A 71841-nucleotide genomic window follows, 5' to 3' on the forward strand; every position below is an offset into this window, starting at 1 on the left:
CGTTGTCAGCAGGCATGGCATTGAGCCCGATCCCGACAAGGTTGCTGCAGTACTGCACTTTCCTACACCAACCACACCTAAAGACCTTCGCAGCTTCCTCGGCTTAGCGTCGTACTTCCGCCGCTTTGTGCGTGATTTCGCCACTATTGCAGCTCCTTTGCACAAGCTTTTGACCGCGAGCGCACCTTTTGTCTGGTCGGATGAATGCGAAACCGCTTTTCACACTCTCAAGCGATGCCTCACATCGCGGCCAGTGCTTCGGCATTTCGACCCTGCAGCGTCTACTGTCCTACACACTGACGCAAGTGGACATGGCATCGGTGCCGTCCTGCTGCAGCGGAACCACGCTTCCGAAGAACAAGTCGTGGCCTACGCGAGCCGCACTCTTTCCCCTGCTGAGCGAAATTACAGCATCACCGAACAAGAATGCCTCGCCGTCGTGTGGTCCGTGCAAAAGTTTCGTCCTTATTTATACGGCCGGCATTTCACAATCGTCACTGACCATCATGCTCTGTGTTGGTTATCGTCTCTCAAGAATTTGTCGGGACGCCTTGGCCGTTGGGTACTGCGTTTGCAATAGTATCACTACAGTGTCACATATAGGTCGGGTCGGCAACACCAAGATGCTGACGCCTTGTCGCGGTGCCCGCTCTCACCAAGCGCCCAAGTGTCGCCTTCAATCTGTTCATCACCGACCAGCCATGTGACCAAGCAGACGGCCGGTAGTTCGAAAGAGTCCGTTGCCTCAGTGGATTTTCTTTCATCCACAGATCTCACCTCGCTCCAACATGCAGATACATACTGCCGCACAATCATCGATCGGCTTACTGGCTTATCCCGTGCCCCCAACAGCCGCTTAAGACGACAGCTTGAACGTTTTAAACTTCGAGAGGGAACGTTATGTAGGCAAATTTACCACCCTCTCGGTAACCAATGGGTTCCAGTCGTCCCTCGTTCACATCGTCTCCAGGTTTTACAAGCCCTGCACGACGACGCGACAGCTGGCCACCTGGGTTTTCACAAGACTTACGAGCGCATCAAAACTCGGTGCTTTTGGCCTGGCCTCTCAACAAGTGTGGCCAAGTACGTCAGTTCCTGCGCGTCATGCCAACACCGAAAACGTACCACATCTCTTCCCGCAGGCCCTTTACAACCTCTGCCGTGCCCGTCCGCTCCCTTTGACTTCGTGGGCATCGACTTATACGGACCTCTCCCGCTTACGCCAGCCGGTCACCGCTGGATTGTTACTGCCGTGTACCACCTAACTCGCTACGCGGAAACGGCAGCTCTTCCCTCTGGTGCTACCTCGGAAGTAGCCGATTTTGTCCTGCGCGCCATTATTTTGCGCCACGGCGCCCCTCGTGTTCTCCTTAGTGACCGTGGCAAGACATTTCTTTCCCATGTCCTTGCTGAAGTCCTCCAGGCCTCTAACACCGTCCACAAGACCACATCAGCATATCATCCGCAAACAAATGGTCTTACAGAGCGTTTCCACCGAACTCTGTCCGACATGATATCCATGTATGTTCAGCCAGATCACAAAAACTGGGACACTGTACTCCCTTTCGTCACGTTTGCATATAATACTGCCATACAACGCACGACGAATTACAGCCCGTTTTTCCTCGTGTTTGGCCGTGAACCGACTTTTGTTCTGGACACCACATTTTTATCCACGCCCTCTGTTCATCTTCGTCCCTTCCAGAAGAGTTCGCTGCTCGCGTCGCCCGCTGCCGTGAAATTGCCCGCGCCAACACTGCTACCATTCAGGACAAGAGGAAAGTCGGTTTTGACGCGAAACGTCGAGTTGTTTCGTTCCGTCCAGGCGACGAAGTCCTCCTGTGGACACCTGTTCGTACCCCTGGGCTCTGTGAAAAATTTCTTCATAGATATCTAGGTCCATACACCGTGCTGGAAAGGACATCTGCCGTGAACTATCGCGTCGCTCCAGCCAGCGCGGCTACTGATCGTCGTCGCCGCAGCACCGAGATCGCTCATGTCTCTCGCCTGAAACCTTATATTCGGCGTTCCTACCCTTAACCTGCTGCCCGCTTTCGCGAAGGGGGAAAATAGTGTGAGCGCTGACTATATAGTTCATCTTCATCTGTACAGAAACCATTGTAATCATCATCTTCGTTTGTCACGCGGGCTGCGCCGCTTTGGACATTGAAAATATAACCTTTCGATTACTGAACTGGGCTTCGTCTCATAATACCACAATAATCCTTCAAGGTGCAATTAAATGTAGACTGTGTATATACCTAGGCCAATTACTGACTGCTGGGTCTACTCGTAAAAAGGAAGCTAATAGAAGAGTAAGGATGGGTTGGAACGTTTACGGCAGACACTTCCAAATAATGACAGGTAATTTACCGCTGTGTCTAGAAGCCGGAAATGTGCAACCATCGTGCACTGCCAGTACTAATATATGGAGCGGAAACATGGGTAAGAAACTCCAGAATTTCAAGGGACACTAAAGTGAAACACTGAATCGGTCTAGATTAAATTGTACTGTGAGCTCTGTAATGTAGTTAATGTCACCATCATATATGTATTAACAGGGGAGAAAATTAAGGGCAGTCTCATTTTTAAATTTTGCGCCGAAATCTCCGCACGTGACGTCACGGATTTAGAACTGTATTGTTCCCATTTTATCGGCGTTAGCTCAGTGACATTTCCTGAAACTTGGTATGTTTAGTCTATGTCCCCCTCAGATGACAATGCACTTCATTTTTACCGATTAGGAGCCACGTATGACCTAGCAGACACCGTCAAAATCTATGACGTCACGGCGTTTGGTGCAAGAATTCAAAGGTGGCGTCGCTACCCGCATTTTCTTTTCGTGCGTTGTCTCGCTTACTAAACGTCTTTTCGCGGTAAGAGTGGCGTTTTTCTTATCGTGAAATTGTAATTTACTAATACGCGAAAAATAGTTTTTTTCTTTAGTGTCCCTTTAAGAACCACACAACGGGCAATGGAACAAGAAATTACAGGCGTGCTATTAGAAGACGGGGAGAGAGCAGAGTGGATTATAGACCAAGCAGGGGTAGCCGACATTCTACCTAATATTAGGATGAAAGAGCGGACATGGGCGGTTAACGTAATGCGAAGAACGGTTACCCGATGGCCAGAGAAAGTGACGGAATGGATGGCAAAGGATGGGAGAGTAGTCGAGGACGGCACAGAGTTATATGGAGTTAAGTTCTCGGGCATAATATGTAACCAGCCTTCGCAAGTTGGGGTAAATTAGAAATAAGTGCGAGAGGCCTTCATAAAATAGGCTGAACATGATGATGATGATAACTAATATAACAGCAGATACTCAGGAAGGCAGAGCATCCTCTCTCCTTCCATCCCTCTCTTCCTTCGTTCTTTAAAGGGCACACAATCTGTCCTTTTACGAAAACAAATCGGTGTTGTCGCTGTGCACGTGGAAACATTCTCGCGTATCTTAACCTATTAGAACCACGACATCCATAACCTTAATATAGCATAACCATAGATCAACAAATGCAACACTTAGAAGCTAAACTGCGTAGCCTGCATTCAACTCATAGATCAACAAATGCAACACTTAGAAGCTAAACTGCCTAGCCTGCATTCAACTCTGGTAGCAACTAACCTATTGCTACTGGACATTTGTTCTGGGCGCTAAGATCTTTTTTATTATTTGCGCTTGTATCTAAACGGCGTAAATAAACTAAAACCTAGGAAAAGACCCGTATGGAGACCTTTATATTCATTGTGACGTTTTTTGTTTGTTTGTTTAGGGTTGTAAGTGCTCTTCCCCACGAGCCAGGTTGCGACAGAAGTAGTGTTCTGAGACGGCCAGCATCGACCTATACCAGCGCAACTCTGAGACAGTGCTTTTTTTTTTTTTCTTTTCTTTCCGTGCTGCTCATTATCTGTTGCAATTCACTCCCTGATATTTATCTAGACCTAGCACCAGCTGCTTGAAACTGCGTTTCTGTTCCTATGACGTCGTTGCCATAAAGTCTACCGCATGTGTTTTCTTATGGCGTTAACGGGGGAAAAAGTTTATCGTTAAACTTTGGAATTTGCTTTTTATGAAATAGCAGCGAGAGTAACGGAGGCCTCTGCCGGGGAACAGCGAGGTAGAAACGCCGCTTGAGAGTAAGGCAATTAATTGAGATATATTCAGTTATTGCGATGCGCACGGTACTTTTACCAGGTACAACGCAGGCTTATTAACAAATGTCTGTCCGGGACTCATGTGCCCATGTAAAACTTAGAGAATAATGAGGATAGTTCATGGGGCACATCGAAACTGCGACTGAAACTACGCCCTTGACCATAGAAAAAACCCATCGTTGATTGAACGCACCTACAATAACCGCTCAATCACGGAATTCGAGGCCATGGATTCTCTGTACCGGTAACACCTTAGATGTGGTTTTACCGGCGTCAGAAGACATACCGGCAGCGCTTGCCGGATCCCCTAACCGCCGCCACTATAGAAAACGCCGTTTAAACCATAATATGGCGAAACTGGGAATCAACGGTCTTAATTATCAGTGCGTGATAATTATAAATGTTGATTGTCGCAAATTACGATCCTCACATGAGATACTCACATAGCAAATGGTCCTTCTCGCCAGGTCCTGTGCTTTGACCCTGCTATCACCGAAGAAGAGAAGGTTTCCTTCACATCGGGTAAGGCTGATTTGTATGGCTGCGCAACGGCAGAGACGCGTAGATGTGGCACGAAGCTCACCTGTGTTCGAAACCGTGTTCGTTTCAACGCAGCTTTCGCTGGAGTGAGGCCCGCTCTGTACGCGCTCAACTTCGAAGACGCCCCTCTGCTCAAGCGGTTCATCTCACCCGTGGTCGTCAATGTGAGTGTCTTATGTGGCATGCGACGGGCTTCGCTTCGCGCACCCGTGGCAACCAATGTAGCGTACTCTCCCTATTGGGCACGTGACAGCAATGTGCTCAACCAAAAGGATTCACCAATGCGGCAGTTTGGGCACGTTGGTATAACCTATTTTGAAGAGAACTAAAAGCCCACGGAAAGAATGGGACGAAAAGAGGCACACATACATAACACACACACACACAGCCGCTACTTCCAACCTCCGGTTGGAAGTAGCGCCTGTGAGGGTATGTGTGTGCCTTTTATTGTCTCATTTTTTTCCGCGAGCTTTAAGACAATTCGTTAAGAAAGCTACGGTTGCTTCAAATAGAATATTTCGAGCAGTTCTGTGTGCGTAGGCGCCGGCACTGAGAGCTGTGCTGACCAGCACTTGCCGAGGACCCCAAGCCGCTTGCGTACGCACGCTGTTGCGTTCCTTTGTAATCCATGCCGCACCCATGGAGAATACAAAGGTACGCAAGGGCTTACGTACGCAAGCCGCTTTGGGTCCCCGGCAGAAAAACTTTTAAAATCCTGCCCTGCGTGGTAGCGCAAAGGTACGTGTTATTAGGTACTGCTGTCATTTTAATTTCGTTGTGCTTGTTTAGGAGAAAGCGCAGGTACGGACCGTATAGACTTGAGCGGCGAATTTCGTTCTCGTGGACAACTCGCTCCAAGCTTATCGGCCATTGCTGTATTTCACCGTTTCCTCTGTTCTTGTCTTTCTTCAGATCAAGACCCAGGAGGAGCTGATCTTCCTGTCTGAGATGAGGCACGTGACCATCGTATTCATTTGTATGCCCGATTTCATCGACATCGACCTGACGACGCTGTCTGCGCTCTACAGAATCGTCAGCGCAGCTCTCAAAGAGACGGACGGTAAGTTTAGGTTAGCTCGGTCCTCGTGCAACCAGTTTTCTCAACCTTGTCGATGACCATTCAAGATGGAAAGCTTTTTTTTTTGTACGCAATGCTTTCCTCAACCCCTTCCGACCGCTTTCTGTAAAGGTGTATGATGACGTCAACGACGTCGATAATATCTGACCATTGTCAACTTGTATTGAGCTGAGACCTTCCTAAATCTGGGCTGTAATCGCAAGTGAAGTGTGCACCGGAAGTTGGTTAAGCACGTGCATTAAGTGGAAGCCTGAAGTGAGCTCAAGAGGCTGCAAGTGGTAACTGGAAGTGAAATGAAGGCTGTGTCGTGGGAGTGATAGGAAGTGACATAGCAAGAGTTAAGTGACCCGAATGTCGATTAAAGGAAGTAGAGATATCAATGGTAACACGGAACTGCGACATATATTCACGAATGTATTCATTCATTCTCAATCCACTGATATTCTCTTCCTTTCAAGGGGCGTTGCTAGAAATCGCTCTCGAGGGGGGGGGGGGGTGTTCAACTAACGTTGCTGTATGTTCGTGCATGTGTTTGTATATGTGCGTGACATATACACCTGCAAAATTGGGAAAAAAATCGTGGGAGGTTGTGAACCCCCTCCCCCCCCCTCTCCCTGGCTACGCGTATGCTTCCTTTTTTTTTCTTTTCGTTCACACGTGTTGGCGTTATGCGCGTACACCCATTACATTGTCAGTTCGTCGACCCGAACGTGTTGAAGCGTGTCACTCTTTAGTCACTGTGTGTCATGTATTTCTCCTATAGGTGTCCTCAACAAGGTCATTACATTTGATAAAGTAAGCATTGCCGCTCGCCCCGCCAAAGGTGCGAGATTTTAACTTTATGTATCTTGTCGTTCCTTAGCAGATACCATATATCTCAAACTATAAAGGTTTTTGTGATGTTAGGCAATCCGTTAAATTCTTGTGTTCCATTAGCACTCCCTCAGAAAGGCGTTGCATAAATTTAGTTGAATAAACGATTATAACGTCCTCTTGTGCAGGGCTGTTCCTTCCTAGCCGTGTTCGGCCTGCCCGGATACAAGGGCAAGAACGAGACGTGCAATGCGCTGATGTGCTGCAACAAGCTCGTGCACGAGATCAGCGCCATGAGCATGTGAGCACTTTTCTTGATCATGCTCTTGCAGTGTGGCCTCTGTGATCGCGAGCTGCAGCATCTCGGAGGCTGTGCTACAAGTGACGGGCTCAAATATATTAAAGAGCGTAACCATTCCTCTTGGTGCAGCAAGGTGACAGCGGGTATCACCTCCGGCATGACCTTCTGCGGAATCATCGGTCACCCTCTTCGCCAGGAATACACGGGTGAGAGTGCGAAAGGCATTGGCGACACCGACATGTACTCAACGACACGTGTGCTTGTGCTTGAAAACTTTTTCTGCAGACAGAATTCGCTTCACCTGCTTGCAATAATTTTGTCCATGCCAAAGCAAAAGAGGAAGTTCGGTCTCCTTTCAGCGAAGCAATGCAATGTGACCGCACACAACAGTACTGGCCTACAGCAATACAGTCTTAAGCTATATACTATAAGTATACAAAATATGGCAGTCATGGTCGGATCCAGCGTTCACAGTATTCAGAAGCATATAGCAAGTTTGGACACACTTACTCTCGCTGAACATGAGCACAATAACGACCATGTGGGTCGGAATTGACATACGCGATGTATTACGATGCTATCTCAACGGCATAGCCAATATTGTCATTATATTCGTAAGTCATGAGTATTGTCGTCCTTCACAGAATTCCACCAGGCTTTGTGCGGAAAGCGCAATAAGGCCGCACTTGATAGTCTCGCTCGCTTCTTATATTTTTTTTTTCGTATGCGCCTTATTTCGCTCAAACGTGCGTACAGGCAAGCCCGCTCCTTAACGTTGTTCCAAAAATAGTCTCGAGCACTCATTTGAACGTTGTCGTTGCTGGGAGTCCAGTGATCGGGCGCAAGGTGAATCTGGCTGCTCGGCTGATGAGCAAGTACTCGGACTACCTCATGGTGTGTGACGAGGACACCTATCAGCGTTCCGTGCTCCTCATGGGGCCCAACAACTTCAAGGAGCTCGAGTGGCGCAAGCTGAAGGGCATCGAGCACATGGGCCGCGTCTTCCAGGTCAAGATCAGCACCGAGGAGTGAGTGTCGTCCCGCATTAAAGCAGCCTTCAGACACTGCGTACATTATCATAAACGCGATGGAAGTTCCGCATAATCTCGTGTAGTAAAAGTCATGCCATTTATAATGCCTCTAATACACTTTTACACACTGTATATGAGGCATATAGTGCAATTTTGGCACCCTCTGCCCCCCTTATAAGGTCTCTATTTCGACGCATTGCTTAATTGGAACGCACTAAAGAGTCCCGGTAAGAAAATCACCGCCTATGGAATAACTCGTTTGGTTCAAACACGGAGAGCGCTCGAATCAACAGCGACATCAGGGCAGCATCAGTCCTTGGCTGTAATTGCTTACGTTGGGCAAATTGCCGCAGTGACGTGTGCTTTCCAGGTGCACATGTAAATTCGGGATCTTATGTATTCGTATAGCAACCGCCCATACGGATAACATAGCCAGTCAATGATGCAGAAGGCCAGGAGACAAGAGTTCATTTCACAGATGTTTTATCTCTACAAAATGAGGTTACGTATGCATATGCGCAATTTAAAATCTCCATCATTTATATGCAAATGCGGGCACACGTGTTAACGCCTGCACGCTCCCCAGGATACCCTATCAAGGTGTGCGAATTCCTTGTGGCCTTTATACGAGAGTGATATCGAAAGCTGTCCATTACAACCAATAGGTTGACGTGATGCGACCAATACCTCGTGTTTAAACATCACACTATGTGTCGTGTTTAAACATCACACTAGTGTCGTGTTTAAACATCACACTAGTGTCGTGTTTAAACATCACACTAGTGTCAGCAAAAACAACTGATACACACGATTTATGTTAGACGACAAAGCGTACTGTCTTGTGCGTATTTACGAAACAACGCCTTGTGTCCGCAGGGAGGTGATGGACGAGATCTCGGACTTCAAGGACCCTTTGATTGGCATGACCCACGAGAGGGAGATGACCGACAACTTCCTCCTGGACTTCCTGACCAAGCGGCGCATGGCCAAACACATGCTGCTTCTGCGTGGCGAGACCGGCTGCGGCAAGAGCCACCTTCTCTGCTCCACTGTGCAGGTCGCCGTCAAGAGGGGCTTCAAGTGAGCCATTCTCTCATTCGGGACTGTGTCATCTGCCGGAATAGCGAGACCATATAAACGAGCGAGGTCTCAATCCCGCAAGGCACGGCACATTGAAAGACGTTGGAGCGGGAGGGGGTGTAGTAAGCAACAGTACTGAAAGTTGGGCGAGTTGGTACTCATTCATGACTTCTTTTGCGCAAAACTTACACGGACACAAGGAAAAAAAAGGCAGACAACACGTGCGCAAACTCACAACTGATTTATTTTGAACAACGAACTGTACTTTTATCTTCACGTATAACAAACGCCCCCGACCGGCGGACCCAGGAACACACGAGAAAAACTAAAGAAAACTTATTAAGCGCTACGTCATGATAAGAAGCAAAGAAACAACAAAATTTTAGGCGGAGTTCACGCATCTGTAGACGGATTGTTGCACGTGCCTTTCAAGAAGTCGAATTCTTTATCGGACATTGTGACGGACATGTTTGTTTATCGGACATGTTTGTTACACGTGAAGATAAAAGTACAGTTCGTTGTTCGTTCAAAATAAATCAGTTGTGAGTTTGCGCCCGTGTTGTCTGCCTCTTTTGTCCTTGTGTCCGTGTACGTTTTGCGCAAAAGAAGTCATGGGTGTAGTAAGGTATTTCGAAAAATGAGGCAGCGAGACGCGAGGTAAACCATTCTCGCGGCGAGAACTTTTGGCCACTACTCAATCGCCTCTTAAGCCAAAAAATATTCGAAGAGAAACCCGTCCTTCGGCTTTGCCCACCAAGTTCCTTTCTGGTATGGACAGCTGTTAATTGCGGGTTGAAGGCTGATGAACATGCCAAAAGAAAAATAGCATATGGGACAAAGACAGTTATGTGCCGGCCGGGCCGCTACGGAAAGGTCCGCGGGACGCGTGTTGGAGACCCCTGATATGAACGAAATAAATTCAGAGGTTTCACTTGTCTACGATATGACCATGAGGTACGCCAATGTGGAGATTCGAGATTAGTTTTGACCACCTGGGCTTTCATTAAACATGCACGTAAGTCTAAGTGCTCGAGTGATTCTTTTTTTTTTCGTTCTCATGGAAGTGCGACCGCCGTAGCCTAGAATCTAGCTTGCGCCCACATGCCTTTCAGCAGAACGTCATCGCCGCTGAGCGAACACGGCGGGCTTCTATTGGGAGAAATACATAAATTGAGCTGCGTTATCAAATTTTCCCATACAATATAAAAATGGCACCCTGAGCATGTGACCGGTAATTCCAAAATGCACAGGTAGTGTCCGTGACTCCATATTTTCGCTCGAGCTTACCATGACGCTGGGGTCTGCAAGGCTGATCACCAGCCGTTCAACTTACGTGTTAAAGCTTCACTGCAAAACAAATAACGAACACGCGTAGTTTCTAATTGCCCAATATGATGCTGCCATGCAAAGAAAAGACCGTGACTAACGGAGAACATAAACTGCCAATTTGTTGATGTAAATACACTCCGTATACGAGGTGACGTTGCTGCACTTGCACGTTCCTGTGCATCTGTAACAGAAAGGTTTCCTTCGTACCGGCGTCATGACACTCGATATGAAGTCAATAATTCAGTTATTTCTCGTGGTTTCTAAGCACTTCTAGCGTCAATAATAAAAGTTGCGCATTATTTCGAAGAGATAATTCATTTCTGTCTCTACCGTATAGGATAGTAAGACGGTTATCCTCTTGTTCTCCACTTGGCTGTCTTGATTAAATGAAGTGCCACAGCGTTGCGCGTGTCTATGATGCTAGCATGATGTCGCGGGTTTTGCTTTCTACCCACAAAGGTGTCAGCCAGACCTCAGTTATTGTTTGTCACTAAATATTCGCTGCATTGTATTATGAAAGAGCCCTACATTCTCACAAAAGTCAAAAGTATTATGAGAATAGTTTTATATCAGTGACGTTACATTGATTCTCGGGCACTGTAGTTCCGCCTGGAAGTTTCAATTATTCTGTTGCCTAGTAAACTCTGTTACTACGGTGGTAACGTAATGTCATGAAGTAAAACTTTCAATTCAAACTAATTTAGCTTTTCTATCAACGCGCAATTGTAATTGCCAAGTGGAATACCGCAGAGTATAACAGTGCCGCAAGGCATTATGGGACGAAGCACATCGCAACTGGCCTCTCACTATACGCCCGCACAGGCCGGGCACGTGCCACGCTGGCGTGAGGACGATGCGAAACCCGTTCAGCGCCGTGTGCTTCTTACTCAGCCGCCTTCTGGACAGCTACGGCCTGAACCCACACCAGGAGAACAACACCATCCTGGACGACATACTCGGCGCCGACTCCTCCACACCACTCGTCATTAACAAGGGCATCATTCGACTCAAGGTATATAGTGTAGTACATGTGCACGCGATCACTTATAAGGGGACACCTTTACCAAGCCAGTATAGAAAGCTGCGTTCCCTTTTTTCTTGTTTACAAACGCTTCCCTTCGTCGGGACCGCACCCTTCGGCAACACGCTGTCGCCGGGGCACCTTCTGTGTGCAGTTAAGTGTATGCAGTTAAGTGAAAATTGTAAAATAACGAGCGTGAGCATCCAGAAGTGTAAGCGTACGTTGCATGGCGATGTTTGTTTCTAAGCGTAACATGTACGTAGGCTCTAGCATATTTCCAGCTGTCATTCGTGTGAAGCCACGAAATAGCAATGCTAGCACTTTTTTGTGATAACGCGTAAAGGTACAGCTTTTCTTTAACTTCAGCTGCATTCCCCATAGCCTGCCACGATTTGCCCCTTGAAAATTTCTTGTAAAGTGTTCACCGGTAAACTTTTCTTAAATCACACAATCATGGTCGAGCAATCGGATTTAGACTTCATTGTGAATGGTTTTCAGCAAATCGTCGACCTAAATAACGGTAGATGATCGTGGATTCTTTATTTACTTTACATTTTAAAGCCCAGCATAAAAACATTTGCGGCACGTCAGAAGTAACCCTTAGCATTTCAGAAAGCTCGTGTTCTAGAGTGCTTTTTGAAACTACAAGCAACTTTACTTTTATACTTCGTTATTCTGCTCATTGAAAGGGCTTCAGATTTCAGAGCTGCTTTTACGGTGAATGCGCTGTCGTTAACTGTCAAGAAATTCCAATATGACGTTTGAAAGATAAATCTCAAGGGGGCACACTTGCAAGGGGTGTCCCTCCCAGCCTGAACACAAGGGGGGTCAGGACCCCCCTGACCCTCCCACAATTTACGCCACTGGTCTTCTCGCAGCAGCCGTTGCCTTTCCCGTTCCCTAGTATTCTCGCCTTGTACGTACCGCTGAAGCACTCCGTACAGATGCTTCCGCGAAGCTTGAACGTGCGGCCATGGTGTTTATCACTGGGTTAATCCCGACGGTTTATTAAAGCTTTTCTCAATTACTGGTTACGTGCGTTATAGAAATATTAACTGTTGTTTGCCGCCCGTGTGTTGCCTTCTTAATTTTAGTGGACCAGCGGTGAGTGGTGGGATTTGCCAAACTTCTGTGGCACATACCCGTTCATGATGATGATAGTTTTGTGTACACATTTGTACAACCAAAGGTTTTACGGCCGGCTTAAGCAACTTCGATGTTAAAAACAAGGCCTGCGCGGGACACGCAGCACAATCACAGCGAAAGCTGGAGGAGCGGTCTTTATAAATCTCCTTCTAAACTCTCTTGGAGTGACTATACGGCAAGCAGAGCTGCAAGGCAAGCAGCTACGCCATAGATCGGCGTAATTTTTGCGCTGCAGGGAAACACCCACTATGCCATTATTTACTGTTCTGCGAAAAAGTGAGCTATCCACTACGCGTCTGTAAGGCGTTATGTGCGCTTTGTTGATGCTATGGCTGCAGACTATGAATAATTATGGCTGAGCCATTTGTAATGGATGCAAAGCTTTAAACCACTTACTCGTTACGCACTTCGCATTATGTGATGTCTGGTGTTATTGCACTCTTCAACCACGCTATATTACATCTGTCAACGCGATTCCTTGCCAGACATGACGCCTGCATAGGATCTTTTTGCAATGGAGTTTCAAGTACCGGCGTGGCTCTGTGGTAGGATAGTCAACTGCTGCGCGATGTATTTGGGTTCAAATCCCGCTCAATGCGCCTCCAAAACTAGCTCTTGTTGTGATCTGACAACAGCTTTCGCTGTAAAAGCTCGCTCGCCTTGGAGTTCCTTAGACCACGGAGATCTGTCAGAGTGATGGTCCTCTAGAAGGGCTGGTAATTCATTAGACCAAGATATTTGCTCGTTGGTAGAGTTTGTGCATGGTTATAGTACTATGAGAATGGCAGAGAACAGGGTGAAAAAAAAAAGGGGGGGGGTGAGGGGAGGGGAGGAGAGGAGACGAAACGAGACGAGGAAGAAAGAGAAGGCGACGCGAAGGATGACGGACTATAATTTTTAACGTTATTTCGTTACAGCTCGTTTCCCAGAAATTCCGGTATCGGCGTGTGTTGGTTGTGAGCGAAAAAACAGCGTTGTCCGTGAGCGAGAATTCTAAATATAGATGCAAAAAATAAAAATTTTCGGTTTGAATGGGAATCGAACGCAGGACTTCTGCGTGGCCTGCTTCTGCGTGGCAAACAGGTGTTTTACAACAGATCTCACTTTGTTTCTTTGTTGATGCTTTTGCTGCTGATGATGATAAATATGTCTGAGCTATTTGTAATGGGTGGGCCTTTAAAACACCCACACCTTGCGCAATTCACATGCTTTGACGCCTGGCGCGATTCTACACTTCTCCCACGCAATATTATATGTGTTAAAAAGACTCCTCCCACTACATGACATTCATATAGTGTTTTTTTTTTCATATATAGTTTCCAGCAATGGCACGGCCTTGTGGTAGAACACTTGCGTGCCACGCAGGCGGCCTGGGTTCAATTCTCGCTCGAATCAAATATTATCATTTATTTTATTTGCATCTTTCTCGATTTTTTTCGGTCACGTACAACGCTTACTTTTGGCTCACAACCAACGGCGCCGACGCCGGAATTTCTGCGAAACGAGTTCTTCACGCTATCGCGTAATAAGCGTAAAATCGCACCATGCGTCAAAACATGCGAATTGCGCAACGAGTGGTTGGTCTAAAGGCCCACCAATCACAAAGCGCACGGTCATAACTAAACATCAGTGGCAACATCAACCAAGTGTGCAGCTGCGCGGGTGCGCGCGTTGCCTAATGGTCGCGTAGGGGGTGCTTCACCAATGGAAGAATTATAGCGTAGTGTGCACTTCGCAACTGTACTTGAAGTATAGGCATTCTAGGATAGTTTGAAACGGCCAGTGTTACGCGTGCAGACGTTTCTTTTCTTGCGGCACGGTTGAGGGGTCCATCGAGAAGCGAAGGTAGGCTAGCAATTCAAAAGGCGATGCGCACGGGGCCCGATTACGCTATCGCGTTCTACTCTTGAAGGCGAAGCTCAAGCCTCCTCCATGTGTCTTGGCGTTTACCTTTTGGGACGTTCATTTTTGAAAAACCACTGCTCTCGAGACAATACAGAACATGCGCAGGGTGTTCCTTATATAAAACCTGCAGTGGTCACGTTATCTATACTATCAATACACGTCAACGACAGTCAAACCTAAAACTTACCTAGTCAAAAGCGCCGAAGGAACGCTTGCGCACCTAACGTCGACGAAGAACGCGCGGTAAATAACGGCCAAGACGAAGAAGCAAACACGAACACATCGTATTGTCTAACCGTGCAGAACGCGCCCGCGCTGAGGCTTGCGACAGCTGGCAGCCTGGCGGATGTCTCATGGCAGAACAAGAGCGTGGCCCAGGCCAAGGACCACCTGATAGCGATCACCGAATCGGTACGTTGCGCATTTGAATTCACGTGGCATCACGGAGACTGCTTGTCACCATGCTAATCATGGAGAAAAAAAAAACCAGGAGGGAGCGTCACGTGAATTTTGAAGCCCTGCCATGAAAAATGAAACAGGAGCATGCTGGGAATTGAGACCAGCGTGTGGAGAACGAGGGGGGAGCGGAGTCCGAGGAGGTTGGCTTGTGGACGCTAGGCGCACGTGTTCGTAAATTTTTTTTGTTCATGAGCCCACCAAAAAAAAAAAAAGGAAATGAAACGGGAGCATCATGGGAAATGAGACACGAACGCGAGGAGCAAGCGGCTTCAGAGGAGGTTGGCTTGTGAACGCTAGGCGTGCTCAGGACCGTTCCTGAGAACGTTCTTTCTCCACGCTGGTCGCAGCTGCCGCTGCTTCCAGAATACCCGCGACCATAGCCAGGCATCTACTGTACGTATGTATCAGCCCCGTAGCCAGGAATTTTTTCGTGGGGGGGGGGGCACTTGCTGAAAACCTTGACTATTTGAGAAAAACACCTAATTCCATTATTTATTTTTGGTAAAAACACCTACTTCACGAAAATTTCGGGGGGTGCCCGTGCCCCTAGCCCCCCCCCCCCTATTCCCGGCGACGGGCCTGGTATATACATGCACACATGCTTCTGCGGCGGGCAGCTCTGCAGTAAGGCTCCGTGCATCCTTGCGGTTGATGATGCCAACTACATGGACACGCTGTCCTGGGAGCTGCTGGACAAATTCGGCCAGCTGACCAGCCAGTACCCATGCGTGGTGGCCCTGACCTCCATCCCGCACTCCGAGCGTGTCCAGCAGCCGCTGCAGATCCAAAAGATCATGGCCAAGGCTGTGTTCATCGTGGACATCCAGCCACTGAGCAAGGAGTACATCCCCGACTTCTGCTTCCAGAGGCTGGAAGTCAAAGGCATACACAACCAGATATTGCGGTACGTCGCTTTAGACGATCGTACGGAACCTTGTAGCTCGACACTTTTGAAGAAACCCGCCACGGTGGTCTAGTGGATATGGTACTCGACTGCTGACCCGTAAGTCGCGGGAGCGAATCCCGGCCTCGGTGGACGCATTTCGATGGAGGAGAAATACTATAGAGGCCCGTGTGCTTAGATTTAGGTGCACCTTAAAGACCACCAGATGGTCAAACTTTCCGGAGCCCTCCACTACGGCGTCCCTCATTATCATACCGTAGTTTTGGGACGTAAAACGTCCCAACAATTATTATTAACATTTGAAGATCCTTCTGCAATAAACGAATTACCTGTAATACGAACGCAGAGCCACTTTTTTCTCAAACGTTCATATGGTATACATGGCTATGCCCGTGTCGTGTGGCAAATTTAACGTCATTTACAACAAATGGCGTTCTTTCGCAACTTTGTCAGCTGCCCCACGGTATGGCGTTATCAACCGAGTGTTTGCCGATAGTAAGCCAATGCTAGCCAACCGGGAGGTGGGGGGAGGAGGCAATTTCACTCAAAGATTCGCATTAGCTGTGTATCGATTCCCACAACGGTGTACTTTTTTATGCCTACCGCTACAAAACAGACACACACAAACTTAAGCACAGGGCGACCAGTCACGTCTTTACACGACAACTTAAAGGAAGTGTTCTCGGCATTCGTTTCGTGCTTTTCTTCATGTTTTGTCGGCGTTTCCTGCGCAGCAAACATGTAACGCGTAATAATATTCACAAACTAGTTCAACTATAAATTTCGCATGGCCCGGTCTCCTCGTAGTGAGCTTTTTATTTAAGACTAGTTCAGTCCAAAGTACACGACTACAGGCTAATTTTTTGCGATCGCTGTCACTGGCGAAGAATTGGTAAAGATTTCAGCGATAGTTGCTCCTACAGGCGTTTTGTCTACATTGGGGTCCATGACACATTGATCTTTGGATTACTCGAACTTCCTGCGTTTACAAACTGCCTTCATTTAACTTCAATGCGCAATGATGCATACTGTCACTTCTATGAAGGCATTATGCCAATTTAGACGAGTCGTTTGACGTTCCGTGTTCTGACAGCACATCAAACGTATGATTTGTATTTGCCCAAATTGAATACAAGTAATAATAAATTACGCGTGTGCTTCGATATTGAGATTTGGTTCAGTTGATTTATCTAACACCTACTTATTTTGACCTTGAAGTAAGGAGATGTTTAATATTTAATTGCACTCTAATTATAATTGTCACTAAGAAAGTGCCGGTGCAAGGAAACGCGGCATCTGCAGCGAGCGATCTTCGTGCTGCATGTGGCTACAACGCAAACTTTGCGATGATAGCACGTACAAAGGTGTAAGCCGTCGGCTGATCGCCTGCAGAGATGCGGCGCGCGCTCCCGCGAGTGACCACGCCAGGCTGGTGAAAGTGCGCATTTTCTGCAGGAGGCACACATCCCCATGCTCCTCCGGCACCTCTCCATACGTCTTTCGCGCGATGGAGATGGCCGGCGCGTTTCAACTCCGCTAGAGCCGCGATCTTCGGCAGCGTTTGCACGCTTTCATTCGCGCATAGAAGATACAATGCGCGGGGTGACGTTATCGATTTGGACTTTATACGGAACATGACGGCGACGGCAGCAATGCTTCTGAAGTGTCCATATAATTGCTATCGCAATAACATGCGCAAGTAACCGCGCTACATTTTTGTCTTTGTTGCAATATGATATCGAGTGCCTCGGAATAAATGTGTCTATATTTCTCACGTTTAAAATAAATCCATTCTAATTCGCACCTTAAGGAGATAGGCAGAGACGTAGGGGTTAAATCGTGATTGACGCGTCAGCGTCTACAGGCAGCCGCGTTGAATGCACAATGTTAAGCATGCCGTCGTATTTTCAAGAAATACTTCATCCATAGATGCCGAATTTCAGAAGATGTGAAATCACGCGAGTTGTCCAAGTGCAAGTGCTCGCATGGTTCGATCGTGTCTCGGATACTGATCATCACGGCACGCGATTGCGCGATGCAGCCTCCTGAAGGAGTACACCAAGGGCAATCCCGCCGCAATGGTGGAGATTCTTCAGGTGCTAAAGCAGAAGAACCTGATTCACAACGTGAACTCGACGACGACTCCCGAGGCGCGCCTCAAGCGAGAGTTCACTCTTGCCAAGGAGGACGAGCACGAACTGCGAGAACATAGACCGGGAGAGGGATTCGTGAGTTGGTCTTGGGCTATTTGCTTGTAGCATGACCATGGGCGTGCGCATGCAGGGTTTTCCATTAGGAAGATGGGGTGGGGGCAAGTTTCCTCGCAGTGCCCCCCCCCCCTCCCCCAACTACACGAGTTCGATAGAAAATGAGCTTCGCAATGAATGCAAAAATGAAAATTAAACAACGCGCTGCTCAAAGCAGCCTGTCATTTTTTTTTCCCGGCTTTACGGGGATAAAGGGGGGAAGTAGGCCTTTCTTGGAATGCAACATCATGGGGTCCCAGGCCTCAGTTACCGTAAACAACCTGCATGGCCATAATCCGGCACATCAATGACAGGGCAGTTTAAGGGGGGCTGACTCGGTGCCCCCCTCTTAACGCCCCTCCCCCCCCCCCTTGTGTGCGCGCCCATGAGCACGACCTCGCAAGCTTTTAAGCGGCACGTTAGAAAACATCAAACGCCAGACTTTGCTTAGGTAAATGTCTTTTACTAAGCCTGAGCTCCGAATACGAATGCAGCTTTATATTTTTGTCGCTCAGTGCTCTATATATGGCTATTATTTCGCGCTTCGTAGTTTGGCCACTCTTGAATGATGAATAACATAAAATAGACGCTTCTGCGTACTACGAAACAGAGTTTCCCAAAATGAACTGCTGGGGACTCTGGCGCTGCGATCGTTCAGCCACCATGGGAATGATGGGTAGTACACGAATTTGCCGTGTCTTCGTGCTTGCAGGCTTCGAACGCACTGGTCGCTTTGTTTATTGTTGTGTTTTGGTTTTGTTTCGGGTAAAGAATAGATCGTTCTGAACTTCCTGAACAAGTTTGAACTGGTGAGCCTAAAAAAGTCAAGTGAAGTGGAACAGCTGAACGTTTGCTGAACTTCGTGTTGCGACAAAGCGGATGCAGGCCACACAGATCCAAACGGAGCCGAAAGAACGAAGATTAGACAAATCCTTGTACTACCCATCATTCCGATGCTGGCTGAAGCGCCATGCATTGCACCTCCCATAGACACTAGCGCCAGAGCTCCCTCTAGACTACTTATAGGAAACTCTATGTTACGAAATACCGATGACATGAAATACTATCATCACGTTTCACCTCGGTCCTTAATTTTTTTTTTGTCAGCCAATCTGCGACGTTGTCGGCGAAGGGCTCATGGACGACGTTCAGGTTCCAGACTCCCTTCAAGGTACGACGTGTGCTGTGCATGCGTATAAAAACAGCGCTTAGGTGGCGTCAAATGAACGAGCGTTTTAACCGACGCAGCGCTGACCGTTGTGCGAATGGAGATGCTTAACGAGCAAGAGATCGTGCTCCTCAAGAAGGCGTCCGTTTGCGGCAAGATGTTCGAAGTCTCTCTGCTGAAACTGCTCAGCCCTACCATTACCACAGTTGAGGTGAGAACAAAATTGGCTGAGTCATTAACTCTTGTAAACCAAGTTATCACGAGCGAAAGATACGTTTCGCTTGGTTTTGCAAAGGCTGCTATGCACAAAGTATTTCGTTAAATCTTCGCCTGGTCACGTGGTGCCACAGCGGCGAGGCTCAGAGACATCGCAGCTGCTACGCTCCTCCGCAGAGGATCACGTAGCGTGACGTCACGCCTGCCACACAGTTGCACTAATGACGCGATGAACGATATTGAGTGGCATAGCGTAGTAGTGATTTCGGTCTAATAGGGTGTGCATGTTCTTGTACAGTGCCTCCGACTGCCGTTAGTCTGTATAAGCGTCATAGTGATTATAAAAGAAATGTGTGAATTTAATACAGACTGTTAAGATCAACAGATCGTTATCAGGTCCGGCTTTTGCATCGACTTTCATTGTTATCACTTATTTTTATGCCCGATTTTGCTACGATACGGTAACCTTACGCGTACGGCCAACCAGCTAGAAATAGCCTCTTCTAGCAATGGCCGCAAGGCGGTTTTACTTTATAGGCTTTTTTTTTTTGTTTCAGGCTGGCTTTAAGCAATAATATATATACGTATTCGTCAGTGATTGGTCCTTTGACTGTTTAAGGACTGTGCTCCCCACAATGTTGATACACACAAGGGTGCCAGATTGGGCGGGGGAAAAAAAAGTGAAGAAGATTGTGGCACCTGTCCAAACTTAATTTTTTTTGTCCCTTCTCCTTTTCCTGCTCACTCCACCCGAGTTGCGTTGAATACAAGACAAGATTTCGTCACTGCGTTGCGACAGTAGCGCTCTAAACGTTGATGTAAAGTTTAGAGCGCTACCGCCCATTGATAATCGAATCAAGTACCGAGGATGTTCCTATACAGACACATCAGCAGTTAAAAAATACCCTGATTGCGACTGTTCCAGAGATCTAGTTATCTGTCATTTAATAATTTGTCTTCACCAAGGCTGCCTGTTGTTATAAGCTGCGTCACATGACTCCTTCGCTGGGTCTGGCGCAGATCAACGGCGCCATCAAGAAGCTGGTGGAGCAGCACTTCATCACGTGTTCGGCCAACACGACGACGTCATTCGTGTACCTGCTCGAGAGCAAGGTGCCAGATCCCCCTGAATGCCCCCAGTGTGGCCAGGCTGGCTCCCTCATGCGATTCCACTCGGCAGCGGTGCACAAGACCATCTACGCCACCCTGACTTACGACAGGTAGGCCGACAGATGGCGCACGGGTCGCAACAACATACCTATTCCGAGGGTTAAAGCCTTAGACGCCTCGTCAAACGCGGAAATTGACAGTCGGTGTCAACACGAGGGATACAAGAATCATCGTCACGCGTTGAAGTCACCATATGACGTTATCAGGATGTCGCGTATCGCCAAAATTGTGACGTCACATTGAGATCGAAGCAAAGCTGCCATGTCATAAATCAAGCTATTGCTGTCGTGGGTTCACTAAAAAAGGATAACCGCTATAGCACGTAAATGTAGCATGCGTAATTAAGTATGACATCACTTTGTTCCAACAGTAAGGCCGAGATCCACCAGGACATCGCGACGTGCCTCGAAGAGAACGCCTTGCAGTGCCGGTTCTGCAAGGAGTACCTCAGTGTCGAAGTTTACTCCGTGGCCACCGACGAGGTCCTCATGTGAGACATGAATCATTTACGCAGTACTCTTAACCGTTTTCCTTTTTCTTTTCTCATTACACAGCTTAATTGAATTATTATGTTACCTAAATATTTCGGCCCTGTCGAAGCTACAGAAAGTAAGAGCTCAAAGCTTTTTTGTTCTTGTTTTTTGTTATACTCGTTTAAAAGTGCCAAGTTGTAAACAATAAGGCATTCATTGCACAGTTGTAACCGCATGGCTCTGCACTTCCGCGCCGATGGCAATTGCAGGCAGTCGCCCCCGGACAAAGCCGACCTGCGCGTGTGCAAGTGCCACAAGATGAGGGCCAACGCATACGGACAGATCGGCCAGCACTACTTCATGTCCGGCATGCGTGGACGAGCGCTCGAGGCCTTCCTGTCCGCCACGCAGTGCTCGCTGGACGTGGACGACGTCAAGAAGGTGCGCTGGTCAACACCGTATACTGCGTACTTAAAACGGACTGACTATAAATAGCTCTGCACAAGTTTTGAACTATGCTAGGTTGCTTACGCTCACTTTGGCGAAACTGCGCATACGATGGTGCGTATGTTTTGGCTTTTCACCCGTCTTGTTATCTGCGCCATTTTGACATACCGTGTGCTTAAGGCTATCTAACTGAGCAGACAGGCTGAAGCTAAATTTTGCTTTGTATAGAACAGGTGTCTGAAATGATCACCTTAGATCATGTGCAACCGCCATCAGGTCAATCACATGTGATATTGTCTCGTTAGATACTGACGACTGTGTAAGCACTGCAGGAGCAATTACGAAACGTCTACGCTAAGCGAATACTTAAAAGAAATTGAGTGACTTATTATATAAGATATATACCGCTGCAATGCTTATATCTTGCTCGAGAATACAAGAAACGAAAATAAGCAGCGTTTAAGACAACTCGCCATTACATTCAAGTGAACTTGTTTGAGAGGAGCTCGGAGTAAGCAAGAGGCGGTTGTACACGGGACATTCAGAATCTGGAACAACGCATAAGTTTTATCGATATTTGAAGATCGTGCTGCCAGCGTACTGGGGACCCTGTCCGATCGTGTGCTGACTGTATCGATATTTTGGATAACGAATAGAAAAACACCGTGCGCCCGCCATTATACGCAGGCCGAAGAGTATCTCGAAAACAGCGAGAATGTCTTCAAGACTTCCAGCTGGGAGAACGTTGACGAAAGATACCTCAAGCTCAAGCGTATTGCTATTAGCCGCATGAGGGCAACCGTAAGTGAATTTATCATTGATAGAAAGACGTTATCGCATATTTTTGTCTGATTAGCCAATGTATTGAAACGACCGCATTGTGGGGCCAAAGGTGCCGATACCTGCTTGCGAAACTTTCGCGAAATGCCAACTTCGGAAATATATCTTTTTTGGTGAGCAAAACATTGAAGGTAATCAAGTGCGCTCCGTCCTGTCGCCTTCATTTCCTTCAACGTATTAACCATTAAAAAAGGTTTCTACTTTTCTAAAATTGCGTTTCACAAGCTAACCCAAACAGCCACACTTGAAAACCTTGACAGAATCAGCAGCCAACCTTAACCTATCGAAAGAAAGCCAAATGGATCAGGGGACAAGGGTAGCAGATATCCTAGATGACATCAAGAGAACGCAGTAGGCCTGGCCCAGCCACGTAATGCGTAGGATAGACAAACGGTGGTCAGTTAGAGCAACATAATGGCTACCGAGGGATGGGAAATGCAACCGAGGAAGGCAGCCAGTTAGATGGAGTGAAGAAATTTAGAAGTTCGCAGGGATAAAATGGAATCTGCTTGCACGAGATAGGGTGAACTGGAGATCGTTGGGACACCACGTTATGTGAACTGGGAATAATCTTTCAGTTTCGCACGGCTCGTAAAGAGAACTGGCGGCTCTGTGTTCTTACGGTCAATCTTCCCGCGAAATAGTCAAAAATCTTCAGGATCACTCACTAGCTCAGTAGTGCGAGTGTCGATTGTCCTTCTTAGCAATTTCAGTGAGCTTTAATATATACAAAGTTGGAAGCATTTAGTGAGTTCGTGGTGAAAGGGTTAATACTGTAAAAAGTGTTCACTCGATTTGAGGCACATATGTTATGCTTCATCAGCGGCAGGTTTCTGAACGCCTTTTACGACAAACGTATGCTTCATCAGCAGCAGGTTCCTGAACGCCTTTTGAGACAAACGTATGCTTTATCGGCAGCTGGTTTCTGAACGCCTTTTGAGACAAGCGTATGCTTCATCAGCAGCAGGTTCCTGAACGCCTTTTGAGACAAACTTATGCTTTATCGGCAGCTGGTTTCTGAACGCCTTTTGCGACAAACGTATGCTTCATCAGCAGCAGGTTCCTGAACGCCTTTTGAGACAAACGCATGCTTTATCGGCAGCTGGTTTCTGAACGCCTTTTGCGACAAACGTATGCTTCATCAGCAGCAGGTTCCTGAACGCCTATTGAGACAAACGTATGCTTTATCGGCAGCTGGTTTCTGAACGCCTTTTGAGACAAACGTATGCTTCATCAGCAGCGGGTTCCTGAACGCCTTTTGAGACAAACGTATGCTTTATCGGCAGCTGGTTTCTGAACGCCTTTTGAGACAAACGTATGCTTCATCAGCAGCAGGTTCCTGAACGCCTTTTGAGACAAACGTATGCTTTATCGGCAGCTGGTTTCTGAATGCCTTTTGCGACAAACGTATGCTTCATCATCACCAGGTTCCTGAACGCCTTTTGAGACAAACGTATGCTTTATCGGCAGCTGGTTTCTGAACGCCTTTTGCGACAAACGTATGCTTCATCAGCAGCAGGTTCCTGAACGCCTTTTGAGACAAACGTATGCTTTATCGGCAGCTGGTTTCTGAACGCCTTTTGAGACAAACGTATGCTTCATCAGCAGCAGGTTCCTGAACGCCTTTTGAGACAAACGTATGCTTTATCGGCAGCTGGTTTCTGAACGCCTTTTGCGACAAACGTATGCTTCATCAGCAGCAGGTTCCTGAACGCCTTTTGAGACAAACGTATGCTTTATCGGCAGCTGGTTTCTGAACGCCTTTTGCGACAAACGTATGCTTCATCAGCAGCAGGTTCCTGAACGCCTTTTGAGACAAACGTATGCTTTATCGGCAGCTGGTTTCTGAACGCCTTTTGAGACAAACGTATGCTTCATCAGCAGCAGGTTCCTAAACGCCTTTTGAGACAAACGTATGCTTGATCGGCAGCTGGTTTCTGAACGCCTTTTGAGACAAACGTATGCTTTATCGGCAGCTGGTTTCTGAACGCCTTTTGAGACAAACGTATGCTTCATCAGCAGCAGGTTTCTAAACGCCTTTTGAGACAAACGTATGTTTCATCAGCAGCAGGTTTCTGAACGCCTTTTGCGACAAACGTATGCTTCATCGGCAGCAGGTTTTTAAACGCCTTTTGAGACAAACGTATGCTTCATCAGCAGCAGGTTCCTGAACGCCTTTTGAGACAAACGTATGCTTCATCAGCAGCAGGTTTCTGAACGCCTTTTGCGACAAACGTATGCTTCATCAGCAGCAGGTTTCTGAACGCCTTTTGAGACAAACGTATGCTTCATCAGCGGCAGGCATAGGTCGGCACCCACTCACGAGTCGACTCACCCACTCAGGTCGGGCCGTGAGTCTGAGTGAGCCCTAAGCGCAAAATATATTTCTTGAGTGAGTCCGAGTGAGCTCCACCTTTTGTTGCCGAATTCCGGTCCTATCTACTCATATTCAGCATAACTATCAGCCTTATATCGGATTGCCTTTGTACTCAAGTTTATTGACACATATTTCAGCACACTAGCATTCATGCGCCACTTCGATATTTATTGATCAGAGGCGTGAGTTAGGAGGAGAGGTGCCATGACCTTCCCCAGCTTACTCTTTCATGGTACGTTCTTGATAAAAATATCTCGTGTGAGTCGCACATTTCATGAAAATGTCCCTACTGGACTTATATATGATAATGATCATATATGATATATGATGGTAACTTATATTTGAAGGTACAAGATCAAAAGGCGTATCGTAGAGCACCGATTATGAGAGATATTGGCATTAGAGAGGATTGACACCGTGATCGAAAAAGCTAATTTTACGCCAACGGACTCATGAGTCGACTCACTCAGACTCAGGCGAAGCCGTGAGTCTGAGTGAGTCCGGCTGATTAATACATCGGTGAGTCTGAGTGTGAGTGAGTCCGCCTGAGGAAAAGTTGAGTGTGAGCGAGTGAGTCCGGTTGAGGAAAATTTTGGCGAGTCTGAGTCTTGAGTGAGCTATATTTCTTGAGTGAGTCTGAGTGAGCTCCAACTTTTTGCCGACCTATGACAGCAAGTTTCTGAACGCCTTTTGCGACAAACATTGCTGTACCTTTGTAGATGTTGCTTGACTCCCTGTGCCCTTTGCTGCAAAATTTGTAAGCTAGCAAAATACTCCTTTTGACTGGAGAAACTGTCATTCTTGGGCAGATCCAGCTATACTATGGCAACATCGACGCGTCGCTGCAAGAGATTAAGCTGGCGTTTCAGTGGCTCGGCCGGAACATCCCGAAGGACTACCGCAAGAACGCCTCCAACTACGCTCTGCGCGTTGTCCAGTGGTACGTGAAGCGTGATTGGCCAGCTTAACGTTGACGTAACATGTGCGGAAAGTTAGATTAATGTGTGCACTGCTTTCGCATTGAGCATTATTCAATTCGCCAAGGTTTCTTATCAGACTGGACCAAGCACTAAGGACTGGTGGTGATCGGTAAAGCGGACTGATCTTAATGGGCTTAATGAGATTTATGCGTCTATAACAATAATGCACCGCTGAACGCGCTTTCTTGAGTATAAAGGGTCAATCTATGAAAGTGCAGTGACAACACTTAACATCGGCGGTGTATACATGCATTCTTTAAAAAATCTCTAAACCTGGTAAAGACTAACTAGCTCCTTTGGTATAGGCACGTTAAAAGCACTGTAGGATCACTCCTGCGCCGTTCTGGCATCTTTCTTGCTATAGCCTCAAAAAAAGTAAACATAGTGTACTGAATCAAAATTATCGCCATATACTGTATTCGGAAATGCATGTGTATTCACGAGGTGCCTTTTGTTATTACATGTCATTGTCTGGTGTCGTTCAAGGCAGCTGCTGACTCGAACAAAGACCACTTGTCGAAACGTTGGCTTCAGCGACATCCCATGTTTAAGGAGTTTTCATCGCGTCTAACTTACGTGGGATATATCTGTATTTCCAACAATGCTTCAGTTGCCAGTAGGCGCCTGTAGTGGCACCTTCACTCGTTATTTCTTTTCTGTTCAGTGCTTCGTTATTATTCACTGTACTACCAAGTCGGTCAGCAATCCATCCTTCAATATAGGCTAACCTCGGCTAACACCGACATCGCCTTCGGTCTGAATGCAACTGTGTTCTCGCAAGTTACGTAAACAACCTTGCTTTATGTTGCCTGAACTTTCGTTCACGGACAGCTGCCGCGTGGACGAAATCGAGGAGGAGGAGTACTGCCTGAACACTGCGGCGCGCGTGTTCCTGAACCGACGTGACCCCCGCGTGGCCCTGGACGTGTCCAGCCACTTCTGGGAACTGGTCACCTGCCGGAACGCTCCGCTGTACAAGGTACTTGGTGCAAGGCTAAACAGAGCGGCTACCTTTGAAGCATCGATTATTAGAAAAGTGGTAACGACTCCTGAGCAACTGAACAGACGCATGCTTGGGAACACATCTGTATGGATGAGAGCGAAAGGGCGCAGCTGGTGTTCAAGTGGGACTGAGTTTCTTAGCGCTCAGGAACGATGGACGCTGGAGGGATAACACATACACAAGCCCTAAATTGCAACAAAAGATGTGTTACGGAGTCTGTAGTCTGTGACTCTGTGTACAGAGGTTTCGCGTTCTGGATATGTTCGGTCATGGAATACCAACTGCGTCAATCTCGCATCCTTCAAGTCCAAACGGAAGCCGGGGAGCAGTAATCGGTAGACTACCACAGCAGGCGTCTGGACAGGATTGTAGTCCTTTTTAGAAGTAGGGGGCGGGGGAATACTTGAAGAGGGATGTGTGGAATGGGAGCTCTCTTTGGGGCCAGGTCCCTCCCTGGAGGGTGGGGGCCGTGAGGTCATATGTGCCACATAAAGGGAAGTGCAGTAGCTAGAATTAAACGTGGGGTTAGGCCTATAGTATCTCTCGTTATAATGGCAAACGGTAAGATGGGCTCCACATAGCTGAGCATGGACCCGTGTGGCTTGTGTGACATTGTGACCCGTGTGAGATATCGCAAAGCAAGGTGAATGTGGTTAAAGATCACTGGGACACACTTCGATCACACTGCTGCTCGTGATAACGTGACGTGGCCGAATCCCTCTTGCATTCGTGTCACGGCTGAATGCGCTGCTTCAGGCATCATAGTGAGGGCGTCCGTCAATGCTTGAAACAGTGACACCGTCACTGCAGTCCTAGCGGCTCCCTTTTGTGTGTGTTTACATGAGGTGTTCCCCTTGCCACGGCAGATGACCGAGGACGCTTGATTTCTACCATTACTTCCATAAGTAGGCTACAGATATCTACTGACACGACGAAAAGCGGACAGTTTAATCATCGTCAACGAACCATGCTGCTTACGCGAAAGTATTTTTAAAAGCGAGCGATCGACGAAACGGCCTCGCCTTTATGCACGCACGTCGCGGATACGCTCTAAACGTGGCAACCGATCAATGTGATTTTGTGCGATAAATGTGATTTTGTGTGTAAAGTAAGGGCTACATTAGCTTTGAGTGCATAAATTCTAAACTTGGTAAACCTTACTAATCACATTTATCGGTTACCACGTTTAAAGTGTATTCACACGCAGCAATTGTGACCGCTTGTTCGTTTTTTCGTTGCGCAGAAGATGCCAGCCATCTCGCTGGTCATCGAGAGCAGCCACTACGTGCACATCGCGTACAAGAAGCAGAAGAAACTCGAGGACACGGCTATCAAGGAGTAAGACTTAACGGACCATCCTTGCTACTTGCTTTTTATCGATAGAGTAGAAGGTGTACACATATAGCGTGGTACGAAATGCCAATAGACAAGACAGGTTAACACCATGACCTCAGTAAGTATATATATAGTCGTGGGCTCCGGGCTCTTGAACTAATCGTCATATTTAGCTTTGTTTTGCCGCTCGCTTTAGCATCAGTTGAGAAAATATTCTAATTACCACTAAGGGCGCAGGCATACGCAATGCTTGGCTGATTCTGAAAAATCTCAATTCCTAATCGGAGGACTCGCGATGCTGCTAGTGGTCATGATTTGCTTTGTAAAAACTCTTTGCTCCCTGTACATGAAGGGGTAGGCGTAAAGACGCAACGAGCAGGATGCGTTGTCTCTTCAGGTGTAGACAGCGAAAGAAGGTATGAACAGCCACCAAGCATCCCAATCCATCGTTATGTTGAAATTGTTCCATATTTCGCCTTACCCTGTAACACTCACGAATGCTAATAGAGAATTGAAAGAGAACTGAAATGGATTTACTTCAGTACTTCAGAAGTTTGCTGTTGTCACTTCAGTACTTCAATTTGCTGTTGTCACTTCATTTATTTATTTATTTATTTATTTATTTATTTATTTATTTATTTATTTATTTATTTATTTATTTGGATACTCTAAGGGCCCCAAGGCCACCACATAGTTTTTGGGGGTGGGGGGGTGGAAGGTGTTACAAGGCAGTAATGAATGCCGGCAAAAGACAACAATTCCATTTAAACTATAAATACAATTCAGAAATTAAAAATGGTACAGTATTAACAAGACAGTTCAATAATGTAGGCAACAGTCTACAAAACAAAGATAGCATTAGCAGGATAATTTCGAGGATTGTTTAGTTTCTAAAATCAACGACAATCCGGCACCTCATACTGCAACAAATACAAAGAACTTAGCTGTTCAAAAGCGTCGTCGCATTCGAGAAACTAGTGAAGCACTGACAGAAAAAAATTCAGAAGCGCTGATAGTGGCCATTCTAGATGAACGTGAATGCCTTTGATCTAATGACATTACCACGAGAGGATGGAGATCGTGCTGTGGCTTACCGTTGCCATCAACGAGCCGCTCTTCTGCAGCTGCATCCACGCTCTGGAGGTTGAGAAGCATCCCCGTGTCAGCGACTTGGTGGCCGTGCTCAACACGCTCATCAAGATCGTCGAGGTGCGCTTCCTGCGCACCGAAATTGCCTCGGCCGTGGACGTGGGTAAGTTCACGTGCCCAAGTTGTAGCATTAACTGCGCATACTATCAAATAATGTTTTCGTCCAAACAAGCCTTAAGCATGACGTGTGGCTGCGCTGAAAAGATACACCGCGCGCGTGCGAACATTGGCGTCTTCTTTCTGCGCAGGTTACGAAGCCTTCCGCATCGCCCTCAGCGTCCACTACACCTCCATGCTGCTGAAGATCTTGCCGTACCTGGCACAGACGCTGCTGTACAGCAAGAAGTGAGTTGCTAGTACTGCGCTCGTTGCAAAATGAGGCAGTCGCTGACCCTGGCGCGCATTTGCTTGTTATCTTCTTCTGCAGTCACAGCAAGTGCCGCGAAGTACTCAGCCACCTGCGGCACGTGGCCGAGGTCGCCGAAGACACCGTCGGCATGGCCCTCTACTACGGTGGCCTGGCCGAGCTCCTCGTGCACCAGTGTGAGCGCTGTATTCTTCTCGTACTCACTATTTAGACCCCAAGGTCTTTCAATACTTTTGATCTGGTCATGAAACTCCCGCCGATGTTTTCCTATAGAGACAGAAGTGGACGCCAGAGGCGCCTCCGTGAGTAAAAGGCGGCTCATATGCCGCTTTTGGAAAGGCACTTGCGCGTTTGCGTGGCTGTTTCCCACGAAAAAAAAATAATATCGCTGGTAATTTTTTTTATTGTGTTCGCGGAGTAATGCAGTGGTGAGCGTTGATCAAAGGCGAGCCATTAATCTTTAGCGGTGGTTCTTCCAAGGCTGTCCATCGAGTGATGTAGTTTCGCTTGTGCTCATGCCTACACCGGCGTTTCTTGAACTTGGTGTATTGCTTAAAGTTTAGCTTAATTGCGCCATGATATAGTCTACCCAGAAATTTACATCGCTTGCGCAGGAAGTTATGGTGGACCCTATCGCGCGCTGGCAGTGCACAACGCTCGTTCTCCTGCTAATTAACCGTTTATTCTGAAGCTGCCACTGAGAACTTCCCGCTTAGAACAAGCAAGTGTGAACGAAGCCATCTTGATATATGCAGAAGCAGCAGTTAACTGCGCGTGCTAGATCTATGCAGCATTTACGACTTCTGAGTGAAAGTTCTTGCATTAATGCTTATATGTTATATAAATCTGAGGAATCTGAGCTGCGAGTTACATTTTGTGTCGAAATGACCATCAGTTCAAGGTCATATTAGACCTGCGACAGCGCTCCCATAGAGTAACATAGCAAGCTATGCCGCTTCTGTACAGATGAGATCTCGGTGAACGTACGTAGTCGATGGAGTAAAGTGTAAGAAAAACCTGCATGCATGTGCTTATTAGATTGCTTGTTTTGTTAGTACATTTAAATACGACTTGGGCCAAACGTTGCATAAACAGGTAAAACGAAAATGCGTTAAGCTCGCTTCATATCCTTCATATCTCTCATCTTAGGATATTATATCCAATGTTCTTGTGCAAGCTACCAAAACATCCATGTCACCATGGAGACACACGTTGAGGACAAGCTCGCACGGCAATACGCCGGGTCCCTAGCGTCGCCTTCTAGCCATATCTCCCATAGCGTTACACGGGAGTTTCCGTGACCAGTAGAAATGTATTGATAGACCATGGTGTCTCGTTTGCGGCCTCTTGAGTGAAACACGGCAGGTGAATCAAGTACTACAAAAAATCTACGTGACCTACGCCACTAATAACATGATGCTGTGGCGTCATGTTGGACATCATCGTGTATCGTTATCACGACGTTAGAGGTCCTAGAAAATTTTGTGACGTCATCAGGTGACATCGTCGTTCGGTCAAAGGTAAGCCGATCCCGGTGATAGGGCGACACCAAGTGATGCGCAACACCAGCTCTCGCTTTTCTGTATTCGTTCGTTGACGGCCCTTGTGAGGTGCAAAAAGCTAAACCAATCTGGCTTCCTTAGAAGATCATATCTCCTTTTATAAGGTACGTCAACCAGAACACTGAAACGTTAACACTAGTAGAAATGCTGCAGTTTTCTTTATCGAAACTATTTACTCAGATGCAAAGAGAATATAACCTAAATATATCTGTTCTGCCTGTAAAGGATCTACGCCATATATTTGTATAGTTGTAAATACTCGTGTAAGAGGTTCATGTTCGTTTCATTACCCTTCTTTGTTACGGTTGTGCGTACTATATTCCAATGCGTTAGTCGGTTTTATTTGCCCGCTATGAAGCTGCCCGCCGTATGGCGTGGCCAGGTTCACCCCAAGCTGCTAATTGCAGCTTTAATTGCCTGATCATCCTCGCAAGCAATTGCAAATAAATTCAATTCAATTCAATTAAGCAGGGAGGGAGACACATTGCAATCGACTATGAATGTGAAAGGTAATTTAACGCAAGTCTCCCACACTGCGACTCGTTATCCGTTGCTCAATAATTGTGATTGTATAAATTAAGAGTTACGAGGTGGGAAGCAGGCATTGGCCTTAATTTTCTTTTGCCCGAGTGTTATGGAGCGCAACGTGCTGTATAACTTTACGCGTTAAAAAAATGGGGTGAACCAAGGTGCCGCATACAATACTGTCCATTGTATTCACATAAGCGGATCGGTGACTCCGGGAAACCTACATGTCTGCCAAGGTTATTAAACTGCTCAGCGCAGAAGTTTAGACACAGTACACATAGAAAAGATGAGGACCAGCACAGACTTACAACTGATTTTTATTAGAAAGTCTGCGCTGGTCCTCGTCTTTTCTATCTGTACCGTGTCTAAATTTTTGCGCTGAGCAGTTTAATGATGAAATAACAACTAGCCCAATCCCACACTTTACTGCCAAGGTAACCTGAGGCGCTTTACCATGTCATTTTTCTATTCTTTTCTAATCATTTTTCTGTCGATGTCCGTTCAGGCCTTCATATCACATTGACTTTTGATGTCCTGATATGACGGTGCAATAGCATGTCGCTTTTCTAATGTTTTCTCATCTGTAACTAATAATCTCTTATCGGCTATAGCGACTGGCTGATAGTTTGCATTCGTTCTGCGCGCGCGCGCGCCTTCATGCCTCGCTTGTTTGTGTCTCGGTCACAATACAACATGTACGAGTGCGCTGTATTTCGACACTGCAGTCGGCATCGACGTGCCGGCGCTGGACAACGTGCAGGAGCTCTACAAGACGTGCCTGGAGTTCGCCATCAGCCAGTGCAGCAAGGCGCCATACACGAACAACAACGAGATCGAGTTTTACCTCACCGCGGCCATGGCAATGTGGTAATTACTGGATCGATTGTTCGTTCGCTTTCAGTAGACCAACAGCTCCTCACATTAAAGAAAAGCTTAGTCATTTGGAGGGACCCGGTTCATGACCCTGAGGACGTAATCCGAGCTATAGTACACCAATATTTCTGTGTAAAACATTACACCGGCAGGCTCACCGCTTTCGAGCTGAATGCATGAAATATGCATGAAGTGCCCCTACCCATAGCTGCTCTCAAACCTCAGGGGTTCTTTATAGGAGAGTGTCAGGTTAAATTACTTGATGTAGAGTTATTCAAGGCAAGTGTTATCTTTATTACTTGCTATTAAAGTGCACTTTGTATTTGCGCCCGTAAAGCCTTTTGTCTGTTTGATTTAATATGCACATTTATTCGCGGCTGCGGAATACTGCAGTGTGTGGGTTTCTCGACAAATGAGAATTTCTGGGAAAGCATGGCATTCCTAATCTATCACTGTGTAGGCCACAATAACTGTACTATAGATGTATTATAGCTTTGAAATTTGGGGATACACGCATAACTACACCGTCACATCAATTCGGCTCTCACAAATTTCGTTTTCCTTAAAGTTATGGCAGAACTCCTAAATTCTTCGTACGAAGTAGCGCGAGACAAAGAAGAGAACAAGCGACAACATAGTGCGGAATTCCAACCGGTTTTCGTTTGTGTCCTCGCACGCTACTCACTACATATACCATGTACACCATGTACCGCATTGGAGCGCCTGAGTTAGCATAGGTTCCCATTTATTACCAACAATTGATTGATTGATTGATTGATTGATTGATTGATTGATTGATTGATTGATTGATTGATTGATTGATTGATTGATTGATTGATTGATTGATTGATTGATTGATTGATTGATTGATTGATTGATTGATTGATTGATTGATTGACGGCATCGCGCAGGACGTCGTCCTGCGGCCTGGACCAAAGCTGCAAGGAGTGGCTCCGGCGAGCGAAGGAGCTCAAGCGCTCCTTCCACTGGCGCTCCTCTTACTGGGGACGGCGAGCACAGCGCCACTTGTCGGAGATCAAGTGGAAGTAAATGCGCCCTCCAATCGTGTATAGCGGCGCAGGTGCGCCCACTTTCAGAGTAGTAAATATCGCTCAGTTAAACCCGCTTTATATAATGGCTGTGGCATACTTTGGTCGTTATTCATGTAAATATTTAGTTTGTCGATTCATTTAATACTTCACACTTATGTGTATAAACTGAATTGATTTATGTGTAATTACTATTGCGTGAAATAAAAACGTCGCCTTTGTTTCGTATTCTGTGTCTGAATTGAAGTCTTGTCAAGTTTAGCATCGCAACCAATTGTTATAGAGAATGAAAAGGTTTAGGTGAAAAGGCAGCGTACAGAGTTTATCGCACACTTTTCGGCAGTGAAATTAGGCCAAACAGAGCCTGTAATGTAAAAAAGGAAAAAATTGACAGCTAGAGCAAAAGCCTATAGACGGATAAAGGCGATCATTGACCGATAATGATGGCAAGGAACCCAGCTTCTACACCGTACAAATTAACCTATTAAGCTACGGTTTATACACGCTGGAACTGAAAATTGAGCTATCGGCTGGCGTTACGTCAATGAGGCACACATCACAATAGTGTCAATGGCGAGCACTTGGCAAACGAACAAACTAAATCCGCGGTCTATGGCGCGCGAATGTCGCGAACTGTGCCTCACAATCAGATCTTGGTATTGGCACGTAAAAACCAAGAAATATTATATTCTGTATAACTGATTTGCTCTATTCACGTCTTTGTTCTTCGAGTGGGCGATAAGTTCGCCATCGCGCTGCGATCTGTTGTACAGCCTCCTGTGTTAGCTCGGATGGTAGAGCGACTGCTCCAGAGTGGCGCTGGTTCCGAGTTCGAGACCCGCGCCTGGACGAACTTTCTCGTCCAGTGGAAAGCGTTCCGAGAAATTTGTTTGGTTTCCATTTCTATATATCTTCGTGGTATGAAAGAGCGATGACAATTTTTCTCTTTTAAGAAACGTTCCTCCACTTGGCGGATTTTTGAAGAATTGCTTTTCCGTATCCAGTAAGCAAACATGATTGAACGAAAAGAAACGGGCAAAAGAAGGGCTTGATTTTTGTCACTCGTAGATCAACCAAAGACGTGTAACGAAGTCGATGAAAGCGTGGGGGAAGTAACTTGTGGATGGTATAAATAAAGGGTGCCTACAAAATGCATAAGTTTTATAAGAAGCGGCGCATGAAATTATATAAACTTGCACAAAATGGCTCCACAAGTTCAGCAAGTGTCAAAAAAAAAAAAAAAAATCCAGCACAAGTATATACAGCGTCTTTTTGTGGCGGCTGGGGGAGATCATTTAAATTACACAACTCTAGGCAAAACGATAACGTTACGCAGAAATCGCATAGCAGCGGTGGTTACAGGTATTTGCGCGATAGTCGCCAATAGAAGTTTTAAACAATCTTACCAACTAATCTTGTCCTTTGTCCATTCCTCAGATAAGCATCAAAATTGAGTCAAGCATGTTTAAATGTTTGCTAAAATTATCTTTTGCGTGACTGGTATCCTATTGGCGTGAATAGATGGGACTGTTGTTCGTTGCAAGTCACGTCTTCGCAAGTCACGCAGACGTGACTTGCGAAGAACAAGAGTTCACGCCATCTATTCACGCCTGCGTTTGACACGTTAAATAAGCTACACGAAGGTACGACCGTGTGGCTTGTATCGTCGACAAGGAAAACTATTTTTGTGTTATACTAGACCGTATAGCACGAAATTATGCGGAGGCTAAGCCCGTGTTGCTTACAGTTCTTCGTTTTCATATGAACTTTCCTATATAGTATATGTACCTTGAGGGCTTCCACAGCACTGATTTTTCATATTTGGTATTTTCGAAATTTGTATATCCATTGGTAGATCATCGGGCGCCTAAAGGTTTTGTGTTTTCGGGCCCCAACGACGGCAAAGGTGTTTTTAGTCCACTTTAATTCATTAACATTTATGTAATAATTACTGCACTACAGTTGAAAATAACAAATAGTGTCCCCTACGCTTTCCTTGGCTGAATTACACTCCACGGTGGCTTAGTGGTTATGGTACTCGACTGCTGACCCGCAGGTCGCGGGATCGAATTTTCGATGCAGGCGAAAATGCTTGAGGCCCCTTGTACTTAGATTTAATGCACGTTAAAGAACCCCAGGTGGCCTAAATTTCCGAAGCCCTCCACTACGGCGTCTCTCATGATCATGTCGTGGTTTTGGGACGGTAAACCCCAACAATTATTAATATTATGATTATCCTTGGCTGAATTGTGTGTCGGATTCATTGGGTCGTGTCCAACAAAAGAAAAAAAAACGAACCCCTCGAATAATTCCACTTCTTGTGTACTGGGAATGACACAGCAAAATTCGCCACCGTCTAACAGCCACCATCGCACAGCGAATGACAGTGCATTTTACAGCGAAAGAGCGCTTTAACAGCGGTTAAGGTTCCGTGCCCTCAACCTCGCTTTTCAAGATGAAGCGATGGCGCCAACCTGGGTGACAGATGCCACCGGTTGTGGCTGTCATTCTTTGCTTTAACCCACCACCCACCTAGCCATTGGTAAGCAGCCACTCTGTGCTGTCGGCCATGGCTCTGGTGACAGTGATGGCGTTTGAGGCCCTTATATTTTACAGCGAAAGCTGTTATGAGATCGCAACAAGAGCCGATTTTGGCGCCGCAGTTATACGCCGCCGCCGCCGCTGGTGTCCGTAACCGCTATCGCGAGAAATAACAAAAATATTCTATAGAATTTTTTTCTTATTTCAAATCCTATTCTGTTCTTATTCCATCTTATTTTTCTTATTCAAATCCCATCTGTTCCTATAGGAACGGATGGGATTTGAAACCGGGCCCTCTCCGTGGCATTCGAGTATTCTACCACAGAGTCACGCTGGTGCTTGAAACTCCTTCGCAAAAACACCCTGTACAGGTGTCATGTCGGGCAAGGAATCGTCTTAACATATGCAATATAGCGTCGTACGTAGAAGAGTAAAATAACAACCAGGCGTCACAGAATGCGAATTGTGCGACGAGTGTCGTTGAAAGCTTCCGACCCATTATAAAAGGCTCAGCCATAATTCTTCATCGCCATCAGCCACAGCACACTATGATATTGCATGCACTACAAGACAGACAACACAAGCACCCCAGAGTCGTGGGAGTCCCTCCTCCGAGCCAGCAGACCAACGCCGGCTTATCCAGCGCGCGGTGGAGGCTGCGCTTTTCGAAGGGATCCCCGCCGACCTCCTCTAAGCCAGCGCAACCAGTCTTCGCACTGGTCCCCTCTTTTTGGGCGTAATAAAGAGTACGCCACCACCACCAGTACAGCACAAAGTGCACATAATGCCTTACAGATGTGTAGCGGTTGCCTCGCTTATCCGCAGAATGACGAATAATGGCACAACGGGCGCTTCTCTACTTCATGAAACTTACGGTGGTTTATTGCGTAGTGGGTACCTTGCCTGTGTACTTGTATTAGTTGCCCCTAGAGGCTCTACAACGGGCTCTGGAAATGCCGCTCTTCGAGCTTTCCCTGTGACTGTGCGGAGTGTTCGTCGCAGCCTGGCGATTTTTCTTTCCGAAGTGGCGGAAACCACCACGGCGTCAGAAAGCACGATTTAGTCTTCAGAAAAAGAACAAAGTACTCGATCTACCTAAGCGCTTCTTTTTTCGACACCGATCGGCGTTCGTGCCTTTTTTGCGTTCTGTCCGGTGTTTCGTGCCGCTCGAGCGGCTTTCGTATCCGGCTGTGCGTATGTCGGCCGGACACGGGGCTTCGGATGATGATCGGACGTCGACGGGAACTTTAGGCGACACTGTACTTCAGCGAGATGTCACAATAGCAGCGCCGGACGCGTTCAGCCGTCTACGGGTCACAATGACTTCGCACGGTGCGAACCGTGTTAAGATGGTGGGCGAGATAAGCGCCGTGCTTCTAGATGCCGAGGCGCCCGGCGCTTATCTCGTGAAATCGACAGTGCCGCCGAAAATTATCGTTTGAGAATGCGGCCCCTGGCCGGCACGAGAACTTACTGTTCCGGACTGTCCTGCTCGTCACTTGCTGCATAAGCTCTGTCGGCTCAATATGCGGTCGCTGCATCGAGGTGGACAAAGCGCTGCCCTCAACGAAATCAGGTAGGTGTTCGCCGCTGCTTCGGGATTTCTTTAACACCCATCCTGCCTTTCTTCAGAAAAGAGAACGAACATTCCTAATGTGTCACCTATTCATTGAAATCTATCGTCAATGGACCTATCGATATATGAGCAGACGGAAATATTAATATCGATAAATTTGAGTTGCCACCATTATAGGAGCAGGACAAGCGTTTAGACAAGAGAGCGAATTACGGCTTGATATATATGGCTGACATCTGATGCCTTCTGCTCCATTAAATTGTAGCACAAGTCTACGCTTTACGTTACCGTGAGCACTTGTTTAACGTGTTCTTATGAGACGATTCGATTAGACTCTGTCGGGTTTAACGTACCGGTGGTTTGTGAGAAATGCCGTATAGTGGATGGCTCGGAAGCAAATCGCGACTAACACTCCGTCAGTCTTGTGAAAATTAGCCAAATCGGCTCAACACGCCGTAGTTTCTACAAAGGGAATTCTTAAGAAAACCATAGACGTTGGAGTAAATGCGCTAAGCCTGTGAACGCGCTTGCTTGCTCGCGGAACATTCTTAGAGGTGTTCTGTTCCTCCAGATGTGGCATACGCCTGTGCCGTTGCGGTTACAGGATCGGTACCAAAAGTTTCAGAGCTGTGATCGAGCCGCCAGAACATATTGAACATTGGCCTTACGCCATCTTCGACAAATCGCACCGGTAAGCAGCCGAGGCGCCGCGATCATTAGACGAAACGCTGCACCAGGGTGCCCAGGTGGCACAAGAAATGGTGGGAAGTGCCGCCGAGGAGCATCGCGACACTTGCGAAAGATACAGAGAAACGCCGACCAAGGTAAAGAGTCAGAGCAAACACTTTTTTTACTTCGTCCGTCGCGGTGGCGTAGCGGTTACGGTGCTCGGCTGCTGTCCCGAAAGTCGCGGGTTCGATCCCGCCTGCGGCGGTCGCATTTCGATGGAGGCGAAATGCTAGAGGCCCGTTCGCTGTGCGATATCAGTGCACGTTAAAGAACATCAGATGGTCAAAATTTCCGGAGCCCTCCACTGCGGAGTCCCTCATAATCATATCGTGGTTTTGGAACGTAAAACCTCAGACAATATTATTATTACTTTATGAAAACGAAAAACCCGATGTTTCGGTTCCCACTCGTACCCTTCTTCAGGGGTGACTGGGGGCACCGTACAGCAGTGTTTATATAACCTTCCTTTTCTTCGAACCGTGGGGTCACGCCTCTTCTCCATGATGTGTCGAAGTCATTTAAGCAAACGCTCGGGAGCGCACCTGTTGACATGTTGACAGGCACGTAGCCAGGATTTTTTTTCGGGGGGGGGGGGGGGGGGGGGGGGGGGGGGGGGGGGGGGAAGCGAGGCCTAATTTTTTTAAAGAAAGTATTTACATGGCAAAAAGAAAAAAGAAAGGGCTGGACGAATTTCGGGGGGGGGGGGGGGGGGGGGGGGGGGCTGCCCTCCCGCTTGCCTAAGTGCCTGCCGGTTGACGTTTACGGCTGTCTCCTGGATGGATATGTCAGCAAACTCGCTCATTAGTCGACTCTCTCGGACTCACTCAGACTCGGATTAAGCCGTGAGTCTGAGTGATTCCGGCTGAGTAGTACTTTGGTGAGTCTGAGGCCATGTGAGTCCGGTTGAAAAAAATTTTAGTGAATCCGGGTGAGTCCAGCTGAGAAAAAATTTTGGTGAGTCGGAGTGAGCCCTAAGCGCAAAATATATTTCTTGGGTAGGTCTGAGTGAGCCCATCCTCTTCTTTTGACCTATGCATGGGTGTGCCACGATTCCACAAACAGCCTCTTTTTGTGATGGTTGGCCTCGAAGTCGACGACGCGAGAGTTGTTCAAAGCGATGCGGTGGTCGCCCAACTCGCTGGGCTCAGCGAGTGCACTCCTCTGTCGGTCCATTTTTACGAAGCGAAAAATCAGAAACTAAAGTAAAAAAGTTAACTTTACACTTTACCTTGGTTAGTGTCCCTCTGTTTCATCCATAGGTTCCTTCCCAATAGACAGAATTCTGTCGAATGTCCAGCTTTAAACTTGCGAAAAAAGGCATCGCGGCGGTGGCGAGTGGGACGTGTGCTAAGGCACTTTATACTTAAGCCGAGTATATCCGCCGCCATAAATTGTTGTTCTACGCGTCGTTTTGTCAGCGGACGCGATGCGCCGGAACCTCGCCATATTCAACGTCTCTTTAAGCAGAATGAGAGGTCGTAAGGGCACGCACCTTCGGTCACCACAGCACCGCCGTCTTGGCTTGTGCGTGCATGCGATCATGAAGGTCAGTAACGTAGCCAGAATTTTTTTCGGGGGGAGGGGTTCAACCATACTTTATGCATGTTTGTGCGTGCGTTTGTATGTGCGCGTGTATATATATTAGGGGTGTGCGAATATCAAATTTTTCGAATACGAATCGAATACGAATATCCACCTTCGAATATCGAATCGAATATCAAAGGAAAAATGCCTCCACAGTAACAATATTTTATTTAATATGTAGCTATTTGAAAAAAAAAAAAACATTAACAGCCTGACTGGCAACAAAACATACACTGCTATCTCCAGAACACAATGTCCAGGCTACCACAATGCACATCACAACGCAAGCAAATATCACGGCACAATGAAAGTAATGACTAGATGTTATCATGAAGAAATATGAGTTGCTCCACATGATCAGGCAGCAGGCGCTCCCAATTAACAGAGACACCCCCCCTGCCACTGAAAAGGCACGCTCGCTTGGAACAGAAGTGGCTGGTTTAGGGAGGTACATGGGGCAAAGCTTTGCCAGACTGGGGTATCTGAAGGTGCCTACAGTCCGCCACCAGTCACATGGGTCACTGTCTTTCTTCAGAAGTGGTCCCGCATAGTGAACGAGTGGTAGTGCGGCACGTTACGGCCGCATAATATTGAAAATGTACGGTTACATGATCGCCAACAGCGCTGCACGTCGGAGATGCACCAGCAATAAATCATACGTATTGGGGCGCTCGTCGTAGGCAGAGATCGTGCCTCCGTGTACTTACGATGTTTATCGCTCCTCTCGGCAACGTTTTTAGCTATACGAACGCAGCAGAAATGTGGAAGACGAGTTATTTTATGCATGATAATCGCATCGCATATTCGAATTTTTCGAATATTCGAAGTTATCGAATATTCGAAACTTTTCGAATACACGATTTTCGAATCGAATACGCATATTTCGAATGTAATATTCGACGAATATTCGAAACTTTCGAATATTCGCACACCCCTAATATTTCCACATTATGCACATGCAAAATTGAAAAATTCTGGGGTGGGGGGCATTGAACACCCCTGACCCCTCTCCCCCCTTCCCCTGCTACGCCACTGATGAAGGTATACTCATACGTTAGTGCGATTACCTGCAATGATGTGATCATGAAGCGGAATATACCCTTTGCGTTAACTGCAATTCTCTGCAATGAGCGACGCACAACTATAGAAAAAAAATCGGGGGAAAAAAACTGAGCTCTTATACCGTTTATGTCACCGCAGATTCCTCGCGCGTTCCATTAGCACGAGACTGAGCACCTGATTCGGCTATCATTGTGTGCTGCTTGCGCTTTGAAATTTTTCCAGCCCTGCCAGACATCATTGTAAGTGCTCCACGAAGTCATTGCGAGTGGTAGTTCGCGATTACCGTTAAAGCTAAGCAGGACATGAACGCGCGAAGCTACACGAGAATTGAATAGCCGACACATCAGGCTATACTAGAAAATTCCACTATGCTTTTCTACGCTTACTACGCAGTCAATAATTGTAAGAGGTATATACTGCAATTATACAGGACGAACTACGCTGCAGGACGTGTGAACGAGCTGTAGCTGACAACATTGACCTTTTCCTGAAGCAACCACATTGCCAGAACACCTTGAAGAGTGATTGGCGGAAGGAAAATAACATCGAGGCGAGGAAGATCTCATGTGAACGAAAGAGTATTAGTGTTGTTCAATAACCGAAGCACGTGACTCGCATGCGAGTGCACATGTCGCGATCGCGAAGATTCGTGAGCGTGATCTCGGCGAAGCTCGATGTACAGTCAGCCACAAAACTTTACGGACACGCGATTTTCTGCTGCCGCGCAGCACATTGTTTTCACGCGAAGTGCTTATCTGCGGTATGAACCTCGCGCTTTTAACTCTACAGCACAAATCAAAGCTATCACAGCATGCTTCGAACGGCCTGCCGTTGGGTAGATATCACTTCGCGAGATTTTGCGGCTGATAGCACGTAGCCACGGCTTGACGAAGAGCACGTAGCGTTAAAAAGTGGAAAACATTCTTGTGCACTGGTAAAATGGCCAGACCATCGATGAAGGGATGGATGCGCCTTAGGCTGTCGATCGTCGCTGACGTAGCGGAAATGGTCCGTAAGCTTTTGTGGTTGACTGTACATCCGTTTTCATTCCAAACTGCACGCGGGATGGACTACGCCGATGCGCAGTGCATAAAACTCAGAAAAGTCAGAAATCGTGGGTCGTTGTCAATAGCATATCTTTATTTGTATCCACAGTGGTTGATATGCGATGATGTGGGAACTGTGCGAAATAAGCACGCTTGCGAGAGAATAAAATTGAGCCTGCGTACGCGCACCGATGAAAAGGTTGTTTCAGTCAACGCTTAAGCGCTTCAACAGTTCAACCATGAGGAGGGTTTAAAATCGCTGTTTAAAAGTGTCCAAGTTTGAAGAACCTAGTTTTCTGTTCAATATTTACGACGTGTGCTCGAGAAACCTGCCTATCGGCGACTGAGAACACGTCGAGTAAAGCGACTCGCAGCCAAGACCGGACAGTCCACCTAGCAGGCCCTTGAGGACACTCTCGTTGTTACCGTGGGCTTGGACGGCACCGGTGAGCGACCGCAACATAGCCGCGACCGTGGGGTACTTTCGGACGGCTTCCTCGGTGATCTCGCAGACCGCGCGAGTGCGGCAGGCTTCGGTGTCCAGGCCCACCACGCGAAGCAAGTCACGCCCCATGTCGGGAGACACGCTGTCCGTGACGATGGCGCCGAATGTGCGGAAGCTGGCCTGCAGCAGTTCGCCGACAACGGGAACGTACGTAAGTCCGAATAGAGCCAAGTAAAGGAGTCCCAGTGCCAGCAGGACGGGCTTGAGAGTGCCCAGGGCTACGGCAAAGGCCGGACCAGCGAGTGCGAGAGCCAGAGGAAGGAGCGAAACCGGAATCGAACGGCTGGCCTCGGAGACGTCCGTGGTGGTGGCCTCCGACGACACGTTGAACATTATGCTGCTGCCTGAAAAAGAAAAACGGTAAAAAAAGCACACGAAGTTGCTTAGAGGAAAGGCTCCGAGATATCAAATGTGAAAGGGGCGGTGCACTTATTGCTTGTCTAAAATAATGCGGCGATCAGCATACAATACAGTAAGCTACAATACAATCCTCACGCTTAAATCACCAGTACAGCTGCAGTCATTAAACAAATTGCTTCAACAAGATGACGGGAAAGTATCGCCATAGATCAAAGAAAGGCACGCCGCATAACAGGCAGCGATTTTCAGTTTCACGGAAGAACAACGGAAACGATAGACACGCTTCGTTAAGCAGTACGGTCTTCAGCGTTGGGATGAACCCGGCAGAGGTGCGAAGTCAGACGCGAAAGAAAAATGCTCTCAAGAATCCTTACCGCTGACCATCGCCAGACGGGGCAGCAGGACGAGGAGGGAAGCCAGCGTAACGGCCTGCATCTTTGCGATCACCGGGAAGGTAGCGCGCGTACGCCGACTGTGCTGCAGGTAAGAATCACGCCTGAAGCTTTGCGTGAACGCTTTATATAGCGTTTTCACCGCATCCCAGCGTGCTACCGGATTATCTCTTGCTTATCGCAGAAGCTGTCACATTTTCCCCCAAGGTTGCTTTCCTCGTATCTGCTGATTGATTTGGGTGATGGCTGTAGCTTTTGGACGACAAAAGAGAGAGCGGGCAAATGAAGTTTGCTTGGTTTGCATTGCTCACTGTTAACATCATAGTTATCTTGCGGGTGTTAAAGCCCCTATACGTTTGCATCACCACAGGTAGGTAAACAACTTTATTGATTCGTGAAAGAATCATGTGAGGGGGGGGGGGGAAGCGGAAGCAGGACGACGATGAGCCCTCGGGCCGCTCTAGGTGGCCGGACACTTCTGTGCTTCGGCGACCCCTCTGGCCCAGCCCACTGTCCGGAGCTGTAACTCCGGTTGTTGTGAGCTGCGCAGAGCAGCCTCCCATCGCTCCTGGTGTTCTGACCCTTGCCACGGGGGCTTGGGTTTGTTTGGGCAATTCACAAAGACGTGATTGAAGTCGGCTCTGGTGCTCGGACACAAGTTGCAATGAGGAGAAGTTTGCTATGCGTAATAAGGGAGAGAAGGAAAGGAGAAAACGTGGACGGATGGGCTTTAGTCAGTTTATATCAGACTCGTGCAAGATCATTCAATCAGGTGAGTGACTGGAGAAGTGTTGGAGTAACGTACAAAATACCGAATTAATATTAATATTCAAGAAGTATGCAGAATACTCGTAAAAGTTATTTCGTTACTTTGAAGATAATCCCAAAGCCCGTTTTCTTGTGAAGTTTAAAACAATGTTCTACGAAGCTGTTTACTACCAGAAAGTTTTGTTGGTCCGCGAGATTGATTCCAGTGGGGCGAAATGCAGCGCAGTTGTGTTTCTGCGTAGGCAAACCTTGGCAATTTTGAGGCTTATGTTGAACCACGGCCGGACTGGAAAGGCCCGCTCGCGTGCCCTTCCAGTGCGGCCGTGCTTGAAGAAAGCCCCGCCACGGTGCTCTAGTGTTTATGGCGCTCGATTGGCTGACCCGAAGGTCGCGTTATCTAATCCCGGCCGCGGCTGCTGCATTTTTGATGGAGGCGAAAATGTTTAAGGCCCGTGTACTTATATTTAGGTGCTCGTTAAAGAACCCCAGGTGGTCAAAATTTCCGGAGGCCTGCACTACGGCGTCTCTCATGATCATATCGTGGTTTTGCGACGTTAAACCCCAGATATTATTATTATTATTATTATTATTATTATTATTATTATTATTATTATTATTATTATTATTATTATTATATTATTATTATTATTATTATTATTATTGGTTGAAGACTGTGCGTGCCGCTGCGAGGCGGCTTGGTCTTGGTTTTTCTCGCTAAAGGACTGCAGTTTCGTTCCGAGTATTTGAAATTATTGAGTACAAGATACCCTGCAATGGAGAATAAGTTGCACCACGAATACTCCTCTCTCGGAGTATTTCCTAGACACTAAGATACTCTGAAAAGTTGTTTAGATAACTTGAGCACTGTACTACATGCAAGTCTGGTGCGTACGCGCATATGGAATTGAGTTTCTGTACGTGCGTGTGCCAAACGAATAGCGTGACGTAACTGTAACGGTGATGGTGCAGTGAAAGGGAAGCCATAGTGGAGTCGCCGCCCCATTATAAGTTGGCCCGAATGGACACATACACGTCTTTCTCTAGTAATCACGAAGGCATTGCCTCGTTCCACACTCGATTATAAAATCCTTCTGTTGCCACTGATAAAAGGAAGATGAAAAGGCGTTTCGGCATCCCTAACGAACGTTTTCTTCACACTAATCATTGACAGCCAATAAAGAAAGAAAGAAAGAAAGAAAGAAAGAAAGAAAGAAAGAAAGAAAGAAAGAAAGAAAGAAAGAAAGAAAGAAAGCTAGAAAGAAAGAAGGAAAGAAAGAAAGAAAGAAAGAAAGAAAGAAGGAAGGAAAGAAAGAAAGAAAGAAAGAAAGAAAGAAAGAAAGAAAGAAAGAAAGAAAGAAAGAAAGAAAGAAAGAAAGAAAGAAAGAAAGAAAGAAAGAAAGAAAGAAAGCAAGCAGAGGAGCGCTTGAGTATTCATTGGTCATTCCTAACTGCTATACGACGATTTCCGTCGCTTCTTTTAAGGGTGGCTGCGCACTTGATTATCAGAGATTGCGCATATAGCTAAAAAAATTCGGCAGATCCCACGTATAGCGGGAAAGAATGTTATGCGAAGCATGCGGTGGGAAGGCGACTGTGGCGTAATTTTTTTACATTGAGCGAAATGTTACGAAATGACGCTAAAGATATGTGCAAATGGTATACGCACATACATATGTTGAAGAGTCGCACATGTGTTATAACCAGTTGTTTCAGTTGCTTAACGATGCCCAACATCAACATGTAATGGGTATTAACAACACCAGACGCGGTAAGCTGATATGTAGTGCTTATACTTGTCCGTTATGATGGAAATCCACGCACGCATGTGTGGAAGGGGTGTGCTTCATCTCTTCTTAGTCTTCGTTTTTCTGTGCGCTGAATTTCTTCAAATATGAATACGCACCAACTCGCCCAACTATAGCTATCTTGTTACACTGTGCACGTTTCTCTTCGTATTGCCGGCGCGGGAGTCACGTGACAAGGGTTGAGGTCTCGAGACGCGCTGGCTCGCGGCCGACGGAGAGGAGTGCGCGGAAGAGAACAAATAGACACTGCGCATGTCCGTTGCTATGACGACGCACATGCAAAGAGGAAGAGAGGGAAATTGTTGTTGGCTGAGCTTCAACGTCAAAAGCACACGCAAGATCGTTTTCTGGGTTTGTAGCGGGAGGAGTAAAGCTGTCGCTCTAAAAACCGCGCATAAAGACGAGAGACGGGTTGAATAGAAAACAGAACAGGCGCTGTTCTGTTCTTTTTTTTTTTTTTCAACCCGTCTCTCATCTTTATGCGCTGTTTTTCATCGTGAGTTCGTGCCAATTTCACCAACTTCACACTTTAAGACATGACCTAACTTGAGAGATATTACGAACAGAGTGTTCATTATCAAACAATAAGAAATTTCATTTCCTGTTAGCTAGAACAAAGAGCACAATTTTTCCATTTTGCTTGATCTTCAAACAGCAAGAGTAGCAAATAAGCTTTTTATAAATTCAGTGCACCTCCACATAACGTGTTAGAAAGCTAACAATAACACATCAAGCGTACTCAGCAGAAAGCCGTCGTCAAAAGTGCCGACTACTTCGCTTACAAATACGGAATTTTTATAAAAATGTTATGACGGCTCCTGTCGTCTTCGCGTACGAATCTTACGTCGAGGCGGAAATACTTCGCCGCACCTAAAGCTACATAGAAATAAGTCATTGACAAAAACTCAAATATTGACTTAACGGCAGCAGTTTATATGCAGAAGTTGTAGGGCATATTTATTATTTAGAAGTCAGAAAAGTTGCACGTGGTTTGAGATATTCATCATTGAATTTTAATGGCGATATCGAAACTTACCGCGCCTGCGCGCAGTAAGCACGGCCGCCATGGCGCGGCCGCTCTGTTATGTCAGACCAGAAATACCCGTGATAATGAGGTGAATGAAGGAAGGTCGCGGCAGTATCTTGCCGTGGAAAGCGGCGTCATCTCACTCGCGCTGACGGATAGCCTTACCTTTTCGTGTGATGCTTAGTATTTATCTGTTTCTTCCGCACTGTCGCAAGAAAACCGCAATATCCACTCTTTCTCTCTGTGTACAGCATAACACTCAGGGACAGCCCCTGCGGCGCTTCTTGGATACATGGGAGTTTCCCTCGGCTCTTTATAGTTTAAAAAAGAAATAGATAAGCACCCCGCCTCGCAAGCGAAAACAAGCGGTATACTTGTGTATCTCAGACGACGCGCCGTTTGCCCATTTCGTGCGAACAGAAACTATCATCATCATGAACGGCCTGTATCTCGCGTCGCCTAGTACCTGGTACAGCTGCGCCTAGCGCGTGCAACGCAATAAGTTAAGCATGATCAAGCTAATTAAGCTAAACAAATTAAGGTATCTAATTAACTCAGGTACAGTGCTGGGCAGTATCGAAGATAGATGTATCTTAGATACTATCTTAGATACTCGTTGGGTATCTTGTATCTGTATCGCGATACGTCTCGCAAGACGTGTATCAGTATCTGTATTTCCGATACATTGAAGAATGTATCGTGTATCTTAAGATACAAGATACTGCAATCGCACCAGCACCGGACGAAACAATAAACGTTGGCTGATCTCCGCTTCTCAAGCTGGTACTGCTGCTACTGTCACCAGAATATAACTAAAGGCAGTGACACATTATTTCATCTTTACGTCAGAGTTTTCCAGCGAAGATAGACGAAGAGCTCCGAGCATTGGCGAAGCAGATTCACGTGGTGCCGCTCGCATCAACTCGAGAGAGAAGCGCGCGAACGTCTATGCCTAACTGACATTTTCTTTCCTGGCTTTTTTCTTTTAAGTTCTTTCAGTGCTAGGCACTTGGCCGTTCCTGTGCCGCTTGCTCCAATGCGTGCGGCGTTTTTCGCACACATTCTGATGCCGCTGTAGTGTCGTTGTCAAAGTTTCTCTTGCATATCCTGGCTTTCACACATCGGCGATTTGAAGGATTTCGCGGATGTAAGTTTCGCTTACATGCAATGAGATTGACTTATATGCAAATGAGATTCTAATAGCTATAGCACCGTGCACCGGTACCGATGCCGGATCCAACAGAACAGGCATCGACCTAACCAAAGTTATCATGGCATACGTCTCTTCTTTTATTCAGAGTTCTAAGATCATAATTGAAATCACAAGCACAAAATTATAAAAAAATCACAAGCACAAAAAATCATAATCATGTGTTTAAAATCACAAGCACACGTTTTTTCTTAGCTGTCCTTCTTTTCATTCCATACATTATCTATGTCTCTATATCGTTTCTTTTTCGGTCTGCTTACTGTAATATGTATTTAATGTGCTGCCAAGGTAAGCTCTTTGCTTTATTCTTACTTTTGAACTGTCTGCGTCATTTGTGCTACTGTTTACATACTTATATTCCACTTGAATTTACTATCATGTAAAGGCGATGTTGAGAACAAAGATACGATTATCCTGGCGTCCCTAGGGTATACAGTAGCAAATTTGCTTACTGCTAAGTAAATTAGCGAAATTGAGTTTTCAATATGATAGCCATCTTAAAGTTGTTAGCAAAAGAACTCGAGAAACTAAATGCTCCATTTTTTTTCATGAGCGTCCCAAAGAGCCGTTTTACGCTATTTTCCATAGGCACTGAATTTTCTATTGTCTTACCCTAAATGCCTAATTGTGATAGCTATTAGGGGTTACTCGCCGCGGTGGTTTAGTCGTTATGGTGCTCGACCGCTGTCCCGAAGGTCGCGCGACCGCATTTCGATGGAGGGAAAATGCTTGAGGCCCGTGCGCTTATATCGAGGTTTTAGAACCCCAGGTGGTCGAAATATCCGGAGCCCTCCATTACAGCGTCTCTGATAATCATATCGTGGTTTTGAGACGCAAAATGCAACGATTATTCTTATTCATATTATGGGCTCCTAAATATATCACTAGTTCTTGGGGTGGCCGTCTGTATCGTGTTTCTACACTTATTCGATGTGTTTCATACAGAACCACTTTTCTATTTTACTTAGATATGTTTGTTTTCGTGAGTATTCGGAGCTATCAGTGCTAATAGTGTTAATAGCGGAGGCGTCCTGCGGCGCTTTGTACAACTGGACAATACGTCTGAAAGCTTTCTGGGCTGCACTTGTTCTCGGGGTCGTGCACCTGTCCGGTGATCCGCTATGGCGAAAAACCAGGGGCGTAGCCAGAAACGTTTTTCGGGGGGGGGGGGGGGGGGGGCGCACCTCCTTGATCTGAAATGGGGACCGGGCAGGCAGATGTGATCGAGTGCCATTTCGTGGTCTCTATGCCATGGCAAAAATATGGGGGGGGGGGGGGGCATGGGCCTGGTGTGCCGCCCCCCCTTGATACACCGCTGGTGGAAACCGTAATACGTTTACGGGCAAGGTAGAGCTCCACAGCGGTATTTCCACCATCGTGCAGAGGCTTCTTACTGACGTTCTTGTAAGTAGATGGCAACCCGCTATCTGGTCGGCAAGCAGAGCAGCGACTCCATAAATTACAAAAGCGACAAGCAGAAACCGCTATCAGCGAAGTGCATAAAGATCTGTTATGTTAAGCAGCTAAAGAAGCGCCATCACTTGTTTCGGAATGAAACTGACATAGCTTGAGCTAGAAGTACAAATCTTTTGAGATACGAACAGATTACATTCAAATGAAACAAAATTGCTCGCAGTTAATAAATTTTGGAGAGACAATTGTTGCGTAAAGGCCTTCAGTGCTACATTATATGGATATATAATAACAAATTTGCGAATGTATCGAAGTATCTTAAGATACAATTGGAATGTATCGTATCGGATACAATCAGTGTTGTAGTATCTTGTATCGTATCGCGATACAATTTCAAAGTATCTTTGCCCAGCCCTGCTCAGGTATAATTAAGCTAAGTTGAACATGGCCGAATTAAGCTTTGTTTAGCCTAGTTGAGCCATGTTAAACGCATGGCCAAGCCTATTTAAGCCAAGCCTAGTTAAGTTGACTATATAATTAAGCCTAATTACTAACTGAATATGGTGCAAGCTAATCCAGTTTAAGTCGAGTTTGCGTATACAGGTCGCGTGTTAGCAGGGGCGTAGCCAGGGGGGGGGGGTTGGGGGTTCAAACCCCCCGCCCCCCGAAGTTTTTCACTTTTGTTGGCGTATATATACACGCGCACATACAAACGCACGCACGAACATACATAAAGTATGGTTGAACCCCCCTCCCCGCCGAAAAAAATTTCTGGCTACGCCCCTGCGTGTTAGGTCAGATCGGATTAAGCTAATTCGGATTAACCCGGATTAAGCTAATCCGCTTTAACACAAAAATCGAAACTGTCAATTCCGACCCTCCGTGACGAAATCAGTCGTATGTGTCCTGCATGCGGCATTAAACCTCCTTGGTATGTGTATAAAGTTATCCAGATTAAACCGTATTAGGACAAATACAGATGGAGTCGAGGTTGATTAAGCTCGAGCCCGTGCCGGATTAAGCTAATCTCATCCGTGCCCTGCCTGAGTCGGTACTAGTTTGGCCACCAGCTCCGCTGTTAGTCCAGCCTTGCACCACTAGTGCAAGCTGCCTAAATTATTTTGCTGACCAGATTCTGCTTCGACGCGCCTTGATTCAAGTTTCGTCGCGTCCTTGTCACGGGTAGCCAGCGGTCTGATGTAAAAGAGCGGCCGTATTTCCTGCGCGCCGGGTGCGGCCAGTTTTGATATCGCCATTAAGATTCAATGACGAATATAAAATCCCGTGCAACTTTCGCGTTTTCTAAAAGATGCCCTACACTTTCCCATATAAACAATTAGAAGTACTGACACGAATTTTAAATATTTTCTTATTGTTGCGCTAAATAATAACACTATAGTGTCGAGACGTACCTCAGCGTCGGTAACTGACCTTGCAGTCCAGTAAAGGTGGCATTGTCCATTGCCTCGGTGGCCGCCGTCTGCAAGCCCCACGCTTTCTCTCTGTCTGCTCGGGCGACGTTGCGGGCATACAGGCACCAACGGCCTCCCGCCGGCTCGCTGGTTTTTCCGAACCTTACAATATGCTTGACGTTGGTCCTGGAACGTGGGACGTGGAACGATCGTCGAACACTGGTGCCCACTTATCCGTTATGAGTTCTACGCTTCGCTCCCGACTAAAGAAAGTTCTTACACCTGCTATGTTCCCTACAGTGCGAGTGGCCAACGGAAGCCGAACATCAGTTCTGGGAATGTGCACTGCCCGCGTTACTGTTGCCGGTCACCACACTTCAGTGCTCTTCGCAGTTCTCGACTCTTGCCCGCATGATGTCATTCTTGGCATTGATTTCCTGACCGCTCACTCTGCCCTCATCGATTGTTCAACCGGCATTTTACGGCTTGAGTTGCCCTTGTGCTCTGATGTCCCCTGTCGCACTCGGCTACGGTCCGTGGAGTGTATACGGCTACCGCCCCAGGCTGCTATGTACGTCCCTATGTCGCCGTTACCGTCAGTTACTGATGGAGACTATCTGGTAGCTCCCCTCATTGATTTGACCCTTACCCACAGCATCGCAATTCCACATATGATAGTAGTTGTTGCCAACAACAGGACGCTTCTTCCTGTTCTCAACTTCTCCACGTCAACCCAGGTTCTTCCTCAAGGGATCACCTTAGCCGACCTTTCAACTCTGGAGGAATGTACGATTTCATCTTTCACCCCTGACTCCAAGACCGTAGCCAAACCTGTCATAGCTCCGAAAAATAAGGCATTCCTGGACAAAATGATATCCGACGACCTGTTACCTTCCCAAGTTGAAGCACTCCGCGGTGTTCTGTTTTCTTACCTGGATATTTTTGACATCGACGACCGTCCCCTGGGGCGCACAAGCGTCGTAGCCCACCGTATCGACACCGGTGACGCCGGTCCACTTCACAAACGCCCTTACCGTGTGTCTCACGCTGAGCGCCAAGTTATACAGAAGGAGGTCGAGAAAATGCTCAGCAAACACGTTATCGAGCCTTCCTCTAGTCCTTGGGCATCACCTGTCGTGTTAGTTAAAAAGAAGGACAACAGCTGGCGCTTTTGCGTCGACTATCGCCATCTCAATCGGGTCACCAAGAAGGACGTCTATCCTCTACCTCGAATCGATGATGCGCTCGACTGCCTCCATGGTGCCAAGTATTTCTCATCGCTTGATCTTCGATCTGGATACTGGCAAATTTCAGTCGATGACTGCGACCGTGAGAAGACGGCATTCATCACACCCGACGGACTTTACCAATTTAAGGTCATGCCTTTTGGGTTGTGCAATGCTCCTGCCACTTTTGAACGGATGATGGACTCTCTCCTACGCGGTTTCAAATGGTCTACCTGCCTTTGTTATCTGGACGACGTCATCGTTTTCTCGCCCACCTTTGAAAGCCACCTTCCTCGTCTCTCGGCCATTCTTGACGTTTTTCGCTCTGCTGGCCTTCAGCTCAATTCGTCGAAGTGCACGTTTGGACGTCGGCAGATTAAACTACTTGGCCACCTTGTAGACGCTACTGGTGTCCAACCTGATCCTGACAAAGTCCGCGCTGTCCGCGAATTCCCGGTTCCGCGTTCCACGCAAGAGGTTCGCAGCTTTCTTGGGCTCTGCTCATACTTCCGCCGCTTTGTCATCAACTTCGCGGACATTGCTCGGCCCCTCACGGATCTCCTCAAAAAGAACGTGGCTTTTTCCTGGGGTGAGGACCAAGAACAGTCCTTTGCGTCACTGATTACCGCCCTTACATCACCACCAGTGTTGGCTCATTTTGACCCAGCCGCTCGAACAGAGCTTCGCACTGATGCAAGTGGCCATGGCATTGGTGCTATACTCGCTCAGATACAAAATGGCACAAACCGTGTAATAGCCTACGCTAGCCGCCTTCTGTCGCAGTCAGAAAAAAATTATTCCATTACTGAGCGAGAATGTCTAGCTCTCGTCTGGGCGGTCGCGAAATTCCGTCCGTACTTATACGGACGCCCCTTCGCAGTCATCACAGACCATCATGCGCTCTGCTGGCTGTCAACACTTAAGGACCCTACAGGAAGACTCGGCCGTTGGGCATTGCGATTACAGGAGTACACGTTCTCGGTAGTGTACAAATCTGGCAAGCTCCATAGCGATGCCGACTGCTTATCCCGACACCCTGTTGATCCACCCAACTCCATCGATTTGGAAGCCGATGCCTGCGTCTTTGCCATCACTGACTTTCTACACGTGGCGGATGAACAACGTCGAGATCCATCGTTACTCTCCATCATTGACCGCCTTCAATCCGGCAATACCGACCCTTCACTGAGCATGTTCTTGCTTCAAGACAACGTTTTGTACCGCCGCAACCTGAATCCCGCCGGCGCGGAACTTTTACTCGTCGTCCCAAGCCATCTGCGCAAGGATGTTCTGCAACAATTCCACGATGCCCCTACTTCCGGACATTTAGGCGTCTCCAGAACCTACGACCGTGTTCGACGACGGGTATTCTGGAAGGGTCTTTATCGCTCCGTTCGCCGCTACGTTGCAGCTTGCGACCTGTGCCAGCGCCGAAAGAAACCTACGGTTCCCCCTGCCGGTCGCCTTCAGCCTATTGAAGTCCCAGCCGAGCCGTTTTATCGAGTGGGGTTGGACTTGTTAGGTCCCTTTCCAACTTCGACAAATGGAAATAAATGGGTTGCAGTAGCCACGGATTATGCCCGTCGGTATGCAATCACTCGAGCGATACCGACCAGCTGTGCGACTGACGTTGCAGATTTCCTCCTCTACGACATTATTCTCCAGCATGGCGCTCCTCGTCACCTACTCACAGACCGTGGTCGCTGCTTCCTGTCTCGTGTGGTTGATGACCTACTTCGATCTTGTGCTACTCGTCACAACTTCACCACGTCTTACCACCCCCAGACTAACGGACTTACGGAACGCCTCAACCGCACCCTGACAGACATGCTTTCTATGTATGTATCTGACGACCACACCGATTGGGACATTGCCCTCCCGTTCGTCACCTTCGCCTACAACTCGTCGCGTCATGACACAGCCGGCTACTCACCGTTTTATCTTCTTTTTGGCCGTGATCCGTTACTACCTTTCGACTCCCTGCTTCCGTCTGACCCACCTTCCACCACTTCGTACGCTCAAGATGCCATCACCCGTGCTCTCATCGCACGTACAGTAGCCCGCGCTCGGTTCTCGTCGTCCCAGACTGCACAGAAGTCCCTCTATGATAGCCGACATAGGGATGCCGATTTCCCTCCGGGCTCTCCCGTTCTACTCTGGCTCCCATCCCGTCGTGTTGGCCTCTGCGAGAAGCTTCTGTCGCGATACGTCGGGCCCTACCGAGTCTTGCGCCAGGTGACACCTGTCACCTATGAGATTTCCCCGACCACAAACTCATCGACTGCTACACCCAGAACTGACATCGTGCACGTTTCTCGCCTGAAGCCCTACAACGGTGACACGCCCTTCTAACCATAACAGGCACCGGGACGGTGCTTTGCCGGCCGGGGTAATATCACGGGTATGCAAAGGTGACTCAGGCACGGGCGCTGAAATGACACCCAATGGAGGAAGACGACAACGTTGTTGTTGTGGGTTTGAGTCTGAGGCTGCCCTGTTGTCCTACGATCCTGTCCTCCCTGTGCAGCATTAACTCGATTATTTATTTATTTATTTGGTTTGAATACATAGAAAACACGAAGACACAGAGGAAATAGGGAGGGAACAGGCTGACAACTGCCACCTAAAGGGGCACAACGCCTGCCTGCTCATTTGGGAAAGGGGAAACATTGGGGAAAGGAAGATAGGGGGGAAAGAAAAAGGAACGAAAATAGGTAAGAAAAAAAACAAATAACACAGACGTAAACACGAATAAGTGGTCACAGGGAAAATTGTCTATACGCGCGAGGCCAAATCGGTGTTTTTTAAGAAAGTAAGTAGGGCTCGATGGGCCTGGTCACGCCGAGCAGCACAACCCCTCGGGAACAGGCAATCATCAAGGTTCGTACACTTGAGACCAATAAGTCCATATTCCTTGATGTATTAACTGAATAAATCATCCCCGTAACAATATGGTAATGTCTCCAGCCCAGGCGTGCGCAGGGCTCCCCTTCAGGGAGGGGGGGGGGGGGAAGGTTTGTTGCAGCGCCCCCCCTCCCAATTATGTCAATGTATGGCGCTGACACTGCGCCCCCCCTCCCTACTATGCCAATGTGTGGGGCTGACTTTGCGCCGCCCTCTTAGGTGAGTAGTGGGGGCACCGCCCCCCCCCCCCCCCCCGCCCACCCTCGTGGGCACGCCTATGCCTCCAGCCAAGTGATCCTCTCCAACAATACGCAGTACAATGAAGTAAAATAACCGCAAGTTGTCCACTCGGGAAGCCTGGACGAATGTGCACACTGCATTTCAAGCCATTAGAAGCAACACGCGGTGCTCGACGCACCTCCCAACTTTATGTACGTGTACAATCCGCCTTTTTCACGGCGCCCCTGCGCATGCGCTCTCTCCTAGCGGAAAAGTCGCGAAACGTCTCATCATCTCGGAGGCTTTGCTTCTGCCAATACCGGCTGTCCCGACCCCTACCAAACCCCTATCAAAACGACAGAGGGCAGCACAGGAAAATGAAAGAGGCCGGCTGAGCTCACGGCCGCTGAACGGGATATACGAATGTGACGTCATTTGTCAACGGAGACGACTAGACCAGGTTCTGTTTTGTGTGGCCCAGTCGCTCCAACCTATGCCTAGTCAGTTTCTGCACAATCATTTTTGAACATTCTAGTCAGAAACTCGGTATAACGTTAAACATCGAAATAGCATTTTTCCTTGAAGCCATAGATCAAAATTTATTAGTATAGTCCAGCTTCAGACTGTTCTAGATCTCTGTTTTTGTGAAGTTCATACGAGAACACGCGTGGTGCATCAGAATTAGAAACTGTCGCGCAGCATCAGCATAGATGGCGGGTAGTGACAGCAGTGTGCTAGCCACGTGTTTGTCTACATGTGCGCAGCTTCGTCACTCCATCTCTGCAGTCATGCCCAAGAGTGGCCTCAATGCTCATGAGCCCTCCAGAGGACGTGTGTATGCATCTTTCGACACAAAAGTAAAGCTTGGAAACAATCGGTAGCCTTTGGGTTTGCTTGTTATTTTATCTGCGAATAAAAACTCATCGGGTCCCTTATGCATCTGCCTCAGTCGACTCGAAGGCGAGAGCCATCTTCTTGTTCTTTACTTATAAGTCGATGCTTATAAGTCGTTACTTATAAGTCCAGCGCTCCAGTTCGAAAGCTTTCTGTAACTAAGATGGTTTTATAATGCCTCCAGGATCGGGGTCATTGTAAGCTTTCTGCGCGCATTAACCCCAACAATTATCATATTAAGCTTTCTGCGCCTCACCTTGTTTTGCACTCCCTCCGGGCTCTGCCCACCTTTGAGCAAGCAAGCAGGACGTCATGTGATGACGTTATAATGTGACGTCATGATGACGTCACAAATTTTGGCGATCTGTGATGTCATGATGACATCATCACGTGATGACAATTTTTTCCATCACTCGTGTTAACGTCACCGACGCGGGACGCCGGTCGATTCTCGCGTTTGATGAGGCATCCAAGGCTTTAGCCTTATTAAGAAAAATCCACGGTTGAGTCCTCCGTCACAGGAATTGGTACAACACAAAAGTAAAATGCGACTTCACAGAAATAGTTGAACATCTATTGTACATTGATAGATGAGAACTTGCACAATGTATATTAGTGTTTGGTGGGTACAGCACCGTTTGACACAGATGCATCAATGTTGATGCCTGGTCACATATGTTTTCACATATGTGATGTTTGTATTCCATTGAGCTGCGAAACTTCCTTCAGTGTATGTAGATGCCAAGGCATGCAAAACATGTATTTATTTTTCGCAGTGACCTTCATATGTTACACAGTGCAGGCCTCTTAATTATGGCCTGTCTAAAAATTTTTCTGTACTAGAATTCTCATGAGACCTACCTGTTATGATCTCCCGAAAGCTCAGCAGTAATGTGAAATAAATAATTAAACCTGTAAATCTGCAGTACCGCACATTGAATAATAAATAGGGGTGTGCGAATGTTCGAAATTTCGAATATTTTTCGAATAGTGTTTGCTATTCGATTCGATTCGCACTGGAATTTTACTATTCGAACTTCCCAAAAACAAATAACAGTCAACGTCCGACTGAAAGTGACCCCTTCAGATTTTCAATATGCTTCACCTCATTACACTCTCGTATTGCGGCATAGCTGCCTTTCAAACTCTGTTACGGTCGAACTTTGCCAAGCCCAAGAGAGAGAGAGAGAGAATCAACTTTATTGAGCCCGAATATTCGATGGTACGCGCAGGTACCAGACGGGGTGGTTCCCTATTCACGGGACCCATATGTCTCCAGCAACTCCTGGCCCCTGGCCGTCAGTGCGAGCTGAGTCGGCAGGGCGGGGCTGGACAACAAGGTCTCCCATCGCTCTGGGGGTTGAGAATTGGGGATGTTGGGGGGAAGGGGAGGTGGCGGGTTCTTGAGCTCTTTACATTCAGCTATGATATGTGCCAGAGTGCCTCTTTCCGTTTTGCAGAAAGGGCAGAGTGTGTCGTGCTCCGCCGGGTACATTCGGTGTAACAGAACGGGATGCGCTAGCGATCCCGCCTGCGTGCGCCGCAGGATCGTTTGCTGCTGCCTGGTTAGTTGCGGGTGTGGTACAGGAAGTTTGCACCTCGCGTTTCTGTACATTTTAGTGATGTCTTTAAAGCTCGTCACGGGATGGGGTAGCTCAGCCGGCTCGTCCTCGGCCCGGATGGACAGTTCTCGGGCGTGGTGGTCGGCGAGGGCGTTGCCTTCCACCTTCGAGTGAGCCGGGATCCACACGAGCTCGATGGCTCGTCCCGGAGGCTTGTGCTTGGAGAGAATGGCCTGGGCAGCGGGAGAGATCAACCCCCTGCGGAAGCTTGCGTATGCTGACTTCGAATCTGTGACCACGGAGTCCACGCTCGGTTGTACGAGTGCGAGGGCCACAGCCACTTCTTCGGCAATGGCTGGGTCTGTCGTCCTCAGCGACGCGCTGACAATAAGCTTGTCGACGGACGTGGCTACCGCCGTTGCTCGGTCGTCGTATTTTCTGAGCGAGGCGTCCGCGTAGAGTACTCTAGGGTTCTCCTCCAGCTGTCGGGCCAGGGACTTGGCTCGCGCGGACCGTCTCCCGTCGTCCTTCCCCGGTTGCATGTTCCTGGGGAGTGGCTTGGTTTGAATGGCCTCTTTCCATTGCTCGGGAAGGGCCGTCTTGGTTGGAAGTGGTTCTATCTGCCATCCTATTTTCCGTAGGACGGCCCGGCCGTGCTCTGTTTGACTTAGCCTTACCCTTTGGTTAGACAAGTGAGCCTCAATCAGCTCCTCCACCGTGTTGTGAACGCCCATGTCCAGCAGTTTCTGCGTGGACGAGTAGATCGGCACGCCCAATGCCTGCTTGGTTGCTTTGCGCAGCATCGTGTTCAGGGTGTCCCTGTTTGCCTTCGTTAGCTGGAGGTACGGGGCAGAGTAGGTCACCCTTGATACGACGAACGCCCTCACTAAACGCATTGCATCGTCTTCCTTTAGGCCTCTGTTACGATTAGAGACCCTTCGGATCATACTTAATATCTGTTCCGAGGTGTTCTTGATCTTCGTGACGGCCGCATACGCTCGACCGTCGCTTTGCAGCAGCAGACCGAGGATTCTGATCTGTTGCGTCGGTTTGATGGCCATGCCGTCGATGGTGATGGTCACGTTCGGCGGCGGTTCCTTCTTGGGTCTTCCCGGCTGGACCATGAGCAGCTCTGATTTCTGTGGAGCGCAGCTCAGCCCGCAGGTCTTTGCATAGTCATGTACGGTCGTTGCCGCCCTCTGTAAGGCATCCTCTACCCAGGCATTGGACCCGGCTCGGTTCGTCCACACCGTGATATCGTCGGCGTAGAACGCGTGGTCCACGCCTTCAATTTGCTGGAGCAGATTGGGTAGGGGTAGGAGGGCCAGATTAAAGAGCAGGGGCGACAGAACCGACCCCTGAGGGGTTCCTCTGTCGCCAAGTTCGACAGGTTCCGACTTTTCCTCGCCTATCCTGATGGTCGCTGTTCTTCTCGTTAAGAAGTCCGTGATGTAAGCAAAGGTTTTCCGACCACATCCCGTCTTGTTTAGATTTTGGAGCACGCTCGCGTGAGACACGTTGTCGAAGGCCCCTTTTAGGTCTAGGGCGAGTATCCCCCGCGGCGCGTTCCTCGTTGCCTTCTTGACGACAAGTTCTTGTAGTTGGATAAGGACGTCCTGGGTGCCTAGGTGTTGTCTGAACCCATACATGGTTGCGGGCATTTGGTTCGTTTCTTCCAGGTGTTTTTGAAGTCTGCGAAGAACCATACGTTCCATCACCTTCCCCACGCACGACGTGAGGGAGATGGGCCGCATGTTGTCGATCGTCAGCGCTTTGCCGGGTTTCGGGATGAATCGAACCTCAGCCTCTTTCCATTCTTCCGGCAGCCGCGAGCTCTCCCAGGTTTCATTGATGTGCCCCAAGAGGCCGCGGGCCACCGCTTCGCTCATGTTTCTGAGCAACTTATACGTGATCGCGTCCCTGCCGGGGGCGCTCTTGCTATTGCTTTCATCAATGGCCGACCAGAGTTCCGTCATGGTGAACGGTCTGTCCAGCTCTTCGTTTTCAGGACCTTCGTACCTCTCAGGCGTCGGGAATTGGCCCCGCTCAGTCTTGAGGTATTTTGTCTTCAGTTCTTCCAGTAGCCTTCGGCCATCCCCCTTGTACGTGTTGATGACCTTGGTGAGATTGCGGTTGGTTGCGGTCTTGCTGCTCAGCGGGTCGATTAGGTGCCTCAGTAGGCACCACGTCTTCCGTGCCGATAGCTTGCCCTGCAAGCCGTCGCAAGTGCTCAGCCAGGTCTCTCGGCATAGCTTGGCCGCGTACTCGGTGATCTGTTTGTTGAGGACCGCGATACGTTTGACCAGCTTCTTGTTGTGACGTTGGCGCTTCCACCTCCGCGTTAGCGAGTGCCGGGCCGCCCACATGTGTGCCAGTCTGGCATCCACGAAAGGTGTCTGCGCCGTCGTCGTTATTTCTTGCGTAAACTTCTCGAGGGCCTTTTTCTGATCCCTCGCCCATTCGGCGTACGTTTGCTTTCTGTCGGCTTCCACATCGTTCTCCGAAGCCTCTTCTGCTTCTTGCGTGTCCTTCCGCATCTTGTCCCAGTCCGTTACACGTGCCGTCCCCAACACAGCACGGTATTGGGGTCCCTTGATGATGATGCCGATCACGCTGTGGTCAGAGCCCAGGTCCACGTCTTCGTTTCTCCAGGCCGCATCTAGTCCCCCCGACCCAAGAGAGAGCCAACGTCCGATTGCAAGTGGTCCCTAGATTTTCAATATGCTTCCCCTCATCACACCCCGGCATTGCGGCAAAGCTGCCTTTCAAGCTCCGTTACGGTCGAACATAGCCAAGAGACAGCCAACGTCCGATTAAAAGTGGTCTCTAGATTTTCAATATGCTTCACCTCATTACACCCCCGCATTGCGGCAAAGCTGCCTTTCAAGCTCCGCTACTGTCGCAAGTGTATTAAAGGGACACTAAAGAGAAACAATGAATTGGTTTAGATTGATAAAGTGTGCTCGGAGAACCCTTGTGTAGTTTATTTCACCACCATAGGTTTATTATTAGAGGCGGAAACCAAGTTCAAAGTTTCATTTTTAAATTTCGCGCCGAACTTTGTAATTCGTGACGTAAAACATTTCAAAGAGCATTTAACGTATTTTGGCGCCACTGGCCTGACGAAATTTCCACAAACTAGTTATGTCAAGCCTCTGGCCCCCTCAGAGGACAATGTACTTCGATTTAACCGGTTAGGAACTACGTAGGCCCAAGCAGGCGCCGTCAAAAATATGTGACGTCATGGCAAATGGTGCGGGAATTCCAAGGTGGCGTCGCCACCTTTATTTTCTTTTTGCGCGTTTTCTTGCTTATTAGGTGTCTTCTCGCAGCAAGCGTCGTGTTTTTGGTATCATGGAAAGCTACTTTACTAATGCGAGAAAAATCGTTTTGCTCTTTAGTGTCCCTTTAACTTAAGAAAACGCTGGTTCCAACATGAACATGAAAAATGTAGCAGAGGTGGGGGCTCAATTAATGCTGTTTTGGACCTGAAACTTGGACAGGAAGTCCGAAAAATCAGAAGCCGAAGCTTTTTAGCATCCAAAATTTCAGACGTTCTTATATATCGACATCTACGAGGCACATTTGGAACTCCGGACTTGAAGGGAGCACACCCTTGTCTGCCACATCAGTTGGGCTTCCACAGAAGTTGAAAGACGAGGAAAGGCTGAGGAAATGGCATCTTTGCCTATCACATGTAAAGTGTTGTCGGCAACACTTTGGTTGCACCAAATCATGTACATAAATAGAATTCGGCCTCTACATTGCCTCATTCTTGATAAGACAACTATGAAACACCACCCCGCCAATGCTTCATCAACCTAGCGAAAAGAAACACTTTCACATTGCCATCTCATAAGAATATGCTTAGGAATCCTCTCTAACTTTTTTTTCTGCAATTTCGCTTCGAAGTATTCGAAAACTATTCTAGAAATATTCTAGAAATATTCGAAAAATATTCGATTCGATTCGCACTCACACTTCAATATTCGAATTCGCTTCGCACCCAAAATTTTGCTATTCGCACAGCTCTAACAATAAATGTTATTAAACATACCTGGCATAAAACTCAACTCCATACTTAAGGAACATGCTACATGCACCTTCCAAAGAATAAATACTAAAATACAGTGAACCATGTTATCAAAACTGTACACTTTATACAACTTTAATGTTAATCAAAAGCTGTGATGATGGCAATGAACAATGCTGATGTTGCAGTGGCATGATGACATGCCATGCAACACACTTAACATCTCTGCTGCAAAGCTGTTTTTTCAGACACCCAGCAAGACTCGCATGTAGAGGCTAGGTCGAAACGGTTTCTTCTGCACAGTACAGAAGTCTAGCTGGAGCAGCTGGAAGCTTCAGGATGAGTACATGAGGCATTGATGGGCATCACGTCTTGAAACTCCTCAGAAGGAGATACCAGTAGAGCAAGATATCAGTCAGTCACTCGGTGCGAAAACAAAATGAGATGCAATCATTCTTTCCATACGCCCTTTGCTCGCCAGCTGAGGAACTCCTCGTACTCTTCATCTTCCAAATCGCTTTTGTTGTCTTGATTGTCTTCCTCTGCAGTAACTTCTTTTTTCATGAGCTCTTCCTTCCTCTGCTGCAGATGCTCAACCCGTTGCCAGTTGTGACTGGAACAGAAGAATTATGCACAGCCATGGTGAGTAAGCATTAATGCCATCATTTCATAGGGCAATACATATAAGGCAACTGCCGTGGTCAGAATTTTTAACATCAACCTAAAGTTAAGTGTTAATGGACTTTAATGCACTGCACTGTATTTCTATCAAATGGTCAGGTGTTGCTCAGGTTAGTTGGCACACTGTTATGTTTAACTTGGTCAAGTCCACTTTAGCAGATCAAACATCTACTTTCTCAATACGCAGCAAAGCTTAAAGTTCATTTGTATGCTCTGCAACAGTAAAATATTTGTGGAACACGAAATAGTGGTACCGTTAAGACTTAATCTAACGAAACTCGATTTTACGAATTTTCCAATCTAACGAAGAAACCACCATCCCCTGGCCAGTACCCGGGGAATGGAGCATTGCAGGGCCCCATTAATGCATTCAGACATTCTTGAATACATATTGCACTTTATAAAAACATGCCATCTTCCCATAGTACTGCATATTAAAGAGACTAAGGCGTCTCATTTTATAAGCATGCATGCTGCATCAGCCATTAACAGATGAAGACGAGACATGACAAAAATGAGGCATATTTACATTTGCTCGTCTATTTCTTCAATGTCACGCTCTGCTTTGCTTTCCTCTATATCTTCGGCCATGATAGCTTCGGACACCTGGAAAAAAATGCGATTGTAAGCCACAAATTCTAAGATCGCAAATGTGCAGTGCGCATAAGTCGCAGTCTCTCTGTGCTCAATTCAGCATGTTAATACAGTACTACTAGTGCTAGCCTGCTCAAGAAAGCACTTTGCTTTTTCACCCAGCCCATGGTTTAATGCTGCCATGAAGACAACTCTGTTACAATCACACATAAGAGCAGTGTTGTATGCATTACCAAAAAAAGGTAACTACAAAATACGTTACTCGTTATGCTAACAAAAAAAAGAACGCATTATCGTCCTATGCTACTTACAAAAAAAAGGTAACGTGTTACCGTTACCGAAAAAAAGTAACGCACGTTACTTTTCCCAGGGTCACAAATTTGAATCAGTGCGCCCTCGCTGCAGGAACTATCATAACAACTTAATAAACCTAACATTTATATTTCACATAAAGCCTCTAACAAAATCAATTAACTAAATTACTGGTATGGCAAAAGCTCTTTAATACAACCTTCGTTAATTTGGAAAGTTGGTAGGCTTGTGGAAATAGAGCATTTTAGGTTCGAAGTGAATTCAAAGCGAACAGTGATTTGGTTGAATAATTTTGAACCGAATTCAAATAGTATATATTACATACTGTTGCGAATATATTTATAACTAATTTACAATATAGAATAGTCCAGCAGTCAAGATGGTGGTTGTTATTTTTATAACATATTATAATAACATATTGTATAACATATTATAGTATTATAAAGAAAAATGAGAATATATGTCATGACCCAACTAACCTGCACAATATTTTTAAAATTTTAAACAAGACATGTACAAATGTCATTCTTTTTGGTTCAAAGGCAAGTAAAAGCAACTTCGAATAGTAGTAGGATTTGACTTTAGGTAGAATACGAGTGGTAACCTGTAAAATACATTTTGTTTTCAAACTTACTTTACTTAAAGCATATAAGCCAGTATAACGAGCTTTTAAGTTTAAAATTTATGAATCGATGTGAGAGTAGTTCATTTAACCTTGAAGTGGGGCTTCGCGGCAGTGCGGATTTCCCCTGGACAGGTGTATTCACAGTACAGCAACCCTGCACCGCAGTGAAACCACCTTTACAGGGGGTTACGTGCGGTTTATGTCCATTCATTTCGAATACTATAAAATTTAGATTAATTTAAATTCGTTTCGTAGCGAATTAGAAAACTGTAATATTCGTTCGAATATTTGAACTGCTTGAATATTCGCAAAGACCTAAGAATCGGATAAGTCGGACGTGTTCTCTAGTCCCGGCTAGCATATGCATTGTTTAATGGCATCAAACTCTAGCTAATTCGGTCATATTTGGCCGCAGCCCGGTTAATTCGGACGATCCTCGAAGCGCTAAATTAGTGCGACGCAAAACAGAGAAAACGGTGTTCGCGAACAATCGAAACGAGGCGGCACTGTCTGCATCGCTATCTTCATCATTTAAGGCTCACTCACACAAGGCAGAGCGGCCGAAGCGGGCAAGTGACCACGGTTTCATCCTCCGCGGATCCGGCCCTCAGTAGCTTCGTTTCGACTAGATGCAATGCGCACCCAACGTCACAAAACCCTAACATGGTGGAAGCTGTTGAAGTTAAAGAGCTTTCAGCCGCAGTCCACATGCTGGCATAAAATTCGCTTGCTACATTGTGATGGGCGAACAATCAGTTGCCAGCCATTTTACTGGCAAAAGAACTGTCGTCACATGCGCGTGTTGGTGGTGGCGATATGTAATAAGGGAGGGGTGCAGAGCACGTTTCGGGCTACTAATTAAACACGGGAATCTTGCTCCATGGTCGCATTGAGAGCTTAGTCGCAGGATGACGAAAATTGTGGCTTTTACAGAATAAGTGCAGAATTTATGTATTCATCAAGAAAATGAGAGTGTATTTATCTAACAGACATTTGTTTATTGTTTTTTGTCACTTTCGGTAGTTCGGCATTTGGTTAATATGGACATTTTTTTTGGTCCCTCGAAATTTGAATTAACGAGCTTTTACTATATAACTAGAAACTTTGCACAAGTGTGCCAGACTTTAGCAATATTACAGTGGCCTAATGCTTATTGTAGAGTTGCATGTGATGGCTGATAACTTCGTAGCACATGGTAAAGCCACTTCTCAACGTGACAGTCAACATAAAATGACATGCCATCATCAACGCTCTCCGGAAAGAAAACATAACTGATCTCTCAACAAATTTACAGTAATTCTGACAGTGTGCTTCTACTAGCGAACAAAACGTACGCGCAGATATTGTAGGAATAAAGAAATCCTTAAATTGCATAGTGCCAGAAAAAAATCATTCCAGCATAACTTATTTTTGCCCCTTTAACCTGTACAACTGCCGCGAAAATTGCCGGTGTTCATGTGAAGGCGTTAAAGGACAGCCCCGCTTGCTCAGGAATTCAACAACCAGAATAATATACCCACAGTTAAAAGCGGATAGAAGCGAATTTTATTTTAAAAACAGAACTGATACACAGCCCTATAATATTGCAGGGACAACTCGTAGAATCGAAGCAACAGCTCTATTTCTAAGTTGTCATCGGACAGCGTGGCTCGCTTCTTAGTGAACATGTCTGCAGCTACGGCAAATAGGTGCTCGACGAATGCGTTAGATGATACTCCTATTGTCAACACCCCGCAGGCCAATAGCATTCCGACGCTTGCGACATAAGGATAGCCCCAGGAATGTGGCGCCTATGAGACGCAGGAGTTTTGTGTAAGACTCCCGGGGTAACTGGAATAAAAAGCAACGAGTAACGTGACACCTCGCGCTACCGAAAAATGTTAACGTAAGTACGTTACCTATTACAGTCTCGCAATGTTAACGAGTACATTACTAAATTACCAAAAAAAGGAACGCGTTACCGGTAATGGCGTTACTTGTGACGCGTTACTGCCAACACTGCATAAGAGTAAATAATTATTGCAGGATTTCAACACATGTGCCATCCTTGAGACATCAGGTGACTCATTTTTCTTGAAAAGTTTTGAACATAACACAAGCGAGGAACTAGCTACAATCGCAAAAGATGTCGTGTGATAGTGTACCTGCACATGTATGGCTTGCTTATGCATCATTGATAAGCAAGCTAAAAGATAAGCAATGATAACAAGCATAACTAAATGACAAATATTTAAAGGGAGGTGTACTGGCCAATTTTCTAGATCAGCTTATCAGCTGCTTTGCTGTTACTACAAAAAATTCTCCACACTGTTTAGAACCACAAGAGATGGGTGCGATGACTCTGGATACAGCAGTCAATAAGTGTACAATTCTACGTACAAGACGTCAAGCTGAAATTAAATCTCGCAGTTTGTGATCCTGAATGCGGCACTAAAACGAGTTGCAGATCAAGTCAAACTTACAAAACATGCTATGAAAGAGTTTGATGGCATCTAATGAGCGTGATCCTCTGAAGGACTGCAAGTCTTAGGCACGTCGTGGGGAAAGAATGCAAATGATTTTCCCCTGCATCTCACACAGAATTTTGTTCAATGAATGTGCCCCATACTTTTAGTCACGGCAAAAAGATCAGTAGATGCTAAAAAAAAGAACTTGCTGCATCACTTGCTTTGACTAAGAAGAACATAGATATTATGGCTAGGGAGACGAGACGACCCTCCACGCATCAAGAGCCTTTGTGCCCAAGCGCATATTGTATTCATCTAACTTCTGTAGTCAAGCTGGATGTACTACAGTGGCAATGTGGCTCGGCTTTGAAGGAAATGGAGGAGGCCATTCACTCTTGTGTTTTTACGGTCATTCCTTTGCAAAGTCTGACAAGGCACATCGCAGGTGCGATAAAAACATGCAGATGCTTGAGAAATTGTTTTCACATTATCACAAAACGTTCAGGTGTCTGATGCACAATCAACTTTTCACATATGTCAACGACACTAAATTAAAGCTTCTCTGCAAGCGTACTATGTATTTCAAATGCATATAGTAGCTGAAATATAAAGGAAATCATTCCAACAGAGCAGGTTGAAAGGAGCTAATAAGATAAATGTTTAGGAAAATGTTGTCTTACCGTTGTTTCCTCCGCAATTTCCTTCTTAAATTTCTCCCACTCCTCTTCAATTGGGTCTTTGTATTCCACGTTCCTTGCCTAAATAATAAATCCACAGACAAATCAGCTTCTGAAAAATGTTTCTTAGTTTCACTAAAGGGCATGTAAGAACAACATGGTTCCACTACTACAGTTCACGGAGTAGAGGTTGTCAGTAGTAGTCAGGAAAGATATAGTAACTACAGACACACAGCAAATGAAAATTACATATACTAATACTTGAAAGGTGGAAGCAACACTTTTTCTAATGTAGGAAATGGATGCGCCCACCCTGTGGACATGTTACTGCGAAGATTAGCCCAAAACAAATATGTAAAAGCGCAATTACTTTACTGGCTGCCAGCGCCATCACACTTATAATGTAAGTGCAGAATATTTGCACATAAATTCTCTAGGGCAACACATTTTTAATTTTGCTGTTTTATATAATCATTTCATTGATGATGACTGATGGAGTGGTGGAACAGGGTACATGGGTTTGAGAGTAGTCCTGGAAGCAGGCAAAAGTGCCTTTTGTAGCAGGCTTGGAGCAGCCAGAAAGACTTTTTCGAGCAAGTTTGGGGCAGTCGGAAAGACCGTTCAGAGCAGATGTAGCACCGTTTCACAGCAATTATGGAGCAGCATTTGTACAATGCTGCATTTGGCAAACACTATGCTAAATTGCGCAACAGCTTTATTTAGCTTTGTACACACGTTTGTTGTCCTTTTCGTTCTGCTTTATATAGTTCGTCTCCCAATGAACACAGTCGTGCTACTTAGTACAATGTCTGGGGAAATATGCTCGTATCCAGGAAGTTTTCTTCTAGGCTAAACTTCTCCAGAACAGCAAAATAATTTTGACATTTTGTTATTTTGGTGCTACGCAATATTGGATATAAAAGACGATTCCTCTCAAATAAAGTTTAGTTTTGCATACAAGACACTTTGGTGTAATGAGCTTAAAAACACTTGTGAGACGTCCTTTCCTTTCTTCTATTTTTTTTCTCTTCCGTGGAGCATATTGCCTGTTGAGCCAACCTCCATAGCCGATCACAGCCTTGATGAAACTGAATCTATAACTGTTTGGACGAAACAGAAAGCACGATGTTTCAGTCACGTTTTCGGGCACGGGGCTTCATGGGGCTTTGGCGCAACAGGGGTGATTCGGCGTAGGATGGCGCAGGTAAACAAGTGTGGCGCAGCTGTTCAGCCCCTGTTGATAGGGTTTGGTAAGCAACAAAGTGGCTACAAGAGGCACTGCTGTGAGGGAGTCTTATGTTAATTTTCACCAGGGTGTCAGAACAAAATGTTTTACGTTCTGACACCCTGGTCGAAATGTTTTTTGAAATTATTTTTGTTTCTGTTTTAGTCTCGTTCCACTGCAAAAAGCTCCGTTCCATTTCTGTTACGGAACGAAAGAAAATGTTCCGTAACGGTTCGTAAAGGTTTTTTTTTAATGCAAAAATTTGAAGTAAGGTACAGTCGAACCCGGGTATATCGAACTCGCCAAAAAACGTTTATTAGTTTGATATATGGCATAATTCGATATAGGCCCGCTATAGGATTTTGACACAAAGGCACATAACAATAAGAAAAGTACTTTATTAATATGGTGGCTTACTTGCGTGCCCTACTTTGGAACAAAATAGTCCTGGATTTTCTTCTGTGTCAACGACTTGGCTGCCTGCGACAGCACACACACCTCCACGTTGTCCAACGAGTCGGACCAGCTGAGGCTGCAACCTTCCACATTCACGCAATAGCGCCGGACCAACGCAAGTGCACTAATCACTTCGGAGGATGTAGGCAATGGGCCATCGTGAATTTCCTTATTGTTGTCGCTTTGGCTCGTGGTCGGCACGACATCTGCAACATAGTCCTCATCTTGTAGCTCACCCATGATGGCGACATCATCGTCCGCACTGACGAACTCGTCGAATGTCGATCCGTCGATAGCTCCCGGGAACTCTGCCAGCTCGCTCCAAACTTCGGCGGAAACACCTGCGGTGTTTTCAGTGCTTTCATCGGAATTTGGGGTGTCATCACCAGGCATGCGGAAGCCGGCACGCCTAAAGCAGTTCTGGATCGTCTTCTTCGTGACATCTGCCCACGATCTACTCAACATAGAAAGAGCTCCGAGCAAGTCGATCTTAAGCTCCCTGCCGACACGAAGGTTCACAGAGCACCAACAGGCAACACCACCAGCACGGACCACGCTGAATGAGGACTCGAGGAAAACAGGCAGCAGCAGGCACACAAGCATAAAGAAAGAAAAAATGGCGCTCACTTCTACTGCCTCTGTACCTCGGAGAAAGCACGACGGCCTCTGATTGGCTGTAAGCGCTGCGAGCGGGCCAGGATCATTTCTTGCAGGGGGGTGTTCGCCCGTGCACAACCAGGTCTAAACCACTTTTTCTAGGGTGGCGCCGGCAGTTTTCTCCGCCACCGCGAGGGAAAGCCAACTTGCTGGGGCACTTTTGAGGCACATGGAGTTTGATATATCGGTTGTCGTTGCTATTTTCGTTCGATGTAACAGTAACTTTTGCTATATATTCTCAATGTAAATTTACCGTGTTTAGAAATTGTTCGATATACGGGATAATTTGATATAAACGGGTTCGATATAGTCGGGCTCGACTGTAATCATAAAAAACATTGCTTTTGCGATATAGTTACTTACCCTTCTCTTAAAAGTACAGGGGTGAAATGGCTGAAATTGATTTGGGAGCAGTTTTTGGAGCAGCAAAATTTCAATTTGGGAGCAGAAGAACCTTGATTTGGAGCAGTTAGCGGAATTTTTTGTGCCATCTCAGGAGCTTGAAAAACAGATTTGTAGCAACTTGGGGGGAACAAGTACATATTTAAATTGGCCTAGGACAGATTTAACACTGAAGTAGCCTTTGGAGAAAGTATTGCCAGGTATGAACTATACTACCTCTTTAAATACTATGCGACCTATCTAGCCTGATTAAAGGAGTACTGACACGATTTTGAAGTGCAGCAAAACGGCCGTTTTTGGTTTCCTTAGCATGTAGTGTTAACGCTCTCCCCACACCGCATCCGGGAAACACGTATAAATATTTAAGTTTGATTTTAAAGTTTTCATCTCCCAGCATCTGCAAGGCAGCTTCACCGCATGGAGAGCCCTATGACGTTTCAAGTCAGCTCACTTGGTTTGCGAAATCTGGGTTCTGCATGCAGCCTAAATCACAGAAATTGCTGTCGGAGGCACTGGACGACAGTTCATTCATCATGAACCACGTTCGACTGACAGCAAAGGACAGCAGGTGCATATTTCGTGGGTTGCAGTCTGCCCGTGACGTCACCGGCAGACTTGACACGTCACTATGAAGCCGCCCTCTCGAAACCGAAACCGAAACTGCTGGTTGAAAGAAGCGGTATTAAAAATATATGCAATGCATCCCCAGGCACCACGACACTCTTTTTAGGGTTCTCGACACCCGTGCTTTCATTTAGAGCAACAACCCGAAAAATTTTAAAATTCATGTCAGTACTCCTTTAAGAAACACATGAAATAATTGAAAAAAAAAAAGGTTCTGAAAACTAGGTTTACTTCATTAAAATTTGAAAAAAAAAACAACAACAAAAAGAATGTGATTGCACAAGAATTGCAGTTACATAGCAGTAGGCCTTTTTAAGATCAGTAATATATAATTTAGCAGATTACTGCTTTGGCTTTTATTGCGATAGCAATTATATGGATATAAACAGGTTTTTGCTGTCGGCATCGCAGTCACGTCCCGTATAAAGTCCAAATCAATAACATCCCTTGCGCATCATGTATTTTACCTGTGGGTAAAAGTGCGTGAGCGAGGGCGACTAGCGCGGCTGAGGCAGAGATGAAATGAACCAACCGATCTCCGATGCACGGAGGCCGCATACAATAACATAACACCACATGCCAGGCCTGCCATTGATTGCTACTCATGCAGACAGGAAACGTAAGGGAGAGGGGAGGGGGTCACTCGAGCAGCAGCTGTGGACTTTGACTTTAAGGGCGCGGTCACGATCGCTGGCGTGTGCGCTCTCTCGGCTGGCATCACAGACGGCTCGTATACCCTTCTAAGTGATGTGATTTCAATGCTTCTCTCCTTTGAGCAGCCGTATTCTCTTACAACAGCATTTTGTAGTTAAGCGAGATCGGATTCATAAGTGTTAGCTGCCAGCCTGACTTCGTATAATATTACAATTTGATGCTATTGCATTCATTGCTTCACTTGCAGTGAAACTGATTTTTTTGTAGATCTGCTTATTTAGCTTTTCAAGCTTCTCAGAGCTTCCTGTAGGTCAATGTTTGTAAGGAGGACATCACAATAAGTGCCTTCAGCTCGGCCGCGCGGTCGGTGAAGCGTGAAACCTACTGCACGCTTGGAGCAGGAGAGAACAAAGGCGCGCTATACTGCCGTTCGCTGCCCCCACATGTGGGACCGCCTTCGAGAGCGCGGCGTGGGCGCCAAGATACCTCGCCGCATTGACTATCTCATAAAGCTATCTTGCACTGACTATCGCGTACGGTACTGTGAGCATAGCGCCGTTGTAAGCGTACTTCATGCATTTATTGGGGAACGACACAAAGGCACTTCGCATCAGTCCGCTGCCGGCTTCGGCGTGAAAAACCGCCAGAGCATCGCGCAGACACGCCACATGCAAGAA

At 46.8% G+C, this 71841-nt stretch overlaps 3 protein-coding genes across 5 annotated transcripts in view; 1 reads left to right on the plus strand and 2 right to left on the minus strand.

Moving 5' to 3' along the window:
- The first annotated feature begins 5641 nt into the window (after positions 1-5641).
- Positions 5642-33758, plus strand: LOC119394217 (adenylate cyclase type 10). The gene is made up of 23 exons (XM_049415709.1): positions 5642-5752; positions 6772-6884; positions 7014-7090; positions 7717-7912; positions 8792-8995; positions 11147-11336; positions 14700-14807; positions 15473-15759; positions 17801-17987; positions 19113-19176; positions 19254-19384; positions 20410-20609; positions 20930-21049; positions 21302-21473; positions 22167-22280; positions 25506-25636; positions 26508-26655; positions 27923-28017; positions 29139-29266; positions 29412-29508; positions 29591-29706; positions 32346-32487; positions 33405-33758. Exons 2-23 carry the CDS (start codon positions 6841-6843, stop codon positions 33541-33543), a joined length of 3090 nt encoding a protein of 1029 aa, XP_049271666.1. The 5' UTR covers positions 5642-5752; positions 6772-6840; the 3' UTR covers positions 33544-33758.
- Positions 33759-42153: 8395 nt separating this feature from the next.
- The window catches only part of LOC119394219 (uncharacterized), a 273711-nt gene continuing 244023 nt past the window's right edge, over positions 42154-71841 (minus strand). For 2 of the 3 annotated variants that reach the window (XM_049415712.1, XM_049415711.1), the window contains exons 2-3: positions 43320-43407; positions 42154-42929 (exon numbers count right to left, since the gene is read on the minus strand). In XM_049415712.1, the coding sequence (XP_049271669.1) occupies positions 42388-42929; positions 43320-43380 (603 nt within the window). In that variant the 5' untranslated portion in view covers positions 43381-43407 and the 3' untranslated portion in view covers positions 42154-42387. Of the gene's footprint in view, positions 42930-43319; positions 43473-71841 lie in introns of those variants that run through there. The other variant, XM_037661507.2, reaches the window with a different exon arrangement.
- The window catches only part of LOC119394218 (zinc finger protein 830), a 21951-nt gene continuing 12351 nt past the window's right edge, over positions 62242-71841 (minus strand). The window contains exons 7-9 of the mRNA XM_037661505.2: positions 67150-67227; positions 63021-63097; positions 62242-62423 (exon numbers count right to left, since the gene is read on the minus strand). Coding sequence (XP_037517433.1) covers positions 62261-62423; positions 63021-63097; positions 67150-67227 — 318 coding nt within the window. The 3' untranslated portion in view covers positions 62242-62260. The remainder of the gene's footprint in view (positions 62424-63020; positions 63098-67149; positions 67228-71841) is intronic.

Source organism: Rhipicephalus sanguineus, chromosome 5, assembly GCF_013339695.2.
Source record: "Rhipicephalus sanguineus isolate Rsan-2018 chromosome 5, BIME_Rsan_1.4, whole genome shotgun sequence".
Taxonomy (NCBI): Eukaryota; Metazoa; Arthropoda; class Arachnida; order Ixodida; family Ixodidae; genus Rhipicephalus; species Rhipicephalus sanguineus.

Excerpts from the sequence above, each read along its gene's own strand:
- LOC119394217 (XM_049415709.1), top strand. The coding sequence starts at position 6,841 with ATGTGCTGCAACAAGCTCGTGCACGAGATCAGCGCCATGAGCAT. Across the intron at positions 15,760-17,800 it reads ATACACAACCAGATATTGCG|CCTCCTGAAGGAGTACACCA; the intron begins GTACGTCGCTTT and ends TGCGCGATGCAG. Across the intron at positions 22,281-25,505 it reads TTAGCCGCATGAGGGCAACC|ATCCAGCTATACTATGGCAA; the intron begins GTAAGTGAATTT and ends ATTCTTGGGCAG.